This window comes from Pteronotus mesoamericanus, unplaced genomic scaffold (genome assembly GCF_021234165.1).
Source record: "Pteronotus mesoamericanus isolate MK-2021 breed Mesoamerican mustached bat unplaced genomic scaffold, CSHL_Meso_final contig_25, whole genome shotgun sequence".
NCBI classification, from domain to species: Eukaryota; Metazoa; Chordata; class Mammalia; order Chiroptera; family Mormoopidae; genus Pteronotus; species Pteronotus mesoamericanus.
In genome coordinates this window covers 24,015,692-24,087,780 of record NW_026555105.1, presented here as the reverse complement: position 1 = coordinate 24,087,780, position 72,089 = coordinate 24,015,692, and the positions used below count along the sequence as shown (strand labels likewise).

Below are 72,089 nucleotides of genomic sequence, written 5' to 3'. Positions count from 1 at the left end.
GCAGTGCCCTGTGTGGGCCTTTTCTGAAGCCTAAGTGTGGAGATGTCTCAGTCAATGTAGGACTCTGCATGAGACAGTGGGGTGTCATCTGGGCCAAACCCAATGCTACATGGGGGTGTGCTCAGAAATGTGCAGCCTTCTAGCATATAAATGTTTTGCCCTCTTTATGAACAATCAAAAAAGCCAGCCTTTCCTTGGTGAATGCAATTTATGCTGTCAGCTAACCTATGTAACACCTTCACCAAAACTCATAATTCTATGAGCAACTCAGAATCTTGATCAAAAAAGTACTAGAAAAATAAGTAGGAATGGCTGCTGCCTCTTTAAAGCATAAAGCCTTGTTCTGTGTTTCTAAACAATGTTCCACACCTGTGTGCTCCTAGGTGCAGAATTTCATGGACTTATACATGTGCACATTTCCCTACTATGGTGAGAGTTCTCTGATTTTCATAATATTCACAAAGGGGTCATGATCCTAGAAAATTAAGGAACACTGGTTTGGTACAGAGGCTGTGCATGAACAAACTTTAGTTATATCATGCTGGTCTCCCACCCCTCTGCTTCATCCCTGCCTTTTTAAAAGGGCCCAGATCTTGTCCTCCACTCTGGCTAAGACTGCATAGCACAACCTTCCACCCTTTTTTCCCTCCTTCTCTGATCTTAAAAGTCGCCACGCCTGATCTCCCTTTTGATTCATTAGCATGGCCAAAGTTACAAATCTGCATTCACAGGGACCAAATCAACCCTTTCAACTACTTTTTTTTTTTTACTGTTGTTCTAGCACAGTTTTCTCTATTTCCCCCCCACCGTTCTCCCCTGCCCCACCCGTTCCCATCTCTCACCCTCAATCCTATGGGAGACACTTCCCATTGTTTCCCCCATTTTCCCCCCTCCTTCTTCCCCCTCTGGTTATTAAGTTTGTTCTTTATTTCAGTGTTCTGATTATATTTTGCTTGTTTGTTTGTTTCATTGATTAGGTTCCACTTATAGGTGAAATCATATGGTATTTTTCATTTACTCCCTGGCCTATTTCACTTAGCATAATGCTCTCCAGTTCCATCCATGCTGTCACGAAGGGTAGGAGCTCCTTCTTTCTTTCTGCTGCGTAGTATTCTATTGTGTAAATGTACCATAGATTTTTGATCCGCTCATTTACTGATGGGCACTTATGTTGCTTCCAGCACTTGGCTATTGTAAATTGTACTTCTCTGAATATTGGGTTGCACAGGTTCTTTTTGAATTGGTGTTTTGTGATTCTTAGGGTGTAATTCCAGCCGTGGAATTGCTAGGTCAAAAGGCAGTTCCATTTTTAGTTTTCTGAGGAAATAATTCCAAACTGTTTACCACAGTGGCTGCACCAGTCTGCATTCCCACCAACAGTATACTAGGGTTCCCTTTTCTCCACACCCTTGTCAGCATTTGTTGTTTGTTGATTTGTTTATGATGGCCATTCTGACCAGTGTGAAGTGGTATCTCATTGTGGTTTTAATTTGCATCTCTCTGATGGCTAGTGATGCTGAGCATTCTTTCATATGTCTCTGGGCCTCCTATATGTTCTTCTTGGAGACGTGTCTGTTCAGGTCAAGGGTTTGATATCCAAATATATAAATGGCTTACATGACTCCACTCCAGGAAGACAAACGATTCAACTACTTTAGATTGCTCCCATCTCTATATCACTTAAACTATGTGCTCTGTCAATAAAATATTGACATTTCAATATTCTGCTGGGATTTAATAGATACCAAGCCTGGCTCACTTCTTCATCCCCTCAGTGATAATCCCAGCAACACTTTTACAAATATTACCTGCCCCGCTACCATTAATACCAAGCATTTGTAATTATAACCACAATACCCTGTGCTATAAAATACAGTTTTGTTTCTACATAATTCCAGACATGCTCTTTCCTTTGAGCCTTACAATATTGCTAGAAGAAGGCATGAATTGTGCTCCCCATTTTTTTCAGAGATGAGATGACAGAGCTCAGCCTGAAGAGTTAAGTGGCCGACATGCAGTCCTGGGTATGTTAGAACACAATCAAGAATAGAACAGAGATCTAAATTTCTCTTCCTGCTTCCTGCCACACTACACCTTTCTGTACATTTCTTGATGAGGAGTCAGATTTTATTTTAAGCTACTCCAAGGCCCTTAACTAGCATCTTGTTTTAATTATGCCACTTGCTTACTGAATTTATTGTGGTTGCCATGAGGGGATTTGACCGCTTAAGTCATTCTGAAGGAAAATGCTGAAACTGGGACCTAATTAGATTGGCTAAAGTTAAATTGAGCATAACCACATGTGAATTTTTTAAATGTTTCTATTAGGCAAATAGAGCTCACTCTTAACCCTGCCCATTACAGCTACTCATCCTCTCCTATTGTCTATATATATATATATATATATATATATATATATATATATATATATATATAATCCTCACCTGAGAATGTGCTTAATGATTTTTAGACAGGGGAAGGGAAGGAGAGAGACAGAGGGAGAGAAATATTGATGTGAGAAAGAAACATCAATCCGTTGCCTCTCGTATTCACCCTACCTGGAGACTGAACCTGCATCCTAGGCATGTGCCCTGACTAGAACTTGAACCCATGACCCTTCAGTTTACAGAACAATGCTCCAACCAACTGAGCCACACTGGCCAGGGCTTGATATTTTTTTATATCCTTCCTTTTCCCTTTTGTTTGCCTGCTCTGCTGGAAGGTCAGTAATCTTATGGTGTGAAAATGCTGGATTTACTTTATTTAACACACAAGAGCAGAGTCTTTGTACCTCTGCATCCTCTCCAGTCTCCTACTACCCCTGCACACAAAACTGAACTGAGACACAAGGCAAAGATTAAATGGTCTGGAATGTAGATTAAGAGCTGTGTGGGTAACCCAGCACTGGTCCGGAGGGAGGATGAGAAATAATCCCCAGTGTTGAATCCAAACTCAAAGTGTCCACAACTCTATGGAACACTTGGACTGATGGAGATAACAAAGCCCCTTCTTGAATGTGATTACTGTCAAACAATCTTTGCCTATTTAATCATGTTCTGCTGGTTATAAGTCTGTCCAGGATAATGTCAAGTAGGAGCTAAAAAGAAGGTAGGTCATTGGTAATAGTGTAGAGTGTAGACAGTCTTATGGATGATTCATACCAAATAACTTTGTGGACCAGCCAGAGTTAGAAGTTGGCAGATTAGTGCTTTCACATGTGCAGGGTGATGCCATTTACTATGCAAGAAAGTTGGTGGGCTGAGGAATAAGATGAAGGCTGTAGAGGCCTGTTCACCTCAGAAACTCTTTCATTTTAAAAGATTCCCACTCTGGAGGACATATAGTCTGGGGAGAAATACTGTAAAAAGAAGAGGGATTACACTGAAGGGAACCAGCCCTGTGGGAAGGGTAGCAGATACTAGAACCCTGGTTTGGGCTGCCAGACCTGAGTCCTAGGGATAGATAGGGCAGCTCAGGGTCAGGAGGATAGAGTCTTCACTCTGGAATTTGCCAAAGGGATCTCAGATGAGTTAAAGCAAGCTAAAATAGTCTGGGCATTGCTAACTGCAATATTTCTAGCAAGCTAAGTATAGATTGGTCACCCTCCTGAATCTCTGATGTCTCTGTTAATAACCAGTCCCATTGCCTCTGGGCAAACCAATGGAGCCATTAACTGTGACTTGACCATTTACAGAGATTCCGATTTAAGTAGGGAAAACTACCAGGGCCATAGTTTATCTTTTGGTACAATTGAAAAGGAAAGTCCTATGAGGGTGTTAGTCAGGTTATTTATTATACTAGATGACCTATTCAGAAATTTCTCAAAAACTCAAATAAGAAGAAATATTCTGTCAAACCAGGGTAGAAGAAGCTCAAATGGTTTAAGCTGATGGTGTTTTTTTGGGTGAAATTTGCCTCCAAATCTTTAATGAAATGAGCAAATATGTTTTTCACTCTTTAAGCCAACTCAAGAAATATTTCTTAGCAACCTACTCTGTACAAAGCATAGCATTCTATGAAAAGAATTTCAGTAAAATTCTGCAGTGGGGAATGTAGGGTGGAGGAAGCCCAAACACCGTGTTGGTATCTTTCCATTTGTGGTTGTTCCTTTTCAACTTGCCAAATCAGGGAGAAGCTGGAATTTGACACAAAAACAAAAACATGTTGAAACCTACTATGGCATTCTCCGTCCCTGTTTCCTAAAATGCTGCAGCTCTGGTGGGACAAATGACACGCCAACCTAGCTTCTCTTGTTCCTAAGCTACTTAGCCACATTTGGAAGATCCACTTATTTCTTCAGTAGCCTAAAATCAAGTAGCTCAAAAGACTGCATACTAGTGGCTATCGGAAATAATTCAACAGGGAGAAGCTTAGATAGTAGAAGAACTCAATATTCGGAAGTTTTCCACTCAGCAAATGGACATTGAATAAACCAAATATTTACTTTATGATGGAAAGAGAATTTATCTGCTAGGTAATCTCAGCAATGTGAAAGCACACCCAGCATTTCTCAACAGTGACTGCCCCCCACCGCGGCCCCCAAGAAATTACAAAGTTGATGAAGTTTGCCTTTAGGAATTTCAGCCTTATCCTTTGCTCCATCCCTTACATCCAGGTGCGCTGCTTTCAGCTTAACAGCACACGGTCCTCGAATACTTGTCTGTCAAAAACTGCTCTTTAATGTGAGTCTTCTGTAACTACTACTACTCTCCACCTTCCACTCCAAATTCAACCAGCGACCGAATATGTCAGTTTTCTAGCTCAATTCTCCTGTGCTAAGAGACTTGGAGAACATAATCTTTAATATACTGTTGCTTTGAATTTCATTGAAAATGTTTTACATCCCAGAAGAGTCAACTTTGACTAATGTTCCACATGCATTCTGCAGTTGTTGAATGCAGTGTTGTGCTAAAATCTCCACTATAATTATGGATTTGCCTAGTTCTCTTTAGTGCTCTCAATATTCCTTTATATATCTTGAAGCTATGTTATTTTGTACATGGAAACTTAGAATTGTTTTATATTTCTGGTGTTCATCCATTTATTATTATGGAATAGTCCTCTTTATCTTTGGTAATTCTCTTGTCTTAAAAATCTACCTTGCAGGGCAATTATATACCTAGATCTTCTAGTTTTTATTTAAGATATACATCATTATATATAATAGACTTTTACTTTTAGCCTTTCTTCATCTTTACATCTAAGGTATGATTATTGTAAGCAGTAAATAGCTTTGGGTTTGTTTGTTTGTTTGTTTTTTAACCTAGTCTTGCAATCATTGTCTTTTGATTGGAATATTATCCATATATTTATATTTAACATTATACTTAAGTTTAAATGTGCTATTCCACAATTTGTTTTCTATTTAGCTCACCTCTATTTGTTCTTTTTTCTGTTTTTCTTGCCATTTTCTGATCACATTGAAATATTATTATTTTATTATAATAGTTTTTGTGATTCCATTTTTCTCCCTCTCCTTATGTCATCTTTGGCTATATTTTATCGTTATCCTCAAAATAACATCATTTATTCTTACCTTAGAGTCTAATATACCTTAGTATTTTACCACTCTTGGGACAATTCAAGGACCTTAGGGCACTTTTATTCCACTTACCCCTCCTGTATTCTATTTTATTAATCAGGTTTTCAAAAATATTTGTACTTATTTTTTATTTTTATTACAAATTTTTTTAGGATATCACATTCTTTTAAAAATACTTTATATATTTATTTTTGGAGAGGGGAAGAGAGGGAGAGAAACATCAATGTGAGAGAGAAACATTGATCAGCTTCCTCTCATATGCACCCCAACTAGGGACCAAATCCGCAGTCCAGGCATGTGCCCTGACTGGGGATTGAACAGAGGACCTTTTGCTTTGTGGGACAAATCCCCACCAACTGAGCCACACCAGTCAGGGCAGGATATCACATTCTTTTATGTGCTTATATTTACTTTCTTTTCCTATTATTTGGCATATAATTTAAAGTAATTTTTAAAAAGATTTTTGTTATGTTTTCTGAGCCTCTCAATGTATAAAATGTGCTGTTTCTTGTCTTCCCACATAAATAACAACTTCTCTGAATATAGTAAGTGGCATTTACAAACTTTAACCTTTAGAGATAATATGGTTTTGTTTTTAACCATAAAACTTAAAAGAGTTCTTCTTAATTGTAGTTTATATATTTGCTAGCTATTTTGTTTGTTTGTCTAGTTGGGGGTCTCTTCTCATTGAATTTACCTGCTACAGTTCTCTATTTATTTATTTGTGCCTTCTAAGTGACAAGTTCTATGGCAAGGATACAACAGTGGAGGATAAAATTACTGTTTTCAAGGAGTGTAAAGGAGTATACTTGGGGGAGAGATAAATACACTCATTACAATTTAGTGGGTTAAAACCATGATATGGGGAAGATAGGGCAGTGTGAGATCACAGAAGAAGGACATGAAACCCAGATGGGGATCTCAGGTAATTTTTTCTGGAGGAAGTTTAAGATCTTTTTCTAAGCCATAATAACTTATGGACATGATTGTTATTATTATTACTTATAAATCTAGCCTCTGTCTCTCAGGCAGGAACCATTATCTTAATTGTGACAAATACATCTTTGTGCCCATGGCTGGCACCCCATCCAGTTAACCTGAGAGATCCTGTCTTCTCAGCCCTTAGCCCAAAGGGAGTATATCCAAGTTATTCCTGCAGATGGAGTTGTAATTTAATATGACTTGTGACAATTGGTGACTGGAAGATTATTTTTATGGTCCCAGTACCTCCAGCTGACTATAGTGTCAGGGATTTTGAACAGTGGAGTATCAACTTCATGTTTCAAAGGTTTGCTGAAACACATTTCTTTGGCTTGATCATGCAAAGTGTGATAAATGCCTTGTATAACATCTTCAAATACTCTTCGAGCCATCCAAGCATGACTTCTTAGTTTGTACATTTCTCACCTTTCACCCCCCCCACCCCCGCAATTTGTGTTTACAAAGATTGATTAGGCTATAGCAAATCATAAAAAAATATTGTTTATCTTAATTTGGATTTTCCCAGAAGAAGATAAGGTTTCAAGTGCAAATAATGACTTCAGAAGGGGAATGGGACAGTTAGATAGGGAAGGATGGCAGCCAATAAAGTGGGGTTTATTAGGACAGCTACCTCAATGGGCAAGTAGCGCTTCACCCCAACGAGGAGCTCACCCAAGGAGCATGAGATCTGGGGTATTTATACAGTCATTGGTTGAGGGCTGCCTCCAAGAGGAGTTGCACTTGCAGCTGATCTGCGATGGAGGTGGGCAGAGGAGCCCCCAGGACACCTGGAAGAAAGCCCTCACACAGAGGGATGCAGATACTGGCAGCTGGGAGTGGGCTGGGGTTCTCTGAAATGGGGAGCTTGAAGGATATGGATCAGGCCCATGTTAATTCTGGTTCATCATGTTCTTTCCCCAACATATACCAGTGTTCATAGAATAAGTACTTTAAAAAAAAATCCCACTTTTGGATCCTTGAGTAAGAAACATGTTTGAATTGCTCAGGCTACATCATCTCTGCCCTCTGTCTGAACCATACAGAAATTCAGAGGTAATTCAAGATAGTCCCTGGGGCCATCTTTTCTTAGCCAGTCTGCTTCGGCCCCTGAGCTAACTAATTTTACTGCCTTCTGCATGGCCCATTTCCAACCAAACAGTCTGAGGGAGAAAATTCATTCTTTTCATGGATGGAAACAATTATTGAGCAGCTTTTCTACACCAGGCACCACATACTGCTCCCAGCAGGACAGTCAAACCCAGTATAGTCTTATCTCTTTGTGTTCTTTCATCATTTACAAATGACCTTCTCACTCCTACAGATTCCTATTGCAACAAATCCACAGTCATGAGCACTCACACCATTACTGTTATGTCTAACTGTGGGTTCTATCCTTAGAATTTCCTTACAGCAATTCCTCAAACTGTTATATTTGCCCTCATGAAATATGGCATTATGGCACAAAGGATTGGAACAACAAAATGAATAGAGTTCATGATTATTTCCAAGTTTCCATTATAAAATTTTATTTGTTTCACAAAATATATTGTATTTGCATTGTAAGATGTGTCTTCTTCTAAATGACCATAAAGTTTTTTTGAATGATAAAAATCTAAAAGAGTCAGCCACAAGAAAATTAAAAAGTCATACATCAGAAAGATGAGTATAAGCAATCCATATACTCAAAGTATAACATAACTAGAAACTAGTAACAAAAGATAAAATAAATTTCTGCATACTTTTTTTGAATAACTATTGGATTAAAGAGAAAATCAAGGAAATGAAGGCAGCTATTTGAAAAATAATGAGGATCAGAATAATTCATATTAAAAATTATAGGATATTCATAAAGTTGTTCTCAAGTAATCTGTAGTAATAAACATATTTTTTAAAAGTTAAAGTAAGAAGATACTTCTTTCAACTTGAAAAAATGAAGGAAAGAAAAAAGAAGCCAAGGAAGCAAAAAGAAATAACTTAAAATCAAAAAAGTAAAAAATAAATCAACTAGCAACAGAAAAGTGATGGCATGACTAGATGATGAATCCCAGGAAAGTGTTTTTAAAAGAATCAGGGAAATGGACCAGCTGCTGGGAAAATCTAATTTAAAAAATTCCGTAATCAAAATGGAAAAGAAAATAAAAGAAATAGAATTTATATAGAAGTTTTAAAAAGTGTAATATGTAAAACGTATACTTGATTTTTAATAAATTTCATCATTGAAATAGAGATTTTTAAAGAAATTTAAATGGCCCGAATTAATTAACTCAGTAGGAATTATGTGGTTAAATCACTTAAAAAAAGAAATTGAGAAAGTTGTTAAAGAATTATCACTTCAATCTGGTCAAAATGGTCGAGTAGGTGAAACACTATGCTCACTTCCTCCCCTGACCACATCAAAATTACAATATAATTATAGAACAATCAACCTGGAAAATCATCTGAAGACCAGTGGAACGTAAGTCCTGTAACTAAGGACATAAAGGAGTCACATGGCAATTGGTAGGAGGGGTGGAGATGTAAAATGGTCTGGCCCCACTTCCCCCTGTGATAGTTGAGAATGGGGAGGGATATCCTAGATGCAGAGGTGCTCCCTTAGAATCAAGGGGTCCCAGCTCCACATCAAACTCCATAGCCCAGAGCACCTATACAAAAAGGGGCCCCCACAATATCAGGCTGTGAAAATCAGCAGGGATTTCATTTGTCTGGGTAAGATGGAAGGCTGCTGGAAACCCAGGTGTCCTCTTAATGGGCCCCTGCACAGGCTCAGTTGCCTGCAGGCAATCATCCTTGGCTCCAGTGGAGAGACGGTGGCTACAGATGTGGGGTGGAGTGCTGGAGACAGACAGGGAGAAATTGAGTTACATGGCTTCTGGGTGAAGGCTGGAGAGACAGCTGCCATTGTCCTTGTGTTGAGCCTTCCTCCCACACAGCCAAATCTGAACCTGCATGAACACCATTCCGCCCACCCTGGTGACTCCCTGAGACACTGCCTCAGGTTCTTTTAGTGGCTGAGCCTTACAGGAAGCCAGCAGGCAGCAAGAGACCTCAGGGTGCCCTTTTTCTGAGTGATCGTAGGTCCATACTGGTGACAATTGGCCTCAGTTGGCAGTGTAGTCTCTCCCACACACCTCCAGGCCCAACCCAGACAGCTACCAACCACAGATCATTTTGTAGCTCCTACCAGATAGCAGTAGGCTGGTCACAGGCAGTAATTGACCTTGGGCTCCACTAGTGCCCCTAGCCAGAGGCCCCAGAACCAACACACCTGGTGGCTGGCTTCAGACCACAACAGAGCACCACCCAATTAGCTCCACAAGTGGCACACGCAATCAAGTGGCTCAGGCTGAATGGCTATGAATATTGGCCATGACCACAGTGTACATGTTGTTATGCAGGGGCTAACTCCATGGAGCAGGATTTGCTCCAGCAGGATCCAGTGCCTGCTGAAATCAGCCTTTGAAATCAGTAATATAATTACTTTAAATTATATGCCAAATAATAGGAAAAGAAAGCAAATATAAGCACATAGGCTGCTTTCAGCAGGCGAAGTAAAGAAGTAAAGTAAATAGACATGTAAAGTAAATAGACATGCAAATCCAGAAAGCACAGAGGGTGCCAAACAAGATGATCTCAAAATGTCTACACCAAAACACATCATAATTACAATGGCAAAGGTTAAAGACAAACGGAGAATCTTAAAAGCAGCAAGAGAAAGGCAGTTAGTTACCAGCAAGAGAGCTCCCCTTAGACTCTCAGCTGATTTCTCAACAGAAACTTTGCAAGTCAGAAGGGAATGACATGAAATATTCAAAGTGATAAAAAGCAAGAACCTATAACAAAGACTACTCTATTCAGCATGGCTATCTTTTAAAATTGAAGGAGATATAAAGAGCTTCCCAACGGGAAAAAGTTTAAGAAACTTATCACCACCAAACAAGTATTACAAGAAATGTTAAAGGATCTTCTTAAAGAAGAAGGAAAAAAAAAGAACATAAATATGAATAATAAAATGGCAATAATTATGTACCTATCAATAATCACTTTAAATGTAAATGAATTAAGTGCTCCAATCAAAAGACAGAGGGTAGCTGAATGGATAAGAAGTCAAGACCCTTACATATGCTGTCTCCAAGAGACCCACTTCAGATTGAAACACACACACAGACTGAAAGTAAAAAGAAGGAAAAAGGTATTTCATGCAAATACAAATGAAATAAAGCTGGAACAGCAATACTTAAATAATAACCAATAGACCTTAAAACAAAACTATAATAAGACACAAAGAAGGACATTTCATAATGATAAAGGGATCAATCCAACAAGAGGATATAACTCTTATAAACATTTATAAACCCAACATAGGAACACCTAAATATATTAAAGCAAATATTGACATACATAAAGGGAGAGATCAACAGTAATACAGTCATATCAGAGACTGTAACATCACATTGTAGGCAATGGATAGATATTCCAGAAAAAAAATCAATAAGGAAACAATGGCCTTAAATGATACATTAGAACAGATGGATTTAATTGATATTTTTAAGAGCATTCCATCTCAAAGCAGCAGAATGTACATTCTTTTCAAATGCACATGGAACCAGCATTATTTACAATAGCCAAGACATGGAAACAACCTAACTGACTATCAACGGACAATTGGATAAAGAAATGTGATACATCTATACACTGAAATATTTTTCAGTCCATAAAAAAGAATGAAACCTTACCATTTGTGACAACATGGATGGAACTAGAGAGTATTATGCTAAGTGAAATAAATCAGACAGAGAAAGACAAATACAATATGTTTTTACTTATATGTGGAATCTAAAGAAAACAAACAGCAAAATAGAAACAGACTCATAGATACAGGGAACATGCTGATGGTTGTCATATTGGAGGGGTTGGGGGACTGGGTGAGAACGTGAAGAGGTTAAGAAGTACAAATTGACAGTTACAAAATAATCAAGGGATATAAAGTACAGTAGAGGGAAAACAGTCAATAATATTCTAATAACTATGTTTGATGCCAGGTGGTTCCTAGACTTATTGGAAGGATCACTTCATAAATTATGCACCATGCTGTGCACCTGAAACTAATACAAAATAATATTGAATGTCAGTTGTAATTAAAAGATAAAAAAGAAAAATCTTCTCAATCCCACACAAGCTCACTATATATTAAACCATTATAAAGCAATAGTAATTAAAACAGTTCTTTTCTGGGGAAGGAATGAACACAGTGTGGGAGCTAGAATTCTTAGCCAGCAAGTAACAGGAAAACCTGCTTTAAATGGGTTAAAACATTAAGGAAATTTGCTGTGTAGGAGCTAGAATTCTTAGCCAGCAAGTAACAGGAAAACCTGCTTTAAATGGGTTAAAACATTAAGGAAATTTGCTGTATTATACAACCAGAAGTCCACAGGTGGTGGCTCCAAGCGCAGTATAATCAGTGCCTCAAGTGTCATCAAGGAGCCTGGTGCTGAGGTCTCCCCTTGGCATCCTGGCTGTGATGCCTTTGCACTTAGCCTAGCCCTTGTGTGGTCACAAAGTAATGCCAGCAGGTTCAAGCATCCAGACATGTCAAGACCTGGAGAAAGGAAGAGGTTCCATCTATCTTCCTTGGGTCTCCTTTTAAGAGTGAGAAACCTTTTCCCATACCAACAGATATTGCCTCACATTGCAATGGCCAGCATTGGGGTCACAAGTCCATCCCAAAAATAACCAGCAAGAGAATATATTGACCATGATTACATATCACAGCCATTGGGTAGTCAATTATTCGATCCAATAGACACGTTCTTAGAATAGAGAACCCATGTCTATGTTGCATGTCTTACAAGCACTTTAAACTTTCCCTCATATGAGTTTTACATATTTCTTGTTAAATTTATATTTAGATGTTTATATGTTCTGTTTCTAGTATAAACAAAATTATGTCTGTAATATTTTCTAATTCATTGCTGTTGTTATATATGAAAGCTATAGATTTCTACATATGTATTTTTATAGCTTAGTTATTTACTGAAGCCTATTTTTGTTCATTGAGGTTTTCAGCTAATTTTCCTTGGTTTTTCCATGTTAAGTCATGCCATCTACAAGGAGTGATAATTTATCCTTCTCTTTCCTAAAGATTCTACCCAAAGTATCTTTCTTTTGTCCAAAAGCAGTAGCTAGTACTTCCAGTACAATCCTAAATGAAAGTGGGCATCCTTACCGTGTCCTAATTTTAGTATTTATTAATTTATTTTTTAAAAAGTCTTTTAAATTTCAAAATGAGTTAAATGCCTTTTTAGCATCAAGATGTTAAAAAAAATTTCTCCTAAAATTATTCATCCATTAAAATATTAAACCATTTTGAATTTCTGGAATGAATCCTTCTTGGTTATGCTACTATTCTCTTATTAAACTGCTTGGTTCTAATTGCTGTTGTTGTGTTTAAAACTTTAGTATGTTTACAAGTGAGATTGATGTGTAGTTTTTCTTTTCTTGTACAATTTATTCTAGGTTTTGGTGTCAGTGTTCTAGTCACTTTATAAAAATAATTTCTTCTTCTTTCCTTATGTCCTGAATAGGTTCAAACAGCCTTATAATGATCAATCCTTATGTGAATTCTTATGTAATCTGGACCAATACATACATTCTGTGAGGTGATGGAGACGTATTCTTTAAAATTTTTCTCTATTTCTTTAACAAAAATTGATCCATATGATTTTGGTCCATAAGGTCTTTGTGTTTCTTTAGATGGGTTTTAATGAATTATATTCTCCACAAAAATCACTTATTTCATCCAAGTTTTAAAATTTCATTTGTATTTATGTGTTTAAAATCTACTTGTATAGAATTGTGCAAATAGTCTGATTTTGAAAAAAATGTACTATTTTGCTGGGCTTATTTCTGTTTTACCCTTTCTTATTTTGTGTTTGTGCTTCCTCCATTTTTGTTTGATTAAATTATTTGCTTGTCAATCTATTTTACTGATTTTTTTTTCTTTTAAGAGAAATAGACTTTATTAACTCTACTGTTTTTTTTAACTCACTGATTTCTGCTTTTATCATTATGAAGTCCTTCTTTTATGTTATTTGGTGTTTTTCCCTAAGTTTTTAGTTGAATATTTAATGCACTGATGGTTTTGTTTTACTTTTCTTAACATAAATATTGAAGGCTAAGATTTTTCTCTGTTCTACCCTGTTTTGGACCCATAGTTCTAGTGTTTATTTTAATTATTATTATTTGGAAATAATGAGTGTCAATGTCAAGCTACTATAACAAAATGTCATAAACTGAGTGGTATATCAACAGTAGAACTATATTCCTCACAGTTCTTGAGTCTAGAAATCTGAGGCCAGGGTGCCAGAATGGTTGGGTTTGCAGATGGCTGACTTCTTGTATCCCCACATAGCTCTCCTTGGGCTAGCTTTCTGGCTTCTTATATTAAGGGTACTAAATCCATTCATGAGAGGTCCATCCTCATGATCTAATTACATCTGAAAGACCCCACCTTTCAAATACTATCTCACTGGGGATTAGATTTTAAATATGAATTTCGAAAGGACACAAACATTCAGTCCATAGCAATAGTTAAACATGTATACACTTGCAAATCCCTTGGATATTTTATAAAATGCAGACCCTGACTTAGTACGTCTGATGCATCTGAGATTCTGCATTTCTAACAAGGCCAAAGGGATACAGATGCTTTTGTCTACAGACATATATGAATAGCAAGAGTTTAAAATAAGTTTTTTAAATTGTTCGGGTTTTTTTTAATGTTACTGATTTCTAGTTTTATTGTAATGTGATCAGAAAATGCTGTCTGTATTTTTTCTGCTTCTTGGAGTTTATTAAGTTTTTCTTAGTAAAATACAGGGTCAATTATCATGAGTGATTATGAGTACTTGTCAAGTAAATATACTGCTTAGGATAAAGAATTTCATCTATATCGATATACTTTATTGGTTATTTTATTTATGTTTTTATATCTTTAGTTAATTTTTCCTCACTTGATCTATATTGGACCGATATTAGAGAATGAAATCTATTGTTAGTGTGTTTTTCTTAATATATTGTCACTATTTTGGGTTTAATTGTATTCTGTTTTCACATTATTATGCTTATATAAATATTAATCACAACTTAGCATTGTGATATTACAGCGACACTTCTTACTTTTTGTTTTTTCTGAGGTTGATAATTGCCTTGCTTTTAATTTGCTTAGACTTCTTTTTACCTTTTGCTAACTCACCCTACATCTTCCCATAGCTTCTCAAAATGTTTTTCCAGAAGATCAATCACATCAAGTAACACGTAGTTTCTATTTTTTTCTTGGAGGTTTGCCCCATTGGAACCTCCATTGTTCTTTTCTCTGAGTTGGTAACACATTAGGCCTGATGAGCAGCTGTAATGCTGAGACTTCTCATTACTGTCATTTTGAAATTCCCTCTGCCTTTCTCCTGTGTTGGAGTCTTTGCTTCTTGGATCTCATCTCTTTCTGTCTTGATTTATTCTCTCAGTTTGATGGAGAATAGTCTGAGCCTTGATCAAGTGGAAAAACATAGAATCTGGCTTCTAGTGCTTGGGAACTCAGCTGGTGGGCTCTGGAAAATAAAATGACATCATTAAATTGCAATAGTAAACAACTTGTCTACGAGAGGGTGAGAGCATGATGTGTATGGACTATTTAACTCAGGTTATTCAGAAAAGCAAAAACATTTGGGAAACTACATTGTCCTCATAGATGGCTTTTATCTAGGGCTTTTTCACCTCCAGAATCAGCCCTGTGTCAATTTTTTGGTGTGTTTAGTCCAACACTAGGCTTCTCATGGTCACAGCTGGACTTCTTGGGTTGTGTGCCAGCTTGTCAGAGCCCTGGGCTACAGAGGCTTTTGCAAGAATCTGTGACTGTTTGATTAGCGTGATACCTGAGAAGAAACAGCCTTGCTCTGCTGTTAAATTGCCGAATTGTCTTTTGGGTGCTTCTGCAGGCAAGCAGACAGCCTTATTCTCTTTGGAAACTGCCAACAAACATGGATGTTTCCATCAACTGACACTGAAATTCCACATCCCTTTCCCAAGCAAAGTTCCTGGGCCATTATTTAGACATTTATTTGAGCTTATTTGGATAGTGTCCCCAGATTTTAAAAAAGTTGAGTCATCATCCTTAGGAAGTTGATTTATTGCTTAAATCCAACTTGGACAAACTGGGCCCCCAGAAAGAAAGTGTCAATGTGAGTGAAATGAAGAAAGTGTCAGGACAGAGCAAACACTCCAGCAGTGTAAAGTACAGGGTGAAGATAAGGAGAGAGCATGGAACTTCCATAAGATATCAAGGAGTTGCTTAATAGGCCAAAGTTAGAGAGACTTTGCAGTAAATACTGTTGAAATAAAGTGTGGGCTGGCCCTGCCCTCTGAAGTGCCCATGGAATGTGGAGCGGCTTGACCCTACTGAAAGAATTCACACACAGGGATTTGGAATGTGACCCACAATCACTCACTAGAGGATCAGGGGTGAAAGGGCATAGTTCGTCCATTTCAAGAATTAACAAACTAGGAGGAAAAACAGACAAGTTAGCATATACGATTCGATGAAACCAGTGCTACAAGAAAGAAGTTCCTTTTGACTGAGAGATCAAGGAAGACTTCACAGCAGAGGTAGCATCTAAATTGAACCTCGAAGAAAGACTAAAAATTAGTGAGAAAACGGGACAAGAGGCATTCACAGCTGAAGAAAACATTAGTCCAAAAACTGAAGTGTGAAAGGGCCTCTCTAATTTGGTGAACTGCTAGTGGTCTGATATACCTGGAGTTAGGAAGGCAGGAAATGAGAACAAGAAAAAAGTTGGAGAAAAAAGTAAAGAGGACAATCCTTCAAGAACCCTGAATTCCATTTCCAGAGCCTTCAATTTAAGGACACATGGAGTTTCTGACTGTTTTTTGAGGGACTTAATGGCATTATCAGATTTGTGTTTTAGAAAGAGCTTTCTGCAAAAAGTTTGAAGAAAGAAAGAGTAGGAGGCAAGAAGTCCACTTAGGAAGGCAGGACCATGGAATAGGTACATTCACAACAAACTCCTAAGAGATGTTGAGGCCTCTGGTCCTTGGACTGTACTTTGAATAGCAGCAAGCTGTAGACTGTAATCAAATAACCAAGGAAAACTGAAAAGGTGACTTGGTGGAAAGGCAGAGGGGCAAGGAATTGTGAAATTTTATGCTAAAGTAAAATGTATCTCTCAGAGAAACATAAGAAAGGGCAAAGGCCAAGGCAAGGGACTCTCAAACTTGGCTGAACTAATTTGGAATCACCTGAGGCTCTCTAAACACTACTGGTGGCTGGACCCCACTCCAAGAGATTCTGATGTAAGATGTAAGAGATTCTGCTCTTGGGTGCCACCAGGGCCTCAGGAGGTATACAAGTTCTCCAGGTGATTCTGGTGGACAGCCAGGACTTGAGAACAATAAGTTAGTTCTTGTCATGTGTAAATTACTGATAGTTGTTAATATTGGTGTTTTGAAATAATTATTGAAATTATGTTTTCCAAACAACTGTCAGAGTCAAGCATATAAACTGGTACCATTTTATTCTCTCAACATTAGATAAGACCTTCATTCTTTTTCTCTTTTTTTTGTTAATGTAATCTGGGGTTTGTATTTAAATTATAGTTACTATACTATTTTTAATATTAGAGCACTTTCTTTCCAAGAATATTTAGTCTTTTTATTGAATTCCAGAAACAGATGTACAATCTTTAGGTTTTACTTTTCATGGTTTCTATGTCACCAATATTCTTTTTACCATGTTTTTTTTTTCAATTTTATGTTTTTTATCTAGGAAGTACCTAAATGTAAGACATTTGTTTTAAAGAAGGCTGACATATTTTGTGAATCCTTGTGTGATAGTTAATGTTATGTGTCAAGCTGACTAAGCTGTGAGGCCCAGTTGTTTGGTCAAATACTAGTCTAGATGCTGCTGTGAAGGTATTCTGTAGATGTGATTAATATATACAATCAGCAGATGTTAAGTAAAACAAATTATTCTCCATCATGTGGGTGGGCCTCATCCAATCAGTTGAAGGCTATAAGAGGGGAAACTAAGGTTCCTCCAAGAAAAAGGAACTCTGCCTCAAGGCTGTAACACAGACATCCTGCTTGAGTTTCCAGTTTGCCAGCCTGCTACAAATTGCAGATTTGCCAGGCCCCACAATGTCATGGGCCAATTCCTTAAAATAAACGCTGAGTGATACACCTTGCTTGCCCCAGCCATGTCTTTTTATAGCTATTAAATATGAACAACGTGGTTGAGTAAAAAAATTCGTGGGCCACAACTTTCAACCTTTGTGAATGTCTAACCTTTGGTGTTGGAGGACAGTGGTAAAGCATCCTGGAATTTGCTCTTTTTGTGGGTAATCTGTTATTTAGGCCTGGAGACTTATAGAATTTTTTTCCTCTAAGAGTTAAAAGTTTTTGCCAAGAAGTCTTTAATTTGGGGCATTTTCCATTCATATTCTTTGGAACTCAAGTGAGCCTCTTCAATATGCAATACTTGGATCTGTCTTTAAGGAAATTTTTTTCCACTAATGTATTTCCTTGATTCCAAGATGATGTCAATTGAAAGAGTCCATCAGCAACTAGTTTTTTTGGGAGGAGGATGGGGAAAATGGCTGGAAAATTATAAGATATAAGATGCATCTTAATATCAGGAAGACTGAAATGGGGGGGCAAATTATAACTGAGAAAATGTGAAAAATTGTTTTTAGCTTCATTTGATTTGGTCTTTCCTTTAGGATTTCCCTTGCTTGGCTTTTTCATCCTCCATCCTCTGTTTCTATTTTTTTCTTGTTTGTTATTTTCACCTCATTGTCTCCTTTCTGTTTTCTTAGATTTGCACATTGTATCAGTTATTTGCGTATATCATTAAGTAAGCTCTTTACTACCTTCAAACATAATTTTAAGTTCAGCTTTTGTAGAATTGTTAAAATGATTTAAATCCTTCTCAGTGTTACACGTATCCACTATTCGTACCCAAATGTCTTTGCATAATTGCCTATAATCTCTTCATGATTTTTGTCCCAATACTCAGAAGCCCTGTCTTTATGCATGCTTCTGAGAATACCACACAGTTTCTGGAATTTTCTTCAGGATACTGCCAGTGATCATTTTCAGAACTAGGCTTGTTCCCTGCCTCTTCTAGGTATGCTACTCCCTTTTCTCAATTATGTTCTATTTTTTTTATAGGCCCTCTCTTCCCATTTTCCTGACTGCTTAATTCCTTCTTTACCCACAGGCAATCTGCATGTTTCTCCGACAGTTTATTTCTTTGCAAGTTCAGTCCCCTCTCAGAACCACAGCTGGAGCAAGGTTGACGTGTAGACTCCTGGTCAAATTCTCCATTTCCAGTAGCCTCTCACTCCAAGTAACTCCCTCTTCCACAGCCTCCCACCCTCCTACTTCCATCATTTGGCCTCCAGATGTCTGAGGCGATATCTACAAGCAAAGCACTTGCCTCAGAATGCATTGCCCTCAGGGCTCCTCCTCACTTTGTCCAAAAGGCCCCTACCACTGGACTCAAAGTGATACTCCAGAAAGTAAAAAATGGCTCTGACAGCTGGCAGCTAGCATCTAACAGCTAGGCTGAAGCAAAGTGTTCCCAGATGAACATAAACAGCATTCCCAGAACATAAACAAAAATCAGACAAGGCCTCCCTGAGACCATGCCTGAAATAAGGCAGAGACAAGGCCGCACCGCAGTCGCAAAAAGAAATCTTTTATTCTTTCTTTTCTTGCTGATAGGAGCCACCGCTGCTTCTTTACCAATGACAGCTCTCCAGCACCACTGCAACCCTCCCACCAACTAGATAAAAATTACCAAGACAGTCAATCATCGAAGTACCTGCACTTTCTGACGGGTTCCCAGCCTCCACTTCCTGACAGACCCAATCCAAAACTGATTCCCAGCTTCCTTCAGCCTCCCTAAGGATCACTCAGTACAAACCCTACAACTATAATAAAGGCCTCATAACAAGACGTCCCCTCGGCCCCCTTGTGTGCTCTCTCTCTTGCTGCAGCAGCTAAATAAACCTAAGCTTGTCTGACCACAGGTATGTTCCTGGTAGTCTTTGGCTGGTGAGCTTCAACATCCTGAAACACAGTCACTTTTTCAGCGATTATAAGCAAACTGTTGTGCAGTTTTGGATATTTTTTGTTACTAAGGGCTAAATACCGGTAATCAACCTCCTGGTAATTTGGTGTGTTGCTAGACTATTCTGAGGATTCCGATTTGGGGTTCTTCTCTGAAATACGGCTCCCACATGGATAATTGCCGAGTTCTGCCCTTGTGTGCTGAGAAGCAGTCTTTGATGTTTGCATCATCAGTTTCGGGAGTGACTAAGAGTTAGCTGGCTCTGCTTCAGAGGCAGCCAGGCGACCTGTTGGCTGGGGTGCCCCAATTCCCTTTCACCTCCTCCATCCTCCAGTAGGCTACCCAGGCCTGTTCCCACTCCCTCTCTATTCATTCTATTGTCCAAAGCAAATCCCAAGACTAGTCCCCTATTCCAAACGGGTGAAGACTACAAAGTGACAGGGCAAGAGTCACAAATACAGGGTGGCCGATAATTAAAGCCATCAATGCTATTATTTGACCTCGAAGTGTTTTGTCTGTAAAATAGAGAAAATAATACCTACCCAGAGTTTTCTCATGAATATATATATATATATATATATATATATATATATATATATATATATAAAATGGGATAACATATGTAAAATGTAGAGACTATTGCCCAGTACCCAGTGGATACTTTATAAATGTTTGACTATTATTATTATCTTCAGTGGGTCGCAGTTTCCTAGTAAGGTCCTTCTTGCTTTATAGTTATATATTTTCCTTGGTTTTATTTAATTATCTATCTGTATTTGTGGTTGCTTGGTTAACCCTATAGTAGAGAGTGATGAACATTTTCATCAATAATGCTTGGGCTATTTTCCACAGTCATAGTTTAAGATAATATGCATTTGGACTTGCATAAAATCATCCATTTTCTCATTGCTAAAACAGATGTATGTGTAATTTCACTTGAATTTTCTTGCTCAGTGTCCCTTTGTTAGATGTGCTGCCCCTGACCTTGTATTATTTGAGTATCTTCCAACAAAATCTCAAGGTATGTGTAATTACTGGATTATTTTTAAGTGCCTAAAGCATAATTTTAGAATGTAAAATCTGATAAAAGGATAAATGGCAACTCTGGATTTTTCTTTCCTCTCTAATGCTTGATGGAGTTCTCTCCACTGGCAAGTGAGATTGGAAGAAATAGATTGACCAAAGGTTCTTGTGAAAGGCAGCCCTTAAAATTGTACAGTGCACTACCTGAGTGATTATACACAATATCCCTGGTCCTGTGAGTGTAAGTAAGCTTTGGTCAAAAAAGCAAAAGCCATACACTAAGAGCAACCTTGAATGGACGCTCACGGTGCTGTACTGCCGAGGAGTTCATTTCACTGGTTGTTTTCATAACGTGCAGCAAATGCAGCTAGCACAGGATTTTCAGGGCGAGCCAGCAATCATGCAGAGACCCAAACACCTTTTAGATCACTTGCCTCTTATTAGGATTTGCTTGCATCTCACAGAGCCTGGTCAGCTCCAGCAAGCTTTCTTACACTTGCCTCCTGTGATTCTCACCGGGGCCCGCAGGGTGATAACAGACACGCCAGACTGAACGGCACGGATGGACAAGGTCAGGCAGTAGCATGTTTATTTCTCCAACTCAGACCCCAGGCCCACACAATGCCCACTCACTATATTCTCTCTTTTTAAAAACTGAGAAAAGGAAGGAGGGGGATAAAGCACAGCAATGAGATTAACAGCGGTCTATTTCTAAAGATAAAACTGCTGTTTGGGGACTGGTGAAAGGCAGCCCTTAAAATTGTACAGTGGTGGGATGCAAGTATTAAATCTCCCAAAACAAGTCACTTGGAGTTACTGTTTAGGAAGATGAAAACCCTTTTAAATTGGTTTTTACATAGAGTGCTTTCCTTCAACCTTATATAACTGCACAAAATGACTAGACACTTTGGACTATACATTTTTTCAGTCTTTCCCAAATGAAATCACCTTTGGTAGAGAACCAAGCATGGAAAATTTCAGCTCTCAAGAATGACTCTGTAAAATTATGGAGCAATTTATAAAAAGTTGTGGGAAGAAAATGTGCATGTAGTCAGAGGTAGTAACACTGGTTGGTCTGACATGGTTGAAGAATAAGCTGTTTTGAACAAATACATTTGTATATAATAAAACATTATCTATTTTTGTTTTGCATTGAAATTTATCAATGTTTTTATTGTTAACTTTAAAATAATGCAGTGTAAGTATTTTTAGGAGAACAGTTACATGAATTTGGGGACCACAATCTCATGTTTAATATTTTTGTCATACAATGGAAAAGAAATATTGGTGGTAGAATTCTAGAGATTTGGAATCTTTTAAAAAATACATGTGATAGAAATGTTTAGATCTTCTTTATATTACCTAAAATAATGAGATGAATTAAAAAAAAAGTTTCTTCTTTAAAAAAATTAGAACCATACTGATAAATGTAGAAAATAAAACTGCATATGGCCAACTTCCAGAAATAAACAGTTACTATTTGTTTTTATCCTTAGCTTCTGTGTGTTTGTGTGTGTTTTCAGACGAAATTTCAGTTATTCTTGCAAAAATAGGATTATACTTGTCAAATTATTTTACAACTTCCTTTTCACTTAATAATATGTTGCCTGATATCAGACTTTAACATTGGTTCCAAATAAAACCAGGTCCCAAAACTATGTACTTTTCCCCACAACTGTGGATGTCACATTTTATGCTCTTTGATGAGCTCAACTGATCATTTTATTTTGCTATATTGATCTCTGTCTGTAATTCCACCAGGAGTAAAGTACTTAAATTACTGGATTTTTAGGATAAATGAAATTTTCATAACTCCTATTGTTTTTTTTCTTGGCTACTTTTTCCCCTGATATTCGTCTAACAGTTTTTAAATCATTTTATTGAGGTGTAAAGAAAAAATTTTGTTTGGAGAGGTGTTAAATGTATAGGTTAATTTGGGGAGAACTGGCATCTTTACAACCATTTTCCTCCCATTGCCACAACATTATATAGCTCTTCATTTATTAAATTTTCCTTTAAATCCTTTGGCAGTTTTCTAGATATATTCTTATATAGAGGCCAGCTGCTTGAGTGTACTTGCTCTGGATTATTTAGCATTTTGCTTCTCTTTAAAGTGAAATGCTTTCATTATATTTTCTTTGATTTTTAGGTAATGTATGTGTGTATTTTTGGAAGAATATATGAGGGCTTAGTTCCCTCTCCTGATCGTCAGTCCCACACTCCCCAGGAGCAAAAACTTTAAGTTTACTTGCAGCTTTTGTGGTGCTAAACTCTATAAATCAAAAAATTAAAAATGCTTTTTAAATGCTTGATATATCAACTTGGGACTATGTTTATTAATCAACACTGCCATTTTTATATTCTTTTAGGCTCTCAATATTTGATAAATGTATTACTTACAGCTTATGAATCATTTAAGCCTCCTCTTCTGTTAAATGCCTGTATCATTTCTTCTCCCCACCCCCACCCACCTTTCTTATTGATCATAGAACTTCTTTATACATTTTAGATTCTAATCCTTTCTAGCTTATATGAGTTGCAAATATCTTATCCTATCTTTTAGTCATTTTTTTTTATTCGACAGTGTTTTTTAATGGAAAGAATCTCTTGGTTTTAATATAGATGAATTCATCTGTCTTTTCGATAAATGTTTGTGTTTTCTTTGTGATATTTTAATTTAAGAAAGTCTTATCTATTCCCAGATCATAATTTTTTCCCCATACTGCTTATAAGAGGTGCACAGTTTACTTTTTCACAACTACAGTTTTATTCCACTTGGAAGTGATTTTTGCGTATGGTATGGGGGTAGAAATCCAATTTTATACCTTCCACAGGGAAAGATTTTTCCATATTTAGGAATTCAAACTTTATCCACCACTCTCTGGTCGTCACTGTGGGCATGAATGAGATTCCAAATTACTGCGGGTCTCCTTCTCAGTTCTATGTTCTGATCTTTGTTTGGCATCTTTATCCCCAAACCAACATCGCCCTATCTTTATTACTATAGTCCCGAAATCAATCTTGATACTTAGTATAGCAATCTCCCTACCTTATTTTTCTTCAGGGAAATGTAGGTTGTGTTTTGCTCTTTTTTTTCCATATAAATTTTAGAATTATCAAATTCCTTGAATTAAAATTGCATCAAATTCATAGAAGAATTTGTGGAGAATTTTTGTCACAACATTAAGTCTTTCTATTCATAAACGTGACATGCTCTCCATTTATTTAGGTTAATATGATAATATTTTTCAATAAAGTTTTATACTTCCTTCAGACTTTTTGCACATCATTTGTTAGATCTTTTCCTAGATGTTGTTGCTTTCATTATTGGCATCTTTAGTATTTTTACTACATATCCAGAACCTTTCCAAATACTCTTCTTATTTCTAATAGTCTAGAATCTGAAGATACTTTTATTTTTTCAACATAGACAATTTTATTTTATTTTTATTTAATGTTAGAAATCAATACATCTTTTAAAAGCTTCTGATGTTTTTTTCCTTCTGGACAAATAAGTGGGAAGAGCATCAGTATTAACCTATTTGAATTTTAATCACTATCCTTAAAATAGTCAAAGAGTTCTTAGGACACAGAGAAACTAAATTTGGATGCATTTGTAATAAATAGTTTAACAACTTATGTGTCTTATTAGGATCTTTTAATGGAATGTTTTGAAAGCAGTCATAATTCACTGTAGAGATAAATCAGAAAAAGAAAACAAACTTTTGAACGGCATGCTATAATGACCTGGGCAAAACTGATTATCAACTAGTTATAATTAGCACATGCCACGGATTTAGAAATTAAGTTTTCTGCTATAAACTTTTAATATTTTGTCAGACATGAGAAAATTCTAAATGTTCTATCAATCGCATTCATCTCCCCATATAGTCAATTTTATTTAAAACAAGAGAACAGGTATTTCTCTTCGGATTTTCATGGTCATCAGTGTAAAGTAAAACGAAGCAACTCAGTAGAAATGGTTTATTACCATATTATTTTAGAAAGGTTTATTCCTCAAAATGTACTAAAAAGAAAATGTCCACATCACGGGAATGATCAACCTGAATGGCTTTCTCTGCATTCAGCTTCGTTTCTCCCCATTCTTCCTGAGTCATCAAGAGAGGCCAGGGTCTCATCTGTGTCACTTGCAAAATGAGCAAGGTCCTCTCAAACGGAATGTATTTCTCATGATATATCATCATCTTCTTGAAAATTTAGACTTTTAATAGCTTGTTTCATCTTTTCCCCAACAGTTGTGTTCTCCTCTTCCTAGCAGCTTTTTTATTTTCATATTCTTTCTTTATTTTCAATGTAGAAAATGTTCTTAATTTGTTCCCCATTGATACTAGGAGTGTTTTTCAGGGGTTATGGAAAAACTCCATCTGCTGTTTTTTCCTCGATGACCATTCCAGGGGTGAGAGCTGAACTGAAATCTGTAAAATCATTCTATGGGATAAATTGCTGCTGCCTGTGACCTGGAAGGCACAGGGGTGCTCTTGCTTCCATTCGTTATAAAAAGGCCACTATTTTGTTCAGCTTTAGCAGTTAACAACAGAAGTTCAATTGTCTTTTTGTTCTCAATTATACTCACTGCTCGGGCTATCTGATCTTTCTTTGGTTCATGCAACCTGGAAGTAATTTCGTCAGTCACTTTCTCCTGAGAATTGTCTACTGTGATCTCATACAGGCCTTTATAGTTCATTTCTAGTCTGTTCCCTAGTATGTCTTTGACAGGTCATTTCTGTTTGGGATGACCTTGCCCATTTTCCTCTTCTTTTGGGCGTGTTTTGTTACGACCGTGCATGTATTCATCTAGCTCTTTGTCTAATTCTTTTGTACATTCTTGAGACTCACGTTTAACTTTCTGAGCAAGCAAATAATTGTAGGTCTCAGACTGCCTGCTTTTGTTAAGATACCAAGTTCAATTCCTAAGATACCAAGTTCAGTGGCCACAGCATCTCGATTCTTCTCCTGCAGCACCGCACCCCATATATTGTTAAGCTTTTTCCCTCTAGCAAAAGGCAGCTTCTGGTTGTTCTGGCCAAACTGAAAAGGCTCTGGTTTGAGAGCAGGGTTAAAATGTTTCTGTCGCTTGTGTTTCCAAAGAGAGTTATCATCTGAATCAGAAAAACTCTCTTCCCTTGAGTCCACACTTTTAACAGTCCGATAATGTGATACTGGCGCACAGGCTGCTGCCGTACCCGGGTAGGGCCTCACTGCACTGTCCCCACCTACAGCTTTCGGCACCTGCAGCTGCCTGTCACCGGGTGTGACAATGGTGTGGGAATCTGAGTCGGAAAGCTGCCAGTCTTCCATGTCACCTGCCTCCTGCACCAAGTTCCCGTGGCACAAGGAGTCAGGTTGGACAATTTTAAGTATAATGTTTTGTTTCTACTATTCCAGTTGTTATACTTTCAGTTTACTTTTCTTGAGTTAATTCACTGGCTTTACTATACTATTAATACTATACTATACTATAGTGAATTAATACTATATTGAATATAAGAGAAGAAATAGGACTTTCTTTTTTTGCCATTTTGGATATGTTATTTTTTTTTTAAATCAGGTTAAGAAATTTCCTAGTTTGCTTAGAGCTTGTAATAATGAATCGATGTGTAATTTTATCAAATATCTTTTTTTTTTTGCATCTATTGAGATGATCACATGGTCTTTATCTCTTAATTTGTTAAAGAATTTCCTAATGTTCAATCTTATATTCCTGGGGTAAGACCAAACTGGTCATAACATTTCCTTGAATTTGGCTTGATAACTTTTTGTTTAAGATTTTGCAAGTAAGTTCACAGATGAATTTGGTCAATGTTTCTTGCTTAACTGTCTTTCCCTGTTTGTGTATCAAAGTTATACTCACATTGTAAAATTAATTGGGAAGTGTTCCCTATTTTTCTAGTATCTAAAAGAGTTTGGAATAAGGTTGGAATTATTTATTACTTGAATGCTTGTTAAAACTTAGCTTTCAAAGTACCAGAGCCTAGTATATTCTTAGAGGAAAATTATAAACTGCTAATTCAATTTTTTCAAGGGTTAGTTATACAGTACTGAAATCTTCTATTACCTCTCTAGTTAATTTTGTTAAATGGTATTTTTAAAGGAATTTATCTATTTCATATCTGTTTTCTACTTTATTATTTAAAAAATTAGTCCTGGACTTCTGGTAAAGATGGCGGAGTAGGTAGACATGGCTTACCACTTTGCACAACCACATCAAAATTAGAACTAAAATATAGAACAACCATCACTCAGAACTGTCAGATCAAGTTGGCTGGAGGTCTGACAACTATGGAATTAAAGAAACCACATCCATCCAGACTGGTAGGAGGGGCTCAGACATGAATCAGGCTGGCCCCACACCCACATGTGGTGGATAAAAATTCAGGAGGGATATCTTGGGAGAGAGAAGTCCCAGCCCCATACCACACCCCCTAGCCCAGGGTTCTAGTGACAAGAAGATAAGTCTCTAAAATTGATGACTACAAAAACCAGCAGGGATTGACTCAGTGGGAGAACCTTCTGAAGCCCCAAATAGTTCCTCTTAAAGAATCCACACAGACTGACCTACACAGACTCACTCCCTCTGGGCTCCAGCAGTGGGGTAGCAGCTTAAAAGACACCAGTGGCATCCAGGGAGAAACTGAAGTGTCTGGCATCAAGGCAAGCAGAGGCCATTGTCCCTTTTCTATATCCTCCCCCCACCAGAGCCACAAAGCCAGCAAGCTGATGCCATATCTGAGACTCTATCAACATGGTTAACACTGTTTGGCTCACCCTGGAGATCCCCAGACATTCTGCCTCACCCAACTTACAGGCTTACCCAAGCATCCTTTCGATATGAATGCCTGGTCTCAGCTCATACTGCACAATTTCCTAACTGCTCTCAAACAAGCAACAGCTGGCCTCAGTGAGCTCCAGGCCTGGCACTCACAGCCAGGAGCCAGCCTAGATTCACAGCTTGGCTTCACCTGGGAATCTCCAAGCCCAGCCCAAGTAGCAGACATCTCAGATTGTTTTATAACTCAGGCGGGGTGACCTTGGGCAAAACACAGGTGGAGGCTGACCTTGGCCTGCACCAACCTGAAAACCCAGGGCCAGCATAACCAGTGGCCAGCTACAGACCACGATGGAGCACTACCACCCTGCCCATACACAGCTGATCCTCCACAGAGGGTGGAGGTTGTTGGTAAGTGGTCATAGCCAACACTTGCAGCTAACTGGCTTGGGTAAATCCATCCCATTGACCTGCCTACAGCAACCAAGGCACAACTATAAGAGGAGGGTGTACTCAGTCCACATGAAAGGTACACCGTGAGTACCCAGCTTGGGTAATAAGGGAGGCTGTGCCACTGGATCCTACATGATACCTACTACATCAGGCTGTGCTACCAAGACACAGAGTCAAAGAAGCTCTACCTAATACATAGAAACAAACACAGGGAGGCTACCAAAACAAGGAAACAAAGAAACATGGCCCAAATGAGAGAACAGATCAAAACTCCAGAAAAAGAGCTAAGTGAAATGGAGATAAGCAGTTTATCAGATGCAGAGTTCAAAACACTGGTTACAAGGCTGCTCAAGGATCTTAGTTAGGACTTCAGCAGCATGAAAAAGATCCAGTCAGAAACAAAGGATACACTAATTGAAATAAAGAACAGTTTACAGGCAAACAACAATAGAGTGGATGAAGCTGAGAGTCAAATCAATGATTTGGAACATAAGGAAGGAAAAAACAGCCAATCAGAACAAGAAGAAAAAAGAATTTAAAAAAATGGTGATAGCATAAGCAGCCTCTGAGAAAACTTGAAGAGGTCCAACATTCACATCATGGGGTGCCAGAAGAAGAAAAAGAGCAAGAAATTGGAAATCTATGTGAAAAAATAATGAAAGAAAACTTCCTTAATTTGGTGAAGGAAATAGACATGCAAGTCCAGGAGGCACAGAGAGTCCCAAACAAGATAGGTGCAAAGAGGCCCACTCCCAGACATATCATAATTAAAATGCCAAAGGATAAAGATAAAGAGAGAATCTTAAAAGCAGCAAGAGAAAAGAAGTTAGTCACCTACAGAGGAATTCCCATAAGACTGTCAGCTGATTTCTCAAAAGGAATTTTGCAGGCTAGAAGAGATGGACAAGAAATATTCAAAGTAGGGTCTTACAGCCAAGATTGCTCTACCAAGCAAAGATATCATTTAGAATGGAAGGGCAGATAAAGAGCATCCCAGACAAGAAAAAACTAAAGGAGTTCATCATCACCAAACCATTTTTATATGAAATGTTGAAGGGACTAATTTAAGAAAAAGAAGATCAAAACTATGAACAATAAAATAGCATTAAATACATACCTATCAACAATTGAAACTAAAAAGCAAACTAAGCAAACAAGAAAAACAGAGATGGAATCATGGAAGCAGAGAATTTTGATGGCTGCCAGATGGGCCAGGGGTGTGAGGGAATGGGTGAAGGGGTGAGGGGATTAAGAAGTACAAATAGGTAGTCACAGAATAGCCATGGGCATGTAAAGTACAGTATGGGAAAATGGAGTAGCCAAAGAATTTACATGCATGACCCATAGACATGAAAAATGGTGGGGGGGTTGCTTGAGGGAGTGGGAGGTGCTGGGTGGAGGGGGCAAAGGTGAAAAAATCAAGACAACTCTAATAGCATAATCAATAAAACTTTTTAAAAGTCTTAATAAACTGTTCCTTCGTTTTTAATTTTCCTACAACTGTAAATTTTCCCTTTCTTTCTATTATTTAATTTTGTTATTTGCCAGAAGTTTGACAATATTTTTAAAGAACCAACTTTAGCTTTGTTAATGCTTTTTATTGTATATTTTCTAGATAATGAATTTCAGTTTTTACATTGTTTCCTTCCTTCTGTTCCTTTGGGTTTATTTTGCTGTTCTTGGTAATTCTTAAGTTGCAAGCTAAGTTAATGAAGTCCTTTTCTAGTATAAGTATTTAAAATATTAACTTTGGCCCTGGCCAGGTGACTCAGTTGTTTGGAGCGTCATCCTGTACACCAGAAGGTTGACAGTTGAATCCCCAGTTGGGGCACCTACGGAAGGCAACTGTTTGACGTTTCTCTCATATTGATGTTTCTCTCTATTTCTCTCTCTCTCCTCCTCCCTCTGTCTCTAAAATCAATTAAAAACATATCCACAGGTGAGGATTAAGAAACAATAAAAATAAAATATTAACTTTCATTAAGTGTATCTCTTTAACTATAACTACAAATTTTGATATATTTTGATTTTAGTACAATTTTTAAAAAAATCTCTTCTAATTGCCATCATAACTTCTTCTTTGCTCTATACGTTTACATATTTCATTTAGAAACATTTAAAAATATGCAAACGCAGGAGAATGAAAGGAGAGGCACACACCAAGTTCTGAACACATAGCCTCTTCACTTTCTCAGAACAATAGACCCAGGGCTTGATACTGCTGGTAACTCCCAAGACCAAGGGACATAGTGACACTGAGAGGAAGGAAGGACAGAAATAGAAGATTGAGGTTTAAAATATGTTGATTAACTTTGATGCCAATTCTGCCAATGAATATTTGAGCCCACCCTCTTACTTGTAAAGGAAAATAGTAATAATTTCCAAGTATCTTTTTATATGTATCTTTTAGCCACTATATTGTCCCTGAGCAGTGGGAATTTTTATTCTCTTTTTTACAGGTAAGAAAAACACCATGCTTTAAAACATTATGTGATTATAATTGTATAGTAAAGAATTCAGCACTACTCAAAGGGAGGCTTAGACTTTGCTATACACTAGAGCAAAGATAATTTTTTCAACAAATGGTGCTGGAACAACTTGGCATCCATATAAAAAAAAATGAATCTATACACAGACCCTCCACCCTTCACAAAATTAACTTTAAATGATCACAAAACTAACTGTGAAATGCAAAATTAAACAACTCCTAGAAAAATAACAAAAGAGAAAATCGAGATGATTTTGGTTTTGGCAAAGTTTTAGATATAACACCAAGGCTTTATCTGTAAAAGAAAGAACTGATAAGCTGGATTTCATTAAAATTAAATTTTTATGCTTTGTGAAAGATACTGTCAAGAGAATAAGAAGATAAGCCACAGACTAAGAGAAAATATTTGCAAATGACATATCTGATAAAGTACTGTTACCCAAAATATACAAAGAATTTTTGAAGCTCAATAATTTATTTATTTATTTATTTATTTATTTATTTATTTATCTTCACCCAAGGATATTTTTTCATTGCCTTTAGAGAAAGGGGAAGGGAGAGAGAGAAACATCAATGCAAGAGAGAACCATTGATTGGTTGCCTCCCATACACACCTGCATTGGGGATCAAACCCACAGCCTAGGTGTGTGCCCTGATCCAGAATTGAGCCCACAGTCTTTCAGTTACAGGATGGCATTCCAACCAACTGAGCCACAGTGGCCAGCTGAAATTCTACAATTTAGGACCAACAACTCGATTAAAAATTGGGCAAACATTAACAGGCACCTCACCAAAGATATACAGATAGCAAATAAACATATGAAAAGATACTCCACATCATATGTCAACAGGGAAATGCAAATAAAAACAACAATGACATATCATTGTACACCTATAAGAATGGCCAAAATCTAGAACACTAACACCAAATCCTGGTGAGAATGTGGAACAACAGGAATTCTCACTCACTGCTGGTGGGGATACAAAATCGTATAGCCAATTTGGAAGACAGATGGTAGTTTCTTACAAAACTAAATATTCTTCCCATATGATCCAGTAATCATGCTCCTTAGTGTTTACCCAAAGAAGGTGAATACTTAAGTACACACAAAAAACTTGCACATAGATAATTGATTACAGCAGCTTTATTCAAAAATTGCCCACACATGGAAGCAACCAAGATGTCCTTCAGTAAGTGAATGGATGAATAAAGTGTGCTACATCCAAACAATGGAATATCATTCAGTACCAAAAAGAAATGAGCTATCAAGCCATGAAAAGACATGGAAGAAATTTAAATGCATATTACTAGTGACAGAAACCTATCTGAAAAGTTACATATTGTTTGATTTCAACTATGTGATATTCCGGGAAAAATAGAACTATGGAGACGTTAAAAGGTCAGTGGTTGCCAGAGATTATAGGAGAGAGAGGATGAATAAACAGAGCACAGAGGATTTTTAAGGCAGTAAAACTACTCTGTGATACCATAATGGGTATCTATATGTCATTACACATTTGTCAAAACCATAGAAGTACAACACCAAGAGTGCAAAGGACTCTGAATGACAATAATGCGTCAATGTAAGCTCATCATCAATGTAGGTAATATGCAAGCACCTTCCTGGTACAAGATTTTGATAGTTGGGGAGGCTGTGAGTATGTGGGGGCAGGAGGTATATGGGAAATCTCTGTATCTTTCACTCAATTGTGCTGTGCTATGAACCTAAAACTGCTCTAAAAAATAAAATCTATTAAAACACACACACAAATACACACACTGGACAGATCTCCTTCTAAGGTCTGCCTCTCAGAGGCCCATCCCTTCTGAGACCACAAAAGAGGCAATTTTCAAACCTAAACAAAGAAGTCAGGAGCTCTCTGGCTGGATTCTCCCCCGCTGCCCGTCCCCCACCACCACTGAACAACACCACCAAAAAGCCTTTCCTGGCCTCTTGTTTAGTTCTAAAAACCTTGCATGTGAGCATCTCGCATTCCACAGAACATCTGCTGAGATGCAAAGGCCCCAGGGAGGGAACCTCAGGGGCATGACCCCTCTGTGTGCATGAGTTGGGCCGAGCCTCTTCTGAGAGCAGGAAGCAGGGAGAGAGACACAGACCTGAAGAGGCGCTTCAGACCCAGGACACACAGCACCCAGCACGGTAAACCAACTCACCAAGGCTAATTCTCCAGGCCTCAGCTCGCCACTGCTCCAGGATAAGGCACTGATCTCCAGGTCTCAGACCTGCACATTTACACTGGCTTTCTGTGCAAATGCTTCGTTCTTATGGGGTAATTGCAGGCAGCATGCCAGCCAGTGCAGGGTCAAGTTTGGGGAATGCACAGTCTTTTTGTGATTTTAAAGCCACACTCCATTAAGGACTGTCTACTCCGCTCATGTATATCTGGTTCCAAACATGAATCCTCCCTCCGCTCCAGCCACAACTCCACCACACTGTGAGGCCACACTGTCATTAACAGTGAGAAGGCTGGGAAAAGTTATCAAAGTCACTGGCAGGAAGAAGGGGGTCATTGGTTAGGGGGGAAAAGACAAATAAGAAAGAAAATGGGCCTTTCTTGCGGTAAATTCCATTGGAAGGGATTTGAGGAGCAAATCCAGAACCCTGTGGAGCTCATTCCTTGTGCATTGTGGTGAGACCAGCTGCTGTCCCCAGCCCTCTACTTTGAGTTGGCCTGCAGACTTGTTTGTTCTGGCTCAGAACCCCCAGCCCATTTTGCCAGCCGCCCCCAAGTCTGAACAGGCAGAGCTGAGTGTGGGCACGAGTTCTATCTTTGGAAGTTCTTCCTCTCTTTCTCTCTCACCACTAAAAATAAGCCATCCCAGCTGTCAAATGTGGCTTGCAAAAGACTCTCCCAGTGACCCCACTCCTACAACCAAGGAACATAGAGATGATCTACTGAGTGTGACATGGCTCCTTGGCCACTGCCTTATTCTCTGCTCCTGTAACCCACTTCTCTCCATCCAAGACTTCTTGGAAACACTTGACTTCAGGAAAAAGTCATGAAATTATTAAGCCATGTGTGATGTGAAATGACAAAGATAGCCCTTTGTTGTCACCTAGAATTAGGGGTTCAAAAATATGAGTGACTAGGGAAAAATAAAAAGCCAGAGTCAGTGGGAAACACCAGGACAGTCTTTTCTCTAGGAACAAGAAAAAAGGAACAAGGGCCATTATAACTGGGAAAGAAAAAAAGGAAAACAATTCACTGTGACCTTGAATCGTGCTCATGAGTGATGACTTCTTCCTGTGGTCAACCATTCTAAAACTACTTGAGTGGATGTGATTCATTTCTGCAAACTCGTCTAACCTGAGCTTTTAATTTTAGACCAGGGATCCAAGTTAAATATTTCATGTGTGCAGGCCAAAAATAGAAGTTGAGGAAAAAAGAAAGGAAGGAAGAAAACCCTTTATTAGACAAATTATAATGCATATTCTACCAAAATTCATGGAGTGCCCATGATAAATTGGGCACTGTGCTCCAGAGAGTTCTATGTTCACTAACAGCCCCCACCCCACCATGCTCTTCCAATGCATGCCATCTTGGGCTCCATATTCTCTGCAAGGAGACTATTGATTCACTTATCCATGCAAAGTTGTCCTGAATGGAGTTACCTTTCCTAAAAGACCTTTTGGCCCTGTGATGTCTAATTCCAATTCTTAAAATGATACAGCCCCCAGCTGGGCTGAATAAGAGAGATATGAGGAACAGCAGCTGCATGTGGCTATCTGAAAATCCTACCTAGGAAGAGCTGGGCAGCATATTCCAGCCCATCTCTCTGAGGGAGCTTGTCCAAGATTCTGTCTGCCATGATGTGATAGTATTCTCTCCTGCCCTGCCTACTGTGGACTCCCATGTTCCGAAAAATCCTCTTTTCTCCTCCCAGTCCTGACTCTGAGAGCAGCCCGAAGTGTGATTTGAGAGGATGTGGCACCTCATGGGGTAGGGATGCCTTTCTTCAAACCTCTTGATTCCATGTCCACATTGGGACACTTCTGGGGAAATGACAACTCCACACACGGTCTCTCCACAATTGGGAAAGAATGACACTTGGACTCTGACCTCCCAGAACCCACTCCCAGTTCCAGAGGCTCTAGTCCTAACTGCTGGGGCTTGATGAAGTCCCAGTACTTCACATTAAATCCAGCCTCATTTGATCTTGGGTAGCGTCATTGCGGGGCATTGTGTTGGACCATAGCCTCCATGGAAGAACAACCCCTCACTTCTCCTTGCCTGCCCAGGGACAAGAAAGACAAATGCTGGGAAATGCCATTTCCACCCTGGTACCAGGTTACTTCCTGATCCTAAAAGGCTCCACTGGAATCAGGTCCTGCTCAGCCCCCAGAGCAAAATGCTGCAGCAAGCCTCCTGCAAACTGACTGTTGTTACCGAGGCCAGACAGGTTTCTCAGTGACTGTTTTTACCTACTCACTCACTTGGGGTTTTAGACAACTTCCATGGTCAGGACAATCTTCTTACAGCCTACCACCCACAGCCTATAAATCCCACTGAATTTCAGATTCTACTTATAGTGTGGGCTCAGTCCTAGAAAAGACAATTGTTCATTAAACCCATACGGATGTCCCCACACCTGTCTGAGGCCAGTGAGCAGGAAGTACAAAGGAAAGAAACAGTTTGGTTGGCAGTCACCAGCTGTCAACTCTTCTGGGTGGGCAGAGATGTGAACTGAGAACTTTTGGAAGTAATCCAGGGTAAGATCCAGGTGGCTGCTCAGGGCTCCATACATAAATCGTGTCTGGGAACAGTAAGAAAAAGGCATGAGGGGAGAGAATTCTTTAATTTTACTCCCACGATATGCTAGGAGCTATATTTATCTCTAAAAACAGCCCCTTTTATTTATTTAGTTATTTATTTATTTATTTATTGTATTTGTTCCCATGACTATTTATCCTGCTTATACCTTCTTCCACCTCCACCCACCCACCCCACAATCGCCACACTGTCTGATGTGTCCACTAGTCTTTTTCTTTTTTGGCTCAATCCCTCCACCTGCCCAACTGACCTCCCCCAGCCCACCCTCCACCCCAGAGCTGTCAGCCCGCATTCTATCTATGAGTCTGCCTCTATTTTAAAACAGCCTTCCTTTATACCCATGAGAAAACTAACCCTCAAAGAGTCAATAATTTGCCAATGGAGCCAAGTGGTGGATCCAGGTTTAAAGACTGGTGTATGTGCCACGACAAGATGTGTGCGATGCATGAGCTCATAGTGAAGACTCAGAAAAGCTGTGGATATGCCCAGCTTTGTCTCAAGGACTTAAAACCTCCCTTTGAAAAGAGAGGTTTATCTGGGACATTAACTAGCAGTTTAGGTGTCATAGCCTCGTGGTCATTCCATCATGTGAGATGAAACACGTGGGATGGCATTTCAAACCATGACAGATGAGTGCAGTTGGAGCCTCTATTATCTCTCCACATTGGGAGCCCCTGTCACCTTGCTGAGCACATGGGGAGGCCCTTGCCCCCATGACACTTCTGAGGCTAAACTACACATCTCTGGGGCCTGTGGAGACATCTATAACTAAACAGGCTTGTCCTGAGTCAAAGCATTTGAGGCTCTTCCAATCATGCCTCTCATCCCTATTAAGTTTGGAGTCCATAAAAAAGCAACTCTCCCCCTTATTCTCTCTTATCTTTCTTCTCCTCCTGAATTCCCTAAATAATTCTTCATCCCATCCATTCTGGTTACTCCTCTGGAACCTTCTGTCCATTGTAAGCAACACTCCCCTATGTCTTAAACTACCTGAAGGGATGCTCCCCACAGATCCTAAATCCTCCCCAGTCTTCAGTGAGGGGCTTCTCTTTTTCTCACACCTACACACCCTTGGACTATTCTCCTGACCCCCTTCAGTCCTCGGCCATTAAGTAGAAACACCCCCTCTGATGCCTTCATCCCCCAGGTCTACCACTCTCTGCTGCTCCTCCAGTTAACTTCATCCACCACCTCCTGGCTCTGCCCTCACTCTCTGACCACTTGGCCTTGAGTCCATAGTTCCATCTCTCCACACAGTTTCCTCACATTATCTGGGAGATCCTTTTCCTTGCTCTCTCACTTCTACTTTCTCTCAGACTTTCACTTTCAGAACCAAGCCCTGAATCTTCACTCCACTCCAATCTTAAACACCAACATCCTGTGTACTGGTACTTGATGAACTGTCCTCCATCTCTGACTCCCACCACTTGTCTTCTTCCACCTCATAGAGGCCCCATCCCTTAGCATACCCTCTCTCATATACCTGTTTATCAGCTGATTCCTGGCCTTTATTCTTTGTGTCACCAGACTGAACATTTTTGTTGAATTGTTCTATAAGCAAAACCCTCAATTTCCTTGCATACTCATTCTTCTGCCTCACCTGTCCTGCAAAGTGCCCATCCAGGATGAAGACTCAAAGCCATTTTCTCCATTTATGATGCCAAAGGTTGCTGGAGAAAACTAATTACTACAAATTCAAACTCTCCATACTCAGGTGCCCCAAATTAAGCAATTCTGTTACTTACCCTTGTCCCACTGTTCTCAGTAACTATTTAACCTTTTTTGTCATCATGAAATCTCTACTCACCTCTTTCCCTCACTTCTCACTCTCAGCAAATAAACCTGCCTTCTATGTTATGGAGAAAAAATAGGTCATGAGGCAAGAACCCCAACTTTCTGCACTTGCTTCCTTACACCCTTGTCTACATCCCCAGCCATCCTCCCTCACCTATACAAGGCCAGGCCCTTGACCCAGTCATCCTCTTTCTCTTACATTTTCTACTTGTCTTTCTCTACTGACAACTTCTTCTCAGACTCTAAACAAGCTGACATCTTAAGCAATGTTTATTTCAAATTGCCTTCTGTCTGCTCAGTAATCTCCCTCCTTTCCTATTCATCCACACCTTCCAAAAGATTTGTTACTGCTTTATGCACAAAACAGACTCAAACTCACCCCAATTATCCTCCCAATAAAGTTGCATATTACCTCTATTCAGTCTTAATCTTGTTGGATTTATTGCATCTTTAGTACTCCTTCCTTCCTGGAATGCTCTATTTCTTTCCCTTACATTTCACTGCATTACTCTGCTGTCTTTCTGGCCTTGCCTTCTCTGTTTTGGGGGGTTTATCTTCCCTTGTGTGCCCCTTGAAGATCAATCTATACCCACTGCTTTTGATCTCCTGCAACGACCTTATCTTTTTTTAGTTCTAACCACCTCCCATTTGCTGATAATATCCAGATCCATTCCTTCAGTCCTGACCCTCATCAACTCACAGAAAACTCACAGTCATTGAACATTTCCATTTGGATGTCCCATGGGCACCATGAATTTAACAGATTTTAAATGGCTCTCATTCTTCCCTACCTGCAATTGCTCCTTGTTCTGAAGTGTCTGTCTCAATTGGTGGCCCCGCTACATCCCATTTAACAAATGAGAAACTCAAGGGTCATCACTGAGACTAATATTCACAAGTCTCTACATCTATTTCTTTGACTCTACTGAATTAACTTCCTCAAATACATTCTACTAAGCAGTAACATGAATGTGTTTAAAAATGTATTAGATTTTCAAATGTAGCAGTTACCTCCCTGGTATGCTAAATAAGTCTCACATCCTCAACCGGAAAAAGTGCAAAATAATGCTTTTCAAGATGAAATTATGTGGTTTCTTTTTAAATGTAAAGAGGAGATCAAACCCAAAAGAAGCAACATTCAAAGTTTCATCCAAGATACAAAAAAAAATGGTCACACAATTACCAAAGATTTGATAAAACTAGATGTCAAGTTATTCACAAATATGATGCTCACAAAGGGAGTACAATGAGGTTTTACTAAATGTCACTTTGGGTATCACTTTGGCATTTAATGTGAAAGGTGAATATCTCTCACCTGTGTGAGTGCCAGCTGACATTTTGTTTTTCTGTTGGTATCAATACAACAGGGTACACACAGAGCATAAATCTGCCCCTTGAAAGCACATCACATCTACGTATGCGGGAGATGGCTTAAATAGTGCTCATTCCCTTTACCCCTGGAAATCCAAGCTATAAGAGGAGAGATTTTACATACAGTAAATGATTATTTTGAAAGCCATGATATTGACTAGAATCAGTCAAGTGTATAGCAAGACAAGGCATGGCCACACGAAGAATGCCCTTGAATGGCTGGCCTTGACTGAGTGGTGAGTTAGAGTCTCCTTGTCTGTACTTCCGTAAGTCCCATGCACAACTCTATCATTACCTTCATCACACCAAATTAGAATTCTCTGTGTTTATTCTTTATTAGATGGTAAGCTTTTGGAGGTTGATTCGTTGACCGGCATACAGTAGGTGCTCAATAATAATTGCTGAATGAATGAATAAACACATCAATCAATCAAGACTGGAATTAAAGAGAATTAAAAGCAAGATTTGCATATTTCCTCAGAAGCTGAAAACTGGAGGTGTTTTTCACACTTCCCTGGGTAACATTTCGCATGTCATGTCCTTATCTCCCATAGAGAATTTAAATCATAGCATATTGGGAGAAAATGATGATCAAAGTGAGTGGACTCTCATATGGACACAAATAATTCACTAGAAACAGAACTCAGGCAGCCAGCTCACATCCTGAATAAGGCAGCCGTGAAAAGGGCATGCAGGTTCCTGGGGAAGTTTCTTTCAGTACCTGAACCTGCTTCTGAGCAGAGTTCTAGATAAAAAAAAGAAGGAATTCAGTCCAGGTTCAACATTATTGCCAATATTACACCAAACGCTTTGAGTTCTACCCATACCTCAGAAGCTACCTCTTCAGAAGTGGTATCTTCTCCCTCTGTCTAATCACTCTTCCTTTCCATTCACATTAACATTACACTGGGCTGGCAGGTATTCAATGAGATAGATGGGGTTATAATAGGGCCACAATATTTTTACCACTTGCTACTGTCTAAGAAATTTTTTTCTTAATTGCTTCTTGTGGGGTCCTCCCTTAAAGGACAGTTGTATTGAATTAAGAGGTTTTTTTTCCCTTTTCCCCCTCCCCATTGTGCCTAGCATAGGGCAGGTATCCTGGGTTGGGTTCTCCAGAAGTGTTCCCCTGAGATGGTAGTACATGAGCACACATCTTATTAAGGAAGCAGTCTCAGTACCCCTTTTGCTGTGTTGCATTGGGCCATATAATTGGATAAGCCTTCAGTCCCTCAAAACCCACTAGTCTCAGACTAGAGTTTGGGCCATTTGTCTCAGATCTTGAGCATTTTGCTTGGGAGTCATCACTTCCCTCTAACATTTAATAGACAAAGAATATTTAGAGCCAGAAAGAGCTCAGGAGATCATGTAGTCAACCAGCTTCTCGTTTTATGAGTAAAGCCTCTTCTACACTGGGGCATTTTGAAGTGGTTCATAGAATGAACTATTACACTTTCATCTTAAGAAAAATTTTCCCGACAACACAAACCACTATAGATACCCTCATGAAGGCCTGGGGCACACTGAGGACAGGAGGAGGAAGGGGACACGGCACAGGGAGGTATGCAGAGAACATGCATAAGACAAAGTTTTACATGCTGGTGGAACATTTTCCTTAAGAAGCTTTGTGGTTTAACTTTTACAGCTTAGGTCTATGATTCCTCTAGAATTAATTTTTGTATAAGGTATGAGGTAGAAGTTGATGTTCATTTTTTCCATATACATATATAGTTGTTCCAGGGTTATTTATTGAAAAGAATTTCCATTTCCCATTGAGTTGCTTTCCTGTCTTTGTTGAAAATTAAATAACTATACAAGTGAGAGTCTATTTTGAGCTTTTCTTCTATTCCATAGATTGCTTTGTCAATCCTTGTAGCAGTACCACCCAGTCTTGATTATTGTAGCTTCATAGTTAGTCTTGAAGTCGTGTAGTGTAAGTTCTCCACTTTGTCCTTCTCTTTCAAAATTGCTTTCATATTCTAGGACATCTAAATTTTAATTTCCATTTTAAAATCAGCGTGTTGATTTCTGGAAGGAGAAATAAGCCTACTGCGATTATAACTGAATGATGCAGCATTTCTGTGAGCATGTCAAAGCTCCTGCTCCTCATTTTCAGCCATGCATTCAGTTAATGGTGAAACTGAGACCTAAAGGAAATCATGCGACTTGCCTGGCAACACCAAGTATGTCTGGATAGCAGTGGTTCCAGGTATCCCAGCTCCCAACCTGTTTACTTGATTCCTTCTAGCATGTTGTCCAACAAATACTCAGAATTGTCTAACATGTGAGCCAACACCCGCAGGGATATGAAACTGCAGCTGACAAAAGCCTCAGTCAGATCCACCTTCTCTATCCACTGAATAGTTTTTCTATAGGGAAAAAAAATGCCATTAGTTTTCAAAATGACAAAGTCTTATCTTGCCTCCATAGTATTCCATCTTCTTCAGGTGTCCTGACTGGCTTCTTTCTTGAAATATATTTTCTTTCAGACTTTCCAGGACCAAAAAGCAGAACCTGGCTGCTCATTCTGATGTCCACTGGAGGAGGTCAGCACATGAGAGAACAAGGGGCTATGCCTTCAAATTTCACTTACAAGTGAACCTATTTGGGAGAGGAGTGTGTCTTGGACACTTCAAGGAGGCTGCAAACAGGAAAACCTCTCAGTATTTAGATTGCAGGCTGAGTACTGATGTGCATTGATTCAAACTTTTAATTATCGCCCTCAGGGACCACCCAGTTTACTTAAATAATTAGGACAAAAACCAAACAAACCAAACTGTCATATGGAGACATGTCCCTTCCTGCAGGAAATCTTAGAGTCTTTGATTGATAGATCTGCCTGTGGCTCCCAAGAAGGAGCATAGCATGTAGAATTTCCCAAACTTAACTGACTATAGAACTAACCTAATAGAATGTTATTACTTGTATTCTTTTTCAGGAAACTTGACATCCGTGAGTGACAAATAGACGTCTCTTTTGATAACTTCCATAGGCTGAACACTTGTTTATATTCATGAAATAATCTGTCTTAATACTTTGAACAGAAGTAACTCACAATATTACCTCCACTCAGTGCTACCTAAAGGCCCACGATGACCCTTAATTGTTGTGGATTTAGATGATACTCTCCTAAAAGCCTGTGTCCCTTAACATCAAACATTTACTTGAAGGCATACAATAATAGTATATCAAAGACGTCCTAGATATATAGACATATGCCCTATATCCTAACTAGAAATGATCTAAGCTAGAGCAGAAACTAGATCATGAAGGATGAAAGAGGCCTTTGCTGAAGAACCCAGGGACAGTGTGTTTGGGAGATCATAAGGTCATCTACTGAGGAAGACGTAGGTTAGGGACTTCAAAGCTGAGCCCAAGAGAAGAACTACATTTTATGTTATCTGGAGGCTGGAAGAAGAGACCCTTTCTTTTTTGGTGTTGAATTTTTAATTCTTTATTAATATTGAATATTAGCCTCTCATCAGATGTATCATTGGTGAATATGTTCTTCCATTCAGTGGATTGTCTTTTCATTTTGTTGATGGTTTCTTTTACTGTGCAAAAACTTTTTTGTTTGATGTAGTCCCGTTTGTTTTTTTCCTATTGTTTTTCTTGCCCAAGGAGATATATCAGAAAAATATTACTACAAGAAATGTCCAAGATTTTACTGCCTCTGTTTTCTTCTAGGATTTTTATGGTTTTGAGTGTGACATTTAAGTCTTTAATCCATTTTGAATTTATTTTTGTGTATGGTGTAGAGTGGTCTAATTTTATTTTATTTTTTATACATGTCTGTTCAATTTTCCCAATATCATTTATTGAATAGACTATTTTTACTTCAATATATGTCGTTGCCTCCTTTGTCAAGTATTAATTGACCATAAAGGTGTGGGTTTATTTCTGGGACTTCTATTCTGTTTCATTGATCTGTATGTCTGCTTTACATCAGTACCATGCTATTTTGATCACTATGGCCTTGTAGTATAGTTTGAGATCAGGTAGTGTGTTTTCTCCAACTTTGTTCTTCTTCCTTAAAATTGCTGTGGCTATTTGGGGTCTTTTGTATAAATTTTAATTTTTGGAATTTTTTCTAGTTCTGTGAAATATGCCATTGATATCTTGATAAGAATTGCATTGAATCTATAGGTTGTTTTGTGTAGTATGGACATTTTAATGATGCTAATTCTTCCTATCCATGAACACAGTATATGTTTCTACTTATCTGTATCTTCTTCAATTTCTTTCCTCAGTATGTTATAATTTTCCAAGTACAGGTGTTTTACAACCTTCGTTAAATTTATTCCTAGGTATTTTTATGTAATCATAAATGGCATTGTTTTCTTAGGTTTCCTTTCTGGCAGTTCATTATGGGTGTATAAAAATGCAAACTTTTTTGAATTTCTGAATTTTTTTTTTTGTATGCTGCTGCACTACTGAATTCATTAATCAATTCTAATTTCTTGGTATAATCTTTAGAGCTCCCTATAAAAAGTATCGTATCATCTGCCTTAAATTTATTCTATACCTTGCTTGCCCCCAGCACTGAACTTTTAAGAAAGTCCTATTGGGATCCAGTCAAGTAAGAGGTAAAAAATGTTTAGCAAGAATAACTGATGCTCAAATTTTATTTGAGGCCTAAGAGAAATACAAGCCAAACTTATTGGGCTAAAAAGATCTTCAGAGGAAGCTGAGCTCTCTGGAGTCCCCATCTGTTCACCCCCACAGCCTTGTTTGAAACTGTCCACAACTCTGCTCCACTAGCCCTGCCCTGGCGCATGGCCTTCCTTCTAGTGCCAGAACATCCCTCATTTGTGTTAACTCCAGCAAGGAACAAGTTGAACTCAAAGTCTATAATTCCACTCGACAACCCATCAGGATATTAAGGTCTTTATTTGGAAACTACCCCAGATCTAAAAAGGTGCCAAGATCTGTTAACTTTCCCTAAGACCAGGACACCCAGTCTGGGCTCTCTACCCTGGGAAAGCAGCTTGGGTTTTACACGTGGTACTTTCATCGGAGTCATACATCCTCAATTCCTTCAGCCAACCTGATCTCCCTCTGAAGAAAATCATTTTTGGGTGTCTGAGCAGCTAACCCAGACACTAAGAACTCCCTTTACTAAGAGAACCACTTCCAGGGAGCCCTCCCTGATTATCCCGCCCCACAGTATTCCCCTCTCAAAACCCTTGCAAAATGTACTGGGCCCAGTTGTGTTTTAGGCATTGACCTTTATCCCAACTCCTCATCTTTAGTGTGGGCATGTGGGGAGGAGAAGCAATTCACTCTAGACTACGAATGGCATATATATGGCACTATTAACCCCACTCCTCACATCTTGCCTGTGACAGAGAGTATTAATCAATCACTTGCTTTTTTCTGAGCTCTGATATGGTCTTAAAGTTCTCCTGCATAGTAAATGATAAGAGTTGGAATCTAAGATGAAGTACATTTTTCATCCCTGTTCTAGAAATTAGAGTGTGCTCTAGGAATCCACCACAAAAAACATACAGGTTATATGGTAGTTTCATGGAGAGAGAGATTGTTTTAATCATTAACTTAATTCATCAGATATTTATTGAGCATTTACTCTATGGCAGGCACTGCTCAGCAGAAAAAGGTAGAAACACCACGTGAATACAGAATAGGGGCAATCAAATAAGGTTGGGAGGTGGGGTCAGAGGAGGTTTCCTAGGGCAGGGAGAAATTTTTTTTAAAGAAGAAACAAGAAAAGAAACTAAATAAATCTGGAAGCATAGCAGACAGTAAGAACAATTTATGTAAAGACACAGATGTACAAGAGCTACCCAGGAGTTTTGATGACTAAAGTAAAGAACATCAGATAAAAACAACAGGAAATGAGTTTTTTATGTGTATTTCTCAGAACACTAATGTCAAAAATATAATTGGGGAGTGTTTAAAAAGATTCATGATGCTGTGTATGTGGAAAGGCTTTGCAGATGGGGGCATGCCCTAAAACAGAGCTACTCAGAGTGTGGTCTGTGGACCTGCAGCAACCTCTGGGAGCTTGTTAGAGATGCACATTGTTAGGCCCCACCTCTAACCCACCGAATCAGAAACTCTGAGGAGGAAGACTGCAGATCTGGGGTTTAGCATGCCCTATAGGGGATTTGGATTTCAGAAGAGCTGCTCCACTGTAACAGTCAATGCTATTATAATCATTGACAGTCCTTCGGGGACGTTTACCAGTCCACACTGGACACAGCATTTCCCTCACTGCACTCAGCCTCAGCACCTCCTGATTTCCCTGACTCCATCCATGCCGGTGCCACCCAGGGTTTCAGACTCCACATTTGATTTCCCACCCAACACACTGCCTGACATACCCCATCTGCCCTCACACCCTGGGAGCTTGTTAGTCTGACTAATAACCTGAAGCCATGAGACATAGGTAAAAGGTCAAGTGACAAAGTGGACACAGTGAAGGAGATCATGTTAACCTATTCAGCCAGATGGACCTTTTTTTCCCTCAACCTCCCTCTGGACAAGTGTGGAGGGCCCCATCTCTAAGCTGGCCTACTTGGGTTCACATCCTGGCTCCTCCTCTCTCTTGCTGTGTGATTTGGTGTGAGTTACTTAAGATCTCTGTGCTCGGTTCCCTCAAACCCTCAGCTATAAAAGAGAGATTAAAATGGTACTTATTTCATAGGGTTGGTATGGGGATGAATGAGTTAATATAGATAAACTACTTTATTTTTTTTAATTTTTATTTTTTGTTAAAATACATTTGTCTCCACCTTCCCATCACCACTTTAGATAAAGTACTTTAAATAGGGCCTGGCTTATTAATATTACTATTATTTATTATCAGCATTATAGTATTCACCTACTGAAACAGTCCCCTGTCCTTCAGTTTCTCTTCACTGCTCTTGGCCTTGCAACCTGAGCCACTGGACATTGTGAACATGGCAGTCTCATATTGAACACATCATTCATCCCTTTCAAAAGCCTCCATAGCTCCTCTCCCTCAACATTATTATTGATTTAACCCCCACCCCCTTTTTAAAGTAATGGAACCCTTTGCTTCTAATAGACTCTTATAGATAATAGTGTATCAGTTTTGATTGAAGTCAGGGAATGGGAAGGCCCTTCCAGCACCTTCCTTGCCCCCAAGAGAGATCCTCATGGAACTCTGGGATCTAAGGAATCCATCACAGGAAATTCTGGCCCATGAAACCCAAACAGCAATCAAATTGCCCATTTACTCCAAGATCACAGATTCTTCCTCTGGAAGGAGAATTGCCATGTGCAATTGTACCTTGTATCTTTGCTTGAGCTGCTTACCTGGTCCACCCACCCAGATGGCTTCAATCTGAACTGTCCACTTAACTGGCAGGTCTCACCCTGTTGTGCACCCTCCTTGTCAGCCCAGCCCGGAGGGACCACTCCTTCCTCTTGACCCTGGTCTCACTTGTACTTTGTCAGACACCCTCCCACAGGCAGGGAACAAAAGACCCTGGGGAACCCTGAGAACAGAGAAGCCCAAGAGGAGTTATTTGCAACTCAGAATGTTCTGGCCAGCTGCCCAGGCTTTGTTCCGACTTCTGATGTTCTTTAGAATCTTCTCATTACATCACTAACACAATTAAGCACTAGTTTCTTCCTCTCTTTTTTAATAACTTTTATTGTGTTTCCTGATTATAAAAGTAATATATTTGAAGAAATATGTAAAATACAGAAAATTATAAGAAAGAAAATAAAGATATACTATAATGCCTCCATACAGAAACAGGCATTGTTAATACTTTGGTATGTTCCCTCTGAGTATTTTTATACAAATACGTTCACATTTATTCTTACTAGTTGGATCATAACTACATAACTATAAGTTATATGTCACTGAAAAGTCTTCAAAAACAAAGCTTTTAATAGCATAATAATATTCCTTCAATTTGGCATATAGTTATTCAATAAACAATAATAACTAACATTTATTGAGTACTTAGGTACGCAGACCTTGTGTTTGGTGCTGATATATACAGTAATGAACAGACAAGTCTTTGCCCCCAAGAAGCCAACAGTCCATAATGAGATGCGGACTTTTAACAAATGAATGTGAAAATAAAATTACATATTATAAATTAATTATATTAGGTATAATAAGGAAAGAGAAAAGTATGTTCTGAGAAAGCTTAGTAGAGAGAAACTATAACCAATATTGCAAGTACAGGTAAAGGCTCCCTGAGGAAGTGATATTTCATTTGAGACCCAAAGATAAATAAAAATTAGCAAGAAGAGTGGGAAGGAAAATAACTCAGACTATGTCAAGCTTTGTTGCGTTAATGCTGATACCAATCATAATCAAAATCTTAGTGGCTTACCATACTTACTTCTCTCTCTCACAAGTCTTGAATTTGGCTAGGGTCTGGGTTATCTTGGCTGGGCTCGGCTGGGCTCGGCTGGGCTTGGCTCCAGGCTGCAGGTTGGTTACGGTGCTGCTCTAAGTGCCTCCCTCAGAGCCAAACAGCTATGGGCACATGCTCTTCTCATAGTGGATCATAGCGATAGAAGAAGCCAAGACAAACTTCTCAGCACATTTAAAGCCTCTGCTAGCATCAGGTTGGTTAATATTAATCAGCCAAAGCTCAGGTGTGAGGACTGAAAATCGTGCCCTCTCTCCTCCATGGAGAGGTTCCCCAAGGGCATGGGTGGAAACTTATTACAGGGAAAGAGTGAAGAGTTGAGAGCAATAATACAGTTCACCTCATGGAACAAAAGAAAAGGCATGGACAAAGACTCAGAGTCAGAAAAGAACTAGGAGGAAGACCACCATGGCTTAAACATCCAGAAAGGGGAGAGGAGCCATAAATTGTGACATTAGAGAAGCAGTGAGACGTTTTTGTAGACTGTTCAAAAGGGAATTTAACATTTATTATCACTGTATTAAAAAGTCCAGCTGAGAGTTTCTAAACAAGAGAGTGATGAGGCAGGTGATGTAGGTAGGCTCATGGAATACCATTTCTACTGAAATACTCAATTTCCGTGCCTTCCTCTAGTCAATGAGATAAAAACATATCTCATTAAAAGAATTTTTGGGAAATTTTGGGATTTCCTAATAAAAAAGAAACTAAATTTTGGCAGATTTTATACTTTTCCCTTTCCTAACTTCCATTCTGGAACATAAATATGAGGTCTAGAGGCACAATAGTCATATTGTGACCATAAGGACAAAAGGTTAATATAAAAATAGCAGAGCAGAAATGTAGAAAGTAGCTGAGTGCTTCATAACATTGTTCAGCTTCTGCATCAGCTCTGAAATGCCTATGTTGAGAATTCTTCTCATATGAGAAAAAATAAGCCTCTTTTTTTTCCTTAAGGCACCATACATTGAATTTTCTTTTACTTACCCCTGAATAAATTCAACAGTGATACAAATGATGTGATCCAATGTATGCTCTACAATAATATGAGTATTGTTTTGTAAGAATGAATTTTATGATGTAGGAAAGAGGAAAAGCAAGATCAGTTAGGGGACTGTTGCAATAATTCAGGAGAAGATAAAGGTGTATTGGCTGCGGTGGAGATAGAGATTAATGGATAGAATTGAGAAACATTTTTTTAAGGAATAATTGACTTGGTGATGGATTAGATGCATGTCAGGGAGAGGAGGGCAAGTAGGCAGAATGATGAGAACAAGAAGATTCTATGTCCTAATACCTGGGACTGTGAATATGATGAGATACCATACCCGTGACTATGGCCAAAGGGTTTTGCTTGTGCAATTGGGGTTTGTATTAATTTCCTACGGCTACATAATAAAGAAACACAAACAGGCTTAAAACAACAGAAAATCCCCAAATCAAGGTATCAGCAGGGCTATGCTCTGTCTCCTAGCTTCTGCTGTGACCAGCAATCCTTGACATTCCTTGGCTCACACCAGTGTAACTTCAGTTCCTGCCTCTGTCATCATGCAGCTGTCTTTCCTCAGTGCTTCTGTCTCTACATGGCATTCTCCTGTATCTTTTTGTCTCCATGTGTCTTCTTATTAGGAAACCTTACTCGCTTAACCTCATCTTGATTATATCTGCAAAGACCCTATTTCCATATAAAATCACATTCACAGATACCAGGGATTAGGGCTTGAACATATTGTTTGGGGAGACACAATTCAACCCCAACAGGGTTACTGGTAGGATGATCCTAAAATAGGGAGATGATTCTGTATTATCTTGTTGGGCCCATTGTAACTACAGGGACCCTTAGAAGTAGAGAACTTTTTCTTGGTGGAGTCAGAGAGACTCAACATCAAGGGAAGGTAGACATTCCAAGCATGAGAAAGTTTCCACATGCTATTGCTAATTCTGAGATGTAGTCATGTGCAAGGAACAAAGAGAGGCTTCCAGGAGCTAAGGATAGTATCTGGATGCCAGCCAGCAAGGAAATGGGGACCTCAGTCCTACAACCAAAAGGAACTGGATTCTTCCAACAACATGAATGGACTTAGAAGTATACATATACTTCCTCAGAGCCACCAGAAAGGAACTCAGTCCTGACAACGCCTTGATTTTGGTCTTGTGAGACCTGGAGCAGAGAAAGCAGCTGAGCCCTTCTGTGCCAACTTATGACTCGCAGAAACTGTGAGATGATACTAAATTTGTGGTAATTTCTTAAGCAGCAATAGAAAACAACTACATAGAGAGTATAAAGAATAGCTCCCAGGTTTTTGTTTTGAGCTGGGTGGCTGGCGTTGTCTTTACTTTGGTTAGGAAAACCTGACAAGAAGCAGCTGAAGTGGGACTCAGCATTGAGGACATTGGCATCTGAGAGTCTGAGGAGAAAGCTTTCTGAAGATGGCCCATCCATCGCTGGACTCATGGGCCTGGGATATAGAAGAGGTCAGGGATAGAGTTTTAAATGTGGGAGCCACGGCTTAGAGACAGTATTTGCAGACATGGAACCACAGTGACCACCTGCAGGAAGGGAAGACAGAGAGGCCAGGGCTGAGCTGGGGAAGCTTCCCAGCTAGCTGGAGGGTGAGGAGGGAGAAAAGTGGACCAATAAAAAACTGGAAGAAGTGGCCTCACAGAAAGGAGAGGTCAATGTGGTGCATGATACTGAGACATCTAGTAAAATGAGGACTCAAAAATATTCATTTCAGTTTTTTTATAAGATAAACATATACCCATTACGTGAACCAGCAATCCCATTTCTTGGTTTCCACCCAGAGAAATGAAAACCTATGTTCACACAAAAGCTTGTATGCAAATATTTATAGCAGCTTTATTTGTAATCAGCCAAACATGGAAACAACTCAAATGTTCTTCAACAGGTGAATAAACAAACTCTGGTTCGTCTGTACAATGAAATACTACTCAGTCACGAAAAAGAACAAGCTATTGTAATACCAACAATCTGGATCAAAAGGCTTGTACCCTATGAATCCATTGATGTGATATTCTCAGAAAGACAAAACTACAGGTGCAGAAGGCAGATCAGTTGTTGCCAGGGGATGAGAGAAAGGATAATTACCAAGGAGTACCACGAGGAATTTGGGGGGGGAGGATGAAACCATGTTTTATCTTAACTATTGTGGTGATGGTTACATGATTCCATGTGTCTGTTCAAACAGAACCGTACACTTAATAGAGTTAATTTAACTTTAATTTTTAAAATGAAGGGAAAATATAAATTTAAAATGCCCAGTGAATCTAGTCACATGGAAGTCAGTGGTGACTCAGAAGAGCTTTTTAGGGAGTGATGGCTCAGGAAACCAGCCTGAAAAGGCACATGAGTGAGTAGAATATGAAGAAGTAAAGACGCAGAGAACAGACACCTGGACATGAAAGGGAGGAGGGGTGGGCAGGAGCTGAAGGAGAGGACAGGGTCAAGGAAAGGGCACTTTTAACCTGAGGAGTTGAGGGTTGAGTTGACCAGAATCCTTGGTTTGTGGCCCACTTTTATCATCAGTTTGTGCAAGACCCATCTTTTGTCATTGCCTTTGAGTCTCTGACTCCTGAGGCTCCCATCTCAATGATTTTGATTCATGTCCTTGACTATATACGTTTGCATCTTTGTAGAATATGAAATGTTAGCCTATTTTTATTTGTGCTTTTCATTTATATAAACAACATCGTGCAATTGGCTTCATTCTGTGTCTCTTTTCTTTCACTCAACACTCAAAAACAAAACAAAAAAAAAGATCTGTTTTCATGGTTATATGAGGGGGGACCCAAAAAAATGGAATTACCTTCTGGAAGGTGGGGTCCTTGTAGCACAGGCTTCCCCCGCTAGATGACTGTTCTAGGAAACCATCTGTATCAGTGTACTAGCTGGCATTATTGCATTTGGCTTCAGTGAGTTTTTTTTGAAGACTCTTTCAGTGCATTTGCCCATGGCAGAAGATTTACACTTACGAGCACACCTGCCCACACCACGTTGAGTGTTCACCAGTTTTTGACCCAAAACAGCATGACCTGTGTGCCCCACCCTCCCTATTCACCAGATCTCACCCCAAGCACATTTTCTCTTGCTCATTGCTCTGAGAGCTGTGCAGTATTCTTTTTTTTTTTTTAATTTTGACCCGAGGATACGTTTATTGATTTTAGAGAGTGAGGAAAGGAGAGAAAAACACTGATGTAAGAGAGAAACAAAAATCGGTTTGCTTCCCATATGCACCCCAACCTGGAATCAAACACACAACGTAGGTATGTGCCCTGGCCAGGAACTGAACCTACAAACTTTTGGTGGACAGAAAATGAATAGGATGATGCTCTAACCAACTGAACCACCCAGCCAGGGCTATGTAGTATTCTGTAGTGAGTGTTCTCTATACTGTCCATTCTCTGGTATACACTAGAGGTTGCCTCCAGCTTCTCTGATGGACATCTCCATGCATGTCCCCTTATGGACCAAGAGACGATGTCCTTGTAATATGTCTCCAAGAGTAAGATCACTGAGTTGGAGTGTTCTAAATCTCAGTCATAACTATCAGACCTTGTCTTGGATGACTCTACCCATGTACACTGCTACCAACAGTACAAGGGCACTAAGAGAGGGACCAGTTTTTCCTTACAGAAGTTGGAGACAGATGGGGCCATTCCTTCCTCCACTCCTCAAGTTCCACAGAGAGGCAATTTCCACTCCCCAGGAGAGAAATGGACTTGAAGACTGCTTCTTCTCTCTCTGCTTTCCACTCCCAGAAGTGGTAGGTGTGGCTGATAGGTTTTGTGAGCACAAACAGAGCTAATATGTGAGGCCCAGGATCTCCTGGGTTTTCTCCTCTTGGGATCTCCACACAGGTGATGGGTCTCCAGGACTTCTGCCCTCCATGTGGTCCTCTTACAAGAGCCAATGCTGCCAGGCAGCAGGAGGTCTACAGCTCTGTTATCATGGGGATGAAATATCAAGAAACCCAATTTGTCAAAACTTCATCCTCAAGTATAACTGCAATAATCAAGCTGATATTTTGATTCCTCCTTGTCCGAACCCTGTGGTCATCTCCCAATTGGCATCAAAGTCAGAGAGATGTGGTGGAAAAGGGTGTGATTTATTATTAACTTAACCCCCAAAACATTGGTGCAAATGCCTGAAACCTTGAGAAATGGGTGCAAGTTCAAGCATTTGGGCTCAAAGTGAGGCTTTGGGCTCACCTAAGACTAGGTCTCACAACTCTAGACTTTGACAGACACAGCAGAGCCTATACTGTGCTCAAGCTGCACCTCAGCTCTCAGGTGATTGGGTCTCTAGAAGAGGGAACTGTTTTTTTCTCTTCTTCCAACATTAATAAAATTGAGGCCCAGAGAAATCTAACATAGGAGAGAGGACATGTTTTCAGGAATGACTTTCCCAGAGAGACCCTAGATTCAAGAAAAAAATTGAATTGAGGGGCCTCAATTTGTTAAAGCAGAAGGTAGAGACTCTTTAGTAAAGTAAGTGAGGAAGCAGCCTTTTCCCAGTGCTTACAGATGGCATGTGCAGATTTGAAAGGGCCCTGACAATAGTATGTGGAACAGGTGGAATATCACTAGGGACCCTCAGGGATGTGCCCAGAAAACATGGGGAACTCAAATACATGAGAGGGCACAGGAGAGGTGACGCATGCTAAGCAGAGCTAGGAAGAGCAATAGTAGTAACATCTTGGTCATATAGCTGGGATTATCTAATTCACAGGGGAGAAGATGAACAGGACTTGCTTAAACAATTGACTTGATATATCCATGGTGGTTTGTACTGGGTCAACTTGGCTAAACCGGGAACTTTATTTCCCAGAATCTCCTTCCTTATATGGTTCCAGTTTAAAGCTAGCCAGAGAAAACTGTGTGTTCAATGAGATGGCAGGAGTTAAGTAGTGGGCATTGGTCACTGAAGGTTTTCATAATCACGTGTAGAGACAACCAGACATGGGGTGCCAGAAGGTTCCAGATTGTTCTTACATTTCCCATTCAACTTCCAGCTCTTCAACCTGATTGCTGGTCCTGATGACCAACAGTGACTATAGGATCACTGTCCCCCACGCCTTGCAGATGCTTGGCTGCAGACCCACAGAGGCGGGGGCTCCCCAGAGGCAGAATTTCCCTTAGACACTCCATGAGCTACCTCTTCACGGTTCTACTATGACAGTTGGACATGCTTGACTTCTCAAACTGACCAGCCGGCGGTTCTTTCTCTGGTTCCTCAGCTCTCCTTCTGGATCTTTACTTTTCCAGATCTTCCCACTATTATTTGAGAGTTAATTCTTATTTTTTTAAAAAAGCACATCTCATAACCATAACACTCATAAGTGACTCTCTTCCTCTCTCCCAAATTTGGGGGAACTTAGCCAGACAGAATCGACAAGAATATGGAGGTAAACCTAAGTTGAAATAAACAGGGATGGGGGAGAAATGACAAAGAAGTCATTATTTCCACCAAACACTGCTGGCCATACATGTGGAGTAGGACAGGGATCAAGTTAAAAAACAGGTCAAATTGCCCAAAGCTTATCCAAGACTGAAAAAAAGGCAGAGGGAGATGAACACTGAAGGTTCATGTGAATGTTGCAGTGCTGCGGAGAGCCAAGTGGTGGAAGAAAGATTTATTAGTGCCACCCAAGTGGCATACACTCAAGGCTCTGGAAGAAATAAGATGACAGAGTACTGGTCTTTATCAGGTCCCTGGTGCCTCAGGACTCAATGTACTGCTGGTACCTCTAGGCATGGAATCTCAAGAGTGTCTCCAGCTGAAGCAAATGTGAGAACAAGGGGACATCCTTCCCTTGAGGCAGGCTTTATGGACTTGAGAAATTCAATATGGCTCCTCCCAAGAGGTGTTGGATACTGTGTCTCTAAAAAGAGCCCTTACTCAGTTCATATCTGGGTGCCAGAAGCATAAAATTCATAGGGGATTTCAAAATAAAGCAGTTTTCTATCTGTTAAGGTGTTAAAGAGGAACATTTCGATCTACCATGGTGACTATCAATATCAGTTTCATATGTTTTAAACTTCTGCTGAAAAATGAGAGTCTCTGAAAAGTTACCCCCTGTCAGAGAAGAGAGTATGTAGCAATGGATCTTTCCCAGAGGTGTGGGGTTTAAGGTTGGAATCCCCTAAAAGGAGAGCCTGAGACAAGGATTTTGGTGAAGGCAGTTTTTTTGGGAGGAGATGGTTCTAGGAAACACCAATAAGAGAGGGAGAAAGTGAGGTAAGGAGGAAGGAAAATGAACAAATGGGTGTTGCTATGGGCAACTGAGACTCAAACCTGTTGGGGTCCCTCTGAGGAACTGAGTGTGTCCCACTCGAGCAACAGGGAAGCTGTGTTGTTTATACACCCTGTCCATCCTTTCATTGAAGGCACTATTTCTGGGGTTTCAGCTCACCAGCATTTCTGAGCACACCCCCACACCCAGAGAATGCCCTTGGTTGGAGGATCTTTAGGGTTCGTAGGGGGAAACCATCAACATCATGGTCATGGTGAGTGCTGAGGAGATGCAGAGAAAGCACCAACAGCATCTACTACATTGGGAAACAGAGTGCCCTAGTTAGCCTCTTGATGGGAAGTCTCTCCCAGCTGAGCATAGTTCTGGTGACTCTTAACTGGCATAGCCTGAAGAGCTGGAAGCAAGGTTTTTCTCCCTCCTCTCTCTTTCTCTTTCTCTCTCTCTCTCTCTCTCTCTCTCTCTCTCTCTCTCTCTCTCTCTCTCTCTCTCTCTGACACTGCTGAGTCAAAGCTACATTTCAACAATGAAAACGTACATTGGGATTAGTGTAAATAATGAGCTCTGCTTGAGATAACTACATCTGGGGCTTTTCCATTGTATTTCTGAGTCTCATGGGTGAGCATATACTATTAGTGCTATGATAGTCTCATGTGTCTTCTTAATTCTCTTCTCTATAAAATCTGAGGCACTAGCCTTGGGGTTGGATGAATCAACTTGGACATCCTGAAGGAATTGTGCCCAATCCAGTGACAGACACCAAACTGTGGCTGCAGAAGGACTTAGACTGTATCCAGGCACATGAGTGAGAACCCACAGTTGAGGTCACAGGGGTAACATTAACCAGAGTGATTTGGAATTTTAATTTTTGTGAAGTTCTTAATTTTTATTTTCAATATCTTAGACTAAATGTACAAGCAAACATTTGAGTATCTGATAGAGGGAGGTTGAATTGAATCCTATTATTCAAGTTGATGACAGTTTCCTATCATCACCATTATTGTATTATAATTTTTTAATCTAACATTTGAGCTCATTACATGACCTCAACTGAGCCATTTTGTACAATGAGGCACCATCTGAGATGGGAACACAGAAGGGAGTGAACTGTCAGGATAAGATGTAGGTCTTAGAGTTGATTTAGTTAATGTGCAGTGCTGATGCATGCAAAGCCTTTGGGGAAAGAGCAAAATTGCCCACCTTAGTGTCTCATAAGATTTGAAGATTCTTTTGATGTCAGGATACAACAATGACACTCAGGGAGATGAAAGGCAGAACTCTTTGTTACAGCTCCAAATGAAAGGCTCCAGGAAAGGTTCACACAGGGTGTTGCACCCATGGCCAGGGAAATAGCAAGCTTGAGCCATAGGGAGCAGCATACGTATGAAAAGCAGTTGGGTTTAGCTCAATTTCTTCAGCTCTCTGTAAACTGGCTCTTTGGAGTAATTTCTTGGGCTCCGGAGCATATGGGCTCTCCATACTTCTCTGAGAGCTGTCCCTGGGGCAATGAGGGCTGGTACATAGTGACCTGGAGTATGAGAGCCAGTAAAGGAAGTGACTGGATGTGTGAACGTAATTAGCTGCTCAGAAAAGCAGAATTGACCAACCTCTAGCTGGGGATTCAAAAACAGTCAGGACAGGTAAAATGAACAAAAAACAACCACCAAAATCTGTATTACACTTTGGTCTCAAGACAATGAAAAAAATAGTGGATGGTATTTAGAAGGGACCACAGGACTGCGGCATTGAGTGCCCCTAATAGACTGTTCCTCTGCTCCCCTGAGGGGGTGGTCACAGCCCTGATTGACTGTAAGTTTAGAGCCAGCAAAAAGGGACAAAAATTGGGTGTGTTAGAGGGTGCCATCTGCCCCCTGCTTTTCTGCCTTCACCCTAAGATGGGTCCTCGAGCTTGTGAAGAGACCAGCATGTTCTTGGGAATAAGTCTTCCTCCCTCCTCTCTGCTCCAACTCCTTTCTCTCTAGGAGAGGAGGAAGGACTAATAAGTTGTAAGTCTAGGAAGATGACTGGGATGCAGGTGGCTCACTCCTCTGCCCCTGGTTTCTGCCCAGGTGTTTCCTCCTTCATTTGGTGAGCTCTCCCAGGAAGCCTCTGCCCCTAAGGTTAAGAAGGCCTACACCTGTATGTGTAAACAAATAGATAAATCTGTCTAATTCAGTGGTGAAACAAGAGGAAGCCCACTGTAGCTTAAACCAGTTGGGCTTTACCACTAATACAACTTATTTTGTACTTTGATCTCCATTTGCGTGACTCCTGTAATACTTCTCCCTTGCTCAGAATTCTGATGCTGGTGAAGATATGATTAATAACCATTTGTGTAGGCATGCCCATCAACCATTTTCCTCTGTGCCTCTGTGCTACCCCTCCCTCAGGAGACAGAAACCATTCCCTCTCCTCTTGAATCTGGCCTGGTCTTGTGACTTGCTTTGATATTAAGCAGAAGTGAAAATCTAAGATTTTTGAGCCCAACCCTGAAGATGCCTTGTAATTTCTGATTTTGCTCAGAGAGAAAGTCACTATGTGCAGAGTCAATGCGGTGGTGCTAGACAAAAAGATCAAGTGAAAAGAGAGAGGTATTGGTGGGCGAGACACCACATGGAAAGAATGGTCACATGGAAAAGAACTAAGGCCTCAGAACATAAGAGAGCCCATGAGAAGAGAGAGGCACAGCTACCCCAGCCAAGCCCCAGCTGACCGAATGTCCCCAGCTGAGGTATCAGGTATGTGAATAAGACTACTCTGTCCCAGTTGAGTAGTGCCAGCTGATATCACGTGGAGCAGACACAAGCCATCCCTTACTGAGCCCTGCCCACATTCCTGAGCGATACAATGGCTGTTGTTTAAGCTATTAACGTTTGGAGTGGCGTGCCACACAGAGAGATAACTAAAACTGCCTGTACTCCCAACAATGGTATACTGGAGTTGCCTGGGTACTGATAAGGATGTTACATTAGAAGGGAGGATTAAAGACATAGAACAGAAAGTACATGGGGGCCCGAGCCCATGAAGAGGGGGTGGCCTTAGACAAAGAGGAGATGGAGAAGGTGGTGAGGTAAGACTGTAGATTTGGTGGTTGCAGGTCAGAAGTTTCATTATCATGGTGTTGGTTTCCTCAGTGATATTTGAGATGAAATCATCAGCTAAATGGGAGTTGGAGATGCAGTTTGAGGACTGAAAGGGAGCTGTAAAGTGGTCATCTTGGATGACTGGAAGACAGTTCAGCAGGAAAACATGTTTGATCCCTGAGCAGTGTTGAATGTCCATTTGTGGTAGTCAGTCGTGAAATGGACATGGATCTACCTGTTAAACTAATGTTCATCTGCTGGGCTACGATGATGGAGGGGGCCCAGGTGATGATGGCTCCCTACCCTGGTGGACACTGCAATCACATGGATGGCTTTTAAATATCCCCAATGACTCTCTCATAGGCAAAAAACCAGAACTGATGCTAGCATCTAATCCTTGGAATTCCTGCTTTAATTGGTCTAGGATAAAGCCTGTGCATTAAATTTAGAGGTGTCTTTCAACCAGTCTCAGGCCAGGTCTGACAGTTACAGCCATGCTGGCTGCACACTGCATCATTTCAGAAGCCTCCATTCATGTAGTTTACAGTGGGAATAGTTTCCCATAAATTTGTGCCGTGCACAACCTTCAAAATTGTACATGGTGGGCTGGTACACCCAGCCTTGTTCTGTTTGTACAGCTCTTCTTTGACTTTCTCAACCACTTTTCCTCATTCCTCTCTTACCCCTTGACTACTCCTTCTCATGTCTTTCAATTTACACATTATCCCTGAGGAAGCTAATCAGTTCCCAATCTTCCCCATATCTCCCAAACCTTCCATATTCATGAGTTACAGTTCCAAATCTCCTAAAGTTTGCTTCCCATGCATCCTTCAGGTATCTCAAGCCCAAACTCACTGACCCTCTTCCTTTCATATTTTCTCTCCTTGTTCAAGCCACTGTTACCTGTCCAGGTACTTAGCTGAGAAACACCGGTCTTCTTTGGCTCCATTCCTCTTACCACTCTGCTGCCACCTGCCCCTCAGAACCTCATTGGTTTGGGCTCGGACACTTACAGTTGTTCCCAAACTGTCCACCCTCTCCCTCTACATATCCTCCACCTTACACTGGGGCTTGTCTTCTGAAACATATATTGAATACTTCTACTCTTACTCTTCAAACTAAAAATCTTTAGTGGTTCCAAATGTTTGCAGGATGAAGTGCAAGCCCTTACCTTGGCATTTAAGGTCTTAGACCCAAACCTATCCTCCTAGGACCACATGCTGCCCACTGACTCCCCATCCACTTTATACCCTAACATACCATCATACCCACACTCATGTTTTTATGTCTTTTCCCATGTGCTGTGGACTGAATATTCATGTCCCTCCAAAATGCTATTCCCAATGTGAAGGTATTTGGAGACAGAGCCTTTGGGAGATAATTAGGTCATGAGGGTGAAGTCCACATTATGGAAATAATATCCTTATAAGAAAACACTGGTAAGAGATTCCTCTCCTCTCTCCTCTTTCCCCCTTTCCCCTATGAAAAGCTACATCAAGAAGATGACTATCAGCAAACTAAGAAGAGAGCTCTCACCTGACACTGGACCTGCAGCACCTTCATCATGGATTTTCCAATTCCAGGAACTGTGAGAAATTATTATTTGTTGTTTAAGCCACTAAGTCTATGGTATTTTTTTTTATTTTAGCAACCTGAAGTGACTGAGACACCATGAAGTTCCATTTGTCTGAATGCTCATTCCATTTCTTCCACACCCATTTCTAGACACTCTTTAAAGCCCAGTTCATATCTAGCCCTCTTCATGCCCTCTTCTTACAGCACAAAGTTATTTTATCTCTATTTCTTCTGACCACACTGTAAATTTCTTTCCATCTCTATACGTCATTGATCTTCAAAGGGAGAATTCTTCTTGTATCTCCAGGGCCAAGAACAGTGCATGACCCTTTATTAGGTGGTCAATAAATGAAGGAATGGATACTCTGCCAGTAAGAGGAAGCAAAGGTGAACTTGCTTCACAGGGGTTGGAATAGATGCATTTACTTGGCATGCCCAATGCAATTACAGGTCTTGGGTGATTTAAAGGCTGTTTCTGCAGGAGCCAATAAATCTTTGATGAAGGCCTTGTCATCCAGTGTAATTGTCCAGCTTGTCTTTGGCTGTTTAAATGCACTGGGCAATACCACCTGAGACTCTGAGAATCCCATAGACAAGACTACACAGAAGGGAATAGTTGGACATGAGGAAAGAGGGATAAGGCCATCTGTGGAGCCTTGGGACAGGCTCCCATGGGAGAGGGATCCACATGGACTGAGTCTGGCCTAGGAACTCAGGGATCAGACAGGTTGAATGTTGCAGCTTGCATTAATTGTCTCAATTCTTACCCCTCCCTGTATCCACGTTACTTTGCCATATAACTTAGGAGAGTACATTTTTCTACCTGTAAGCTTTGTATTTGGTCACATGACTTTTCTTGGACAGTAGAAAGAGAAACAAGTGGCAGATGAGTCTAGTCCTTTAGAGGCTTTACCTGTTTCTGTTTGCTCTCTTATACCTTTGCTATCACCAAGAGAATAAGATTCCTAGGCAAGGCCACTGTTCCCAGGAAGAGGATAAGAAAGATGCATGAGCAATGAGCATTTATTTTGGAATTCCATGAGGTGTTGTGATTTTTGTTTTGCAGTGTATTATGGCTCTTGCTTCCATGAGGGACAATTACCCAGATCAACCAGAAACACAATGGGTGCAAAGGGCAAAGGCAGAATTGTGTCAAAGAGAACTGAAAAATGTTATCATCAGGCATGGAACATGCCTTCTCGGGCCCAGTAAACAGGGAGTAGGGAAGCCAGGTGAGAAGGCACACAACCCGTGGAGTACTCTCCAGGGTAGGAAGCAGGGGCAGAATTAGAAGGAATTTTCCTTTCATTGGCTCTGTGCTGTCTGTCTGTAGTTTTTTCTTATTGATGCCTGTGTGTAGAAGTCTAAGCATCCCTCCCCTACACTCCCATCAGGTATCAAGAGAGCTGGGGAACAGGAGAGTTGGGCCCGAGTTGCAGATTTTCTGCAAACTCTCTGGATGACTCAGGTAGGTCATTACTCCTCTCTAAGCCTCAGTTTCCTCACTAATAAAGTAGGGCATTGCACAAATTCCTTCATCATTCAGGATGGGCAAGATTATGCAGAAGTAAAAACCTTCCTCCTCAAACATCAGTCATTTGAAAAACAAACCAAAAAAAAGTGTGTTTTAGATTTATTGGTGGTGCCCTCACTAAAGGCCTAGGGTGACAGCATTGTAATGCCCTGAATTGCTGCCAGCCACCGAAGTAGAGGAAGAAGAGAAAGGGGGCAAGTCATGCACTGGCTCTTACAGCTTCTGCCTGGAGGGGACATGTTTTTGCCCACTTTTCATGGGCCAAGGCGTGCCCATGACCAATTTAACTTCAGACAGGCATGGAATTGCAATTTTACCCTCTTCCTGGAAGGAGAAAAACATGGAACATTTGCAAACAGCCCTCATGATGACTATGCTCTGCATATAACTTGACTTTTTTTATATTTTAAAATATTACTGTCCCTTCATCTACTTCTCCTACAATGTGGCTTCTCATTCTGTGTATTGACTGAAGTCACCTGGTCTGAGATTTACATTAAAATGGCTTGAATCCTCATCCTTCTTCCCTGGGATAAGTCCAGGGTTCTACCATCATTTTGTGAATCCCTGACCACCCCAGGACCACCAGCAGCCAGTCTTGCCTCACTTGTCTGTCACTTGCAATGGCTTTGTCCTCCTTCCTGCTCCATTCTGACATGAAATCAATCTTTCTTTCCTGGATTTCTTCTAAATTTACTTACACAAAACATCTATGTGCAAAGCAGACTTTGCTAAAGATGTAGACACTGAGGAGACCTACGTCACAGAAACACATACAACCTAAAGATCAGACATTCCTGTTCTTCAGAGTCTTTGGGTCATCCTGCCTCTGGGGACTTGTCTCCAGGCTTTGCTCTGGGTGGGAGGTGGGGGGTGGCTCCTTGCCATGTGGTATCCCCACTCTTGCCAGCTCCTACCCACTCTTCAATATGGACAGTAACAGCTCTTCACTCTCTGCTTGGCCCCAGGCATATATCTTCACAGAAAGACATTCAAAGTGTCTACTAAACAAAGCACTAAACTGCAGGTCTTGAGCAACTCAGAAGCCCTGGCAGAGGCTCTGAAATTCCAGTCCCCACACTCAGCCTAGACCCCACCGTGAGTAGAAGGGAGCAATATAGAGATTTATTTGTCCACTGATGAGGGCACCGCTGCCTTCCCATTGTCCCAACCCTTAAAAGGGAGAAGCGGCTAACGTCAGTTTTGGTTTTAAATAACTTTCTTTCTGTTAAATACAGGCACACTTGTTTTATGAAGCGCTCTTGCATGCACGCCAGGTCCCATGCCCCACCACCAACACATGGGGATGGTACTATGTTCATCTTCATTTTACTGATGAGGAAACTGAGACTTGTGAGGACAAGCCTTATGCCCAGGGCCTCCACACAGCTTACACAAGGGACACACACCAGGTCTATGGGAAAAAATCTCCCTTTCTTCTCTGTCAAACTGCATCTCTCTGACCTCCTGTGTTTTACAGCAAAGGACCTTCTGCTTAAAATAGTTCAAGAGCAGCTGTGAAAAGTTGCCTGAAGGGGTGTTTACTGCTATCATTGCCTTTTATCTTGATTTTGAAGTTCATTTTTAAGTCACCAAAGGGGATGGGCCTCTCCATGTGCCAAGCTCTGTTGTCTGAACTGAGGGGAAGAGATGAAGAGATGGACATGCTCTTGCATTTGAGCCCACTGGGTTTCCTGCTGTGTCAGAAGCACAACTTTCTGCTGCCAACAGACCCCTGTGAAGGAGCCTACCTAGTCCCCCTGAAAATGTCAGGGGAGAGATGGGGGGGGGTGCTAAGGATTGGGTGTGGAGAGGGCTCTTTATAATTGCTTAAAGAAGAGTTTGCCAAGATTTAATTGTCCATGTGAGTAGTTAATAAATGTTCCCTTACATTTTTCCCTTCTTCCCCAAGAAATTTCTGCCTCACTCTACTGCAAAGCTTGATGGTTCCTCAGTCCTGGCATTGGATGGGTTATTCTCCAGCCTGATTGTGTAGAGATAATGTCCTCTGGTGCACTTCACACGCCTATACTCTTACCTCATTCACTCTCAACAGCCAACAGTCCCTGTATGGAAGAATAGATATAAATACCCCCATTTTACAGATGGGAAAACTGAGTCCCAGGGAAGTTAAGGATTCCCCTTAGATCTTCCAACTTCTTGGTAACCGGTGAAACTAGTCCCCAAATCACTTGCTATCCAGTCCTGGAATGCTTCTGGACCCCAGTGTTGCCTCATCAGACCCCAGGCCACCAGGATGTAGCAACCCTCAGAAGCCCCAACAACTGCAATAGACACCACACTCAGAATCAGGCGCCAAGAGCTCCCCATTCCTTTAGCAGGATCTCATTAATAGGGGCAGGATTTTATTTCCCTCCATGGAAATTTGGGACTGGCAACAGTTTTAACACAAGTAATGTTATTCTCTACTTTTTTTTAAAGGGCATAATACTTATCATTGTAAAATAGTGGTGTTTTGTTTCTGAGGAATTGCCTTGCAGAAGCAAGAAGATGGAGATTTATTATCCCACCGGTCTAAGATTTGAGTTTCAGGTCCTGTGCATCACAGAGAGCCAGAAAAATAATGATCTACCTATGAATGAGGACAAAAAATCTCAGCCTGTTGATTCTCCCGAAGCCATATGAGGAAACAGAAATAAATTCACTAATGAGTGATTGGAACATGAATCTGTGCCAAGCTTGGGCATAAGCCTGGATTCCCATGCCCCTGGCAGCACAGGGGAAAAAAGAAAAACAAATACTTTATGTTTACACATTAAAAGACACAATTCTAATGACTCATTGCTTAAAGAAAAATTCAACATGAAAACCATAAAATTTTTAGGAATGATGAATGTGAAAGAAGGCAAAACTCGTGGGGTGCCCTAAAAATGGTGCCTGAAAGAGGAGGCATCTGTTAGACGGGGGACTCCTGAGCGACTCTTTGTTATGTTTATCTGTTCTCTTTATCAAACAGTAAAAATATATTTATGTCTTTTCCTCTCCATTTTGGAAATTTTCCTGAAACTTCTAGTGCATCTATTGATTTTTTTTATTTGCCAATTACATATTTAATTAATGAGAAGTTCTTTCTTATTCTCTGTTCCATTTTATAAAAACTTATCCTTATTTTATGGATGCTATGTCTTGTCAAATAGATCTGTTCATTGTAAGGGTGTTATGTAATTCATTTTGTTCACTAAATTATTTTTTCCCTCAGGAGTCTGATATGAATGAAAATGTATTTCTCAATTACCTACAATTTACCAGGCCTTGCTCCAGGCACATTAGGAAATAAAACAAAGGGTTTCTGCCCCTATAGAGCTTATGTTATAGTTGGGAGAGAATGAAAATAAACCCATAAACAAATAAATAAGTTTTGTATTGATAACAGCTATGAAAACTGAGAAATAAGTGTAAAAACTGGTCTGGAAACTATAAGCTCGATAGAGCTTGGTTAACAGCCACAGGGAATAATCACCCAGGATTCACAGAGAGATAAACCAATGGAAATATGACAAGAGAGCCTGGGCATAAACGGGATGGATTAAGAAGCTGCAACATATGCTCAGTAGGAATTTCAGAAGGAAAAGACTGAATAAAGGAGAGTCAAATTTGAAAGGTAATAGTTAAAATGTTTAAAGAAATGAAACAGATATTAAGCTTCAGATAGGACAAAAAGTCCTAAGCAGTGAGGGGATAAACAAACCTTACATAATTATAGTACAAGTACGGTTGGTTACACCTTACCAATAATTCTAATACAGTCTCAAAATCAGAAAATTGACATATTGGTAAAATGTGTGTGTATGTACCATTTTATCACATGTGTAGGTTTGTTAACCACATTGCATCCAAGATATAAAACTATCCTATTGTCAGAAAGATACCACTCTATGCTACACCTAGGCATTTCATGCTATAACTGAAGAACACCAAAAGAAAATAGTAAGGGCTACTAGAAGTGAATAAGGTAGATTCCCTATAAAGAAACTAACTTCTCACCATTTGTTATGGATGCCACAAGAGAAAGGAATAATATATTCAAGGTGCAGAAGGAAAAGGATGCTATGACCAGCTAAGCCTTCATTCAAAAGTGAGCAAATAAAATATATTCTCAGACACACTAAGGTTGAAAAAAGAAGAGTTACTAGAAGCATTCTTCAGTAAGAGTGAAAATAAGCTCAGAGAGAAGAAACAAGATGTAAGAAAAAGGGGTTTAAAATTTGCTCAAAATATGTTCATAGCCCAGGCTGGTGTGGCTCAGTGGATTGAGTGCTGACCTGCAAACCAAAGGGTCACTGGTTCGATTCCCAGTCAGGCCACATACCTGGGTTGAGGGCCAGGTCCCCAGTGAGGGGCATGTGAGAGGCAACCACACATTGATGTCTCTCTATCTCCTTCTCTCTCCCTCCCTTCCCCTTTCTCTAAAAATAAATAAATAAAATCTTTTTAAAAAGTTCATAAATCTAAAAAGAAAATAGATTATATAGTAATAACTATTTTATGTTTAAAAACAGAGTGGAACCTAATTATGAGACAGAAATAACATACAAGATGGAGAGGGGAGAGGAGGAGCATTCAGAGATAGTTGCCTTATTAAGGGCAAGAAGAGAGATTGATTTGGCTTTACATTGTGTAAGAAAAGTATAAAGTAACTATAGTTAAATAAACAGTAACATTTAATCACCAGTATGTTATCTACTGCCCAATATATTGCCACACACTGATCCACTTGCATTAAGGAATGAATAATATCCTATGTAGTTTAAAATAAGAAAATATTGTATAATTTTTTTTTGTTTTCCAGTAATTAAAATATCCCTTTCAGATGTGAGTGTAGGTGCCAATTGTCTTTTCTTGAGAACTCTTCTTCATTCAGAGGTGAGATCCTTCCTAAGTTTTTACTTTATTAAAGGATGGCAACAGGAGATAATTACAGTTTTATCATTTTATGTTTGTCTCCCAAATGTCTTTTAAATTTTCACATGGAAGGTGGACAACAAGAAGATAATCTTTGAGGCTTAGCAACCAGTTCCTAGTTCTGAACTGGAAACACCTGACAGGGCTGCATTGTTTCTGACAAGCTCAGTTCACACCGTTTTGAATGATCTGGGCACCCCTTGGGTTAATAAACAGCCCACCATTCTTCAGAAGGAGCCCTTAAAACACGAAGCTTCGCTCTCTCCTGGTGGGCAGTAAATTTTCTATTCAGTTTGTTTTACCTAGGGAAAAAACCCCACAGTTCTAGGAATTATCATTTTTAGTGCCACTGTCATGGTGGGTGTTAATTGAGGCCCACCAGGCGACCACTGACCACTACACTGGGCGGGCGAGGGAAGGACAGCTGCTCTCAGGGTCCTGCTCGCAGGCCCAGCCTTGGAAGAGCAGGTCCAAGGAGCTTGGCACTGGGCGACGGTGGGAATGCATTCCCAACCTCCAGAATGGTTTTATTTTTAAATCATTAGGCACAAATTCTCTGGTGTGTTCCCAGCGTGCTCTTAAAACACTTAGGGAAAACTAAGTAGAAATTAGTGGATTTCCTCTTATCAGAAGATACAATGAGCTTTTAAAAGCTAATTTCATTACTACTAAAAAATAGACTTCTTTAACATGGAATGCAGGATCATAGACTCCAGTGTCCCCAGGGCCTAGACAGGTGCTAGGACTATGCAGCAGAACCAGGTGTCAGACAATGGCTCCGTCCTTCGGGATGTGAGCAATAAGCTAAGGTCAGTTGTCACCTACAGCCAGCATCTAGGGATCTGAGCATCTGGGGTCTGAAATAGGCCCCCTACCACAGGCACTCCAGTTGCTGGAATCCCTGCCCTTTTCATTATATCTGAACATTCTCTTCAAAAGTTTTTGTTTGAGGAGAGACAAGGGGAAGGCAAGGGTGGTGGTAGATGATCTGTTGAAAGTGTTAGAATGGTGCATTTTAACAGAGACAGAATGGCAACCACAGTTTTGTCTTAATGGAGGGATTTTAGACATGTAGCAGATACTGTGAGAAGTAGACAACTTCTGCTGGTTGGCGGGGGTGGAGGAGGCCCATCTTGAGCTGGTTGTGCACTCTGCTTAAGCTAGTTCCAAAGTGTGGCTGGAAGGAAATAGGTTTTATAATGTTTCTCAAACATGAACATGCGCAAAAATTACCTGGAGGACTTGTAAAAACAGATTCTTAGGCCTCACCTACAGAGACTGGAAATGGGCAGGACTGGGGTGGGGTCTATGATTTGCATTTCTAACAGGTTTGCTGATGACATGGTCCAGGAACCACATCCTGAGGAGCCCTAGAATAATGGATTTAGGAAGATGCTCACAACTGAATAACCTTGGGTCATCTGTTTAATGGACTCACTGTGCTGTCTCTTTTCTCCTGACCTCCCTTGGCAAGAGTCTCACATACAGCAGGTCCTTGAATAATAGTTTTTGTTCAATATCGTTTTGTTCTAACGTTGATGAGAAAGAAAAATTGATTCCTGGCTGTAGCCAATGTCTGTGTGGAGTTGGCCCAAACTTCCCCATGATTGTGTGGGATTTTTCTGGGAACACCAGGTTCCTCCCCCACCCTAAGATGTGCCCCTTGGGTGAACTGGCATGTCTACACTGTCCCAGTCTGAGTGAGTATGGGGGGGTGTGTGTGTGTGTGTGGCCCTGCAATGGAAGGGTGTCCTGTCCAGGGCGGGTCCCTGCCTTGTACCCTGGCTGCCGGAATAGGCTCTGAACTGGACTAAGCAGGTTGGAAAGTAATGCTCTTACTTGCTTTTATTTATCTTTCTTAAATGTATGTGTAACACATTATTTCAATGTTTAATATTAGAAGTGTTTTAGGGGTTTTTATTTAGAAATATGCCATAGGAACTTAACTGACTTATGTCAGTTATCTCAGGGTAAAATTGGTGTGTTATGGGAACAAAAAAGGGGACTACATGGCAGACCTGACAAGTTCAGTGACCAAAAGTAACCACACAGGATGGTCTGATCATAGATTCCTAACAGGGCAGGTCAGGGTGGGTAGTCATGTCCCAGGCCTATAGCTTCCTCAGCAAAGGTTAGTCTTTACCTTAAGTGAGCCCTGTGCATTGTTCTTATGCATCCAGGGTAACTCGCCTTTGAAATATCAGAGTAGTTCTATGGCCATACCACCCTGAACACGCCCGATCTTACCTGAAATATCAAAGTAATTTTCTTTCCTGACTCCTCCAAGGCACAATCTCTGGCACCAGAGCACATGAAACTCCATTGTTATTTCATTGCCCAAATATCATCTCTATTTGCTGAAAATGTTTATTATTAACTAACCTGTACCCACCAATGTAAAAGAAATATATATCTCTCTATTTTACTTTTTATCCAAGTGCTAGAGATTTCCCCACTTTGCCTTCTCCCACCTCTTTAATCTATCATTAATGGTTTTCATGTAATGTTCCTTATGTTTTCTCCTTTGCTTCTAAATGTAAAAAAAGAACTGCAAAACTGCCATTCTCTGGGGCATTTTCTCAATTCATTGAGACTTTTGCTTCCCGGTTGGCCCTCAGATTTGGCTCAAAATTTTTCTATAGGTTTGGACTTTTCTTTTGTTGACAGTTATCTGTTGTTTCACTTCAAGTCAAAGGTTCAAGTCAAGAACCTATTGATGACGTTAAGTGATGACTTCCTGTATTTGATTCCAGGCAAGCGGAGAAGAGGGAAGAAGATAGAATGGAGGGAGGGAGGGGACACCACCACATTCCGTTCTAAATTGATTAGCAACTTTCACTGCAGGGAGCAGATGGCCCAGCTGAGGCCTATCTACAAAATAAGTGAGGTCAGGGGTCATGTCTCTGCGGAAAGCTTGTTACCACCAGTAGCTTCAACCAGAAAGATCAGGCTCTTATTCAAAAATATTTTAAGCCTTCTTTTGAAAAAACGAAACAAAACAAAACAAAACTGTTGGCAAGCCAAAGAAAAGACAGAATGTCTTCTTGTTTTTAAGAAGTCACCATGTTCTCTCAGAGAGCTGGGAAAGAAGAAACATCCTAACAGTAAACCCCTACAAACAACAAAACTGTGAATTGAATGAGGGACTGTACGGTGGCAGGCCTGGGCAGTGGGGAGACTCAGTTCCTGCCCTGGAGTGGATGTCCGTCAGGAGAGAGAACCACTCCCCAGTAAAGAGTAGATGATGGCAAAAGGTGTGGGACTTGAACCTTAAGGAGGTGTAGTGGTGTTAGGAGGTGTTAGCCAGACCCATCCTTCGGGGCCAAGGTACTCATTCCCTCAGCTGCCAGGCTTGTGAATTGATGAGAGCTCACAACTGAGTGCCTCCCTGGGTACTGTATTAGGTCCAAGGGGTCTAGCTCCCCAAAGGTTACAACCCTCTCTGGGGACAGCCATCCATAAACTTATCAATGCAGGCTTTCAAAGGCTGGATCCCTGGTGATGGTTAGTTTTATGTGTCAGACTGGCTGGGTCAGGTGCCAGATTTTGGGTCAGATATTATTCTGAATGTTCCTGTGAAGGTGTTTTTTTTTTCTTTTATGATATTAATATTTAAGTTGATGAACTTTGAGTAAAGCACATTGCTTTCCATAATTTGGGTGCGCTTCATCCATTCCATTGGAGGCCCTACCAGAACAAGGACTGGCCTCCCCTGAGCAAGGAGGAATTCTGCCACCACAGCACCTTTGGAGTCAAACTGCAACAATTCCCTGAGTCTCCAGCTGCCAGACTACCCCATCAGATTTTGGACTTACCAGTCTCCACAACTATGCACAGTCTCTCCAAAAGTGAGGACCCAGCAGAACATATAAGCCCTTACGGCCAGAGAACCTGGCTTGTTTTGGAGCAACAGTGTCATTATATTGTTTCTTAATTAGCTGTAGCTCAGAGGCTCCAGACATTTGCTTTATGTCAAAGCTACAGGCATTTTAAGACTTCCATTGAAACAGCATGACCTTCAGTTTCTCTGGCTTAGTAGGCTGCTCAGATGCCTACAGTGGTCCATCAGGTGATCAGAGGAAAATTTGGATACAAAGCCTTCCTTTCTACCCTGAGCTCATCCTGGGACATTTCTCCATTCTAGACCAATGGGAGGCATTTCCGTCACTGCCTTTGTTTCCTCTGGTTTGAATTTCACTTTCTCTACATCCATTTCATTAAAAAAAAAGTTGCAGTGTTATCAGGTAGATACCGGAAGAGCCAGAGCTCAACCATCCTACTGCACAGTGAAGCCTGAGGAATCACAAAAGAAGTATTGATCCTTGGAGAACCACACATCTTCACCTCTGGCCACAGCTTGCTCTTTCTGTGAACTCTGTTTATCTTCAAACAATGAAGGCAGGACTATGCATGCACCATTCGATCTAGTTTCAACCCCCTTGATGGAGACAGTAGGCATAGATAGCATCACCTATACATGGTGCCAAGCAAGGACAGGAGATTCATGCCCTGGTGGCAAAATCATGATCCCTAACAGAGGAATACAGTGGGGAATGGGGAAAGACCGGTGGGTGGGGTGAGGCATAACAACTCTGTTTCTTAGAACTCTCTGTCCCACCTTGACCATTCAGCTTGGAGGATAGGCCCCTAGTATAGGATTGCGCCCACTGTTTGGCCACTTACTTGTGTGCAGCTCTCAATGCTCATGCTCTGTCTGCCTCTCCTCACCCTGACCACTTCAGCTGCCAGCTTCTGAAGCTCTTTGCTGGAAGGTTCTTCTGCGCACCAGGCCGGCTCTGCTCTTGTGCGCACACTTGGGTGCGGGAGCATCTATACCCCTCCCCTAGGAGAAGTACTCATCCAGTGCTGAAGGGGGGACACACGTACACCAGCTCCCTCGTTCCAGCGAGTTACCTGTGAGACACGGTTCTATGTAGAACCCAGAGTTCTCAGTGAGTCTGAGCTCCAGTTGTGCACAGTGGTAACTGGCTGACAACTCATCTGTATTTGATGCCTGTACTTCCCTGTCTCACTTCTCCAATCATCTGCCAGTGTTTTCTGGGATCACCTCTCAGATAGCTCCTTGCAGTGAAATCCTTCTCCTATGTATATATTTCTAGTTTCTTCCTATTGTCCTTAGGATGAACTCCAAACCCCTCCAGCTGACACAAACAAACAGTTCCTTCTATGTTCGCAGTCTCACCCTTCTGTCTCATCACTTGGCTCTTGGTCTTCACCCTCTACTCATCCTAAACTTTTAGAGTTTTGAGGGTGCCAGGCTCACTGACACCTCTGGGCCTTCACAGACTTGCTGAGTTGCCCCTGACCTTCCTCTTAGTCACACAAATTCCACATCTTCCACATCTCAGGAGGACTCCTTCAACTCCTACACTGTTAAGGACTGCTCACTATACCTGCCCGCCTCTGCTCTCCCTTTCACATAGTCAATTAGAAATATTTTCTGGTTTCAGAGGGGAAAGGGGGCAGTTTTTCCCCACTTCTCTCATAGTTTTGGGAGGTTTGCTCTCATCCTCATTTGAGAATCAAAAAACCCACACACACACTTCTAATCTCTTAGACTCTCCCTACTGAGATACAACTCTGTATAAAAGGTATCATTCCATTTTTGCTGCATAAATTCCCCCCTTCCTTTTAAGAAATAAAAAACTTAGTAGCTTAAAACAACAATGATTTATTATTGCTCCCAACTCTGTGGGCCAGCTGGGTGGTTCTGCTGATCCGGGCTGAGCTCAGATGCTCACGCATCTGTCATCAGTTGTGTGCTGGGAATGGCTTTCATGATTTTGGCTGGGTTCTCTCACCCCTCTGGGACCTGGTCCCGATCCTCTGTTCTCTCATCCTCCATCAGGCAAGCCTGAGCTTGTTCAAAGGGTAGCGGCAGACTTCCAATAGTGGAGTGCAGGTGCACAAGGCTTCTGGAGGCTTAGGCTGGAAATGGCATGACATCATCTCCAGTGCTCTCTATTGGCCAAAGCACGTCACAAATCCAGCCCACATTCAAGGGAAGAGGAAAGAGACTACATCTATTGATGGGAAGAGCAACAAAGTCACACTGCAAAGGGTATGGTAGAGAATTAGGGCCATTTCTACAAACAATTTATGGAGTTTAGAATGTTCAGGTGTTTAGAATATCCATTGGAGGCTCATTTTGCTAGAGTGAGTCATTGTGACAAAAGGCTATGTTGGCCTATCTCTCACCATCCATTGTTCTCTAATTAGCTGGCAATAGGTCTGAGTCTGGCTGGGTGAGGAAGGCTGGGATTTTTTCTGCACAGATAGGTCCCAAGGCCTACATCTAGAAAGAAAGAGAAGTAGAATCTATTTGCCTTCAAATCTCATTCAGTTTCTCCAATCTATCTGATACCAGAGAGTCTGAATTTTGTAAACACTTGGGTATTCCCCAGACATTGATAAACCTTCAGTTTTCATGCATTATGACCTTCCATCATCAAACCCAGACAGGGTGATTCTTGGGCTCATACCCCCAAATATTATTAGTTATTTATCATTTGTCTTACCGCTTTTATAACGGAGGGACTATGCCAGACTTGGCTACCACTAGACCCCCAGTATCTAGCACAGGGTGGGTGCTCAAGAAATCTGTTAACTAATGAACATATTTGGCCAGAAATGCATCCACCAATTTTATTTTCCTTCTTAATGGTGACACGCTGACAAATATTGGAGGCAAAATGGTCCAGCCTACTGGAAATAAAAGCCATACCTTTCTACTGCCAGAAATTCTTTACAAAGCTTTGCTTGCCAGAGAACCCTGTGTGGGAGTTTTCTACAAAGCAATAAATAATAATTTACACCCACCCTCCACAAGCACATTTCATTTATTGGCTAAATATAAACAGGGAACAGCACACTTCTTGGGGGAGGCCCACGCTATTCCTCTCCGCCTCCCCTGGAAGGGGTTGTGCCCCT

At 40.3% G+C, this 72,089-nt stretch overlaps 1 pseudogene; it reads right to left on the bottom strand.

Annotated features, from left to right (window-relative positions):
* Positions 1–24,697: 24,697 nt before the first annotated feature.
* LOC129070961 (phosphorylated adapter RNA export protein-like) lies at positions 24,698–69,968 on the bottom strand (annotated as a pseudogene).
* Positions 69,969–72,089: the final 2,121 nt, after the last annotated feature.